The sequence below is a fragment of the Phycodurus eques genome, chromosome 20, assembly GCF_024500275.1.
Source record: "Phycodurus eques isolate BA_2022a chromosome 20, UOR_Pequ_1.1, whole genome shotgun sequence".
In the NCBI taxonomy this organism is placed as follows: Eukaryota; Metazoa; Chordata; class Actinopteri; order Syngnathiformes; family Syngnathidae; genus Phycodurus; species Phycodurus eques.
The window spans coordinates 11,985,227-12,057,315 of record NC_084544.1 but is presented as its reverse complement, the minus strand read 5'-3'; the positions used below and the strand labels follow the sequence as shown (position 1 = coordinate 12,057,315).

General features: G+C 39.4%; 2 protein-coding genes across 2 annotated transcripts in view; both read right to left on the bottom strand.

The window, feature by feature from the left end:
• Positions 1–19,819: 19,819 nt before the first annotated feature.
• sdc2 (syndecan 2) lies at positions 19,820–65,581 on the bottom strand. Its single transcript, XM_061664632.1, has 5 exons — positions 65,153–65,581; positions 26,426–26,540; positions 25,697–25,869; positions 24,241–24,370; positions 19,820–21,837 (listed from the first exon to the last, which is right to left on the bottom strand). The coding sequence occupies exons 1-5, from the start codon at positions 65,210–65,212 to the stop codon at positions 21,674–21,676; spliced, it is 642 nt and encodes a 213-aa protein (XP_061520616.1). The 5' UTR covers positions 65,213–65,581; the 3' UTR covers positions 19,820–21,673.
• A 5,439-nt stretch (positions 65,582–71,020) lies between these two features.
• LOC133395654 (probable thiopurine S-methyltransferase) overlaps positions 71,021–72,089 on the bottom strand; it is a 4,488-nt gene continuing 3,419 nt past the window's right edge. The window contains exons 5-9 of the mRNA XM_061664752.1: positions 72,052–72,089; positions 71,907–71,981; positions 71,580–71,665; positions 71,328–71,372; positions 71,021–71,221 (exon numbers count right to left, since the gene is read on the bottom strand). The exon at positions 72,052–72,089 is cut by the window's right edge and continues 15 nt beyond it. Coding sequence (XP_061520736.1) covers positions 71,103–71,221; positions 71,328–71,372; positions 71,580–71,665; positions 71,907–71,981; positions 72,052–72,089 — 363 coding nt within the window. The 3' untranslated portion in view covers positions 71,021–71,102. The remainder of the gene's footprint in view (positions 71,222–71,327; positions 71,373–71,579; positions 71,666–71,906; positions 71,982–72,051) is intronic.

Genomic DNA, 72,089 nt, shown 5'->3' with positions numbered 1-72,089 from the left:
AGGAGCCACGTATAGTGTTGCAGCTATGTTTTATTAGCGTGCAGGAAAATGGATAAACAAGCCTGTGTGTGCGTGCGTGTGTGTGTGTGTGTGTGTGTGTGTGTGTGTGTGTGTGTGTGTGTGCGCGTGTGCGTGCGTCCATGTTGCGTCATCAAGATTGCAGTCTGAATACAGTCTAAGAATGTACCAGATTAATTTGTATCACTGATAAATTAATTTTATATCATACTCAACTACACAACGCAGTCAACTAGTGCAGGTGTCAATTTAAAAAAAAAAAAATTTAATTGACACCTACAGTAGTTGACCTAGTGCCATCAAATTTACACAAAATATTTCTAGCAGATACAAATACAGATATTTTAGCCAATACAGATACAGATATTTTAAGACTTTCTGAAAGATGAAAATAAAAAGAGAGAAATGCAAGATTTTTCTTCTTGTTTTTCTTTTCGCCTTCTTTTGGTTTCGGTATAAAATTGTTTTAAATTACTTCCATTTTAAGGGTTAAGTGACTATTTCAAAGTGTATATACAATAATTGCCTCCAATTTGATGTAATGTACCAAACTCCTAGAGATTATTTTCTGTTTGTGGTGATATTGCACACACGCACTCACGCAACACACAGTTAAATCACATAGAATTTGGAAAAAGAAGAGGAGCAGGTTGGGTGTACCAACAAAGGGGAGGAACAGGTCATGCTTAGCCATGTCACTCTGCTCTTAAAGGCATGTGGAAATGAATATGGGTCTGCCACGTAATCAGCTTATCCCAGGACCTCGCTTGGTGCCCCACTTGCACAACGCTCAGATCATCGAGACTTTCATTTAGTATTCATTTATCTGGCTGTGAGAGTGATAGGCCACATTCACTGCTGGCTAACCACATCTGGCCTCAGCTTCATGCATTTAATCACGCCTGCTGCTGTACAACTACGTGTGTACGTGGGCCGCGGGGGCATCGGAGGCAGGCAAGGGCTTATGGGAGGTTACGGGCAAGATTGGGAAATTTCTGCCTGTATGATTCTTTCATTTTTCTGAGGATTAGTGATTCGTTGAGAACACAACAAGCCAAATGCATTGTATTCTTTCCTTTGACTCCTCTAATGGATCACAACCTTGTTTAGTAAACTGTCAAAATGTAATTCTTGAACATCCAAGTCTTCCTCAAGGAAGGCTTCCTCAAGGACACCTCTAAAAAAATGTTGGGAACAGAAAATATATTGCTAGATGTATGCAAGCTTTTCAATCAAGTCTACAAGTAAATTGAAACTATTCGTCTCAGAAGCCTTTGTAGCCCATTTTAGAGGGTGCAGAAGCACCCCGAAATATGAGCAACCAAAACATTTGAGACAGTGTGGACATTCTTTTTTAACCTAGAGAAACTTTAAACATTTGAACATTCAGGAAAATAAATTGAGTAACACTTTTAAATCCTGTGATTGGCTGGCGACGGGTACAGGGTGTACCCCGCCGCTCGCCCGAAGATTGCAGGCATAGGCTCCAGCATGCCCTCGACCCTAGCGAGGATAAGCGGAACGGTAGACGGATGAATGAATGAATGAATAACACTTTTAAACCTGGAATTGAATTGAAATTTGGGAGTCACCCACTAGGTTATTTTGAGAATTCATTGGAAGTTGTCGACCAGCCCAGGGTGTACCCCGCCTCTCGCAGAATCTCAGTTGGGATTGAGTCCAGCTCAACCGTGTACCTATCTGGGAGAAGAAAATAGACAAATAAATTATGTCTACTTTCTTTTAAAGGGAAAATATGCCTGCATCTCACGCAACATATTTTCATTTTGTTGTTTTCAGTTCCACCTGCATTCTCAAGAATCACAAGAATTAGTAATGAAGTACAGAGAGAAAACAGTTGAAATGTGTGTAACCATGCACAGTTAATTCCTTTTCCATTGCGTTCCATTCAAAATAGTATTGTCTTAATTTCACGTTCAGCTGCCACTTCACCACGGTTTGCTTCAAGGTATACAGTATTTGCATCTGGATTTGATACACAACTGAACCTTTTTTGTTATAATCCACCCTTTTTTCATGTAAGCATCGGGCCTTCTGTTTCTTCTTTTTCTTCTTTCAGCTTTCACTCTTAACCTCAAGAAATGATTTGTCATCTTCATATTCCTCCTCATCACCATCATCATCATCATGATCATCATTTGTTTTACTTGCTTCATATTGTGCACTATTATTTTCTAATGTATGCCAATGTTGTTTCATGATATATATTGTACTTAATAATGCTTAGCTTTATGCTACAGTGTGAGGGTAGTCACCTATCACTTGACATGTACAAGCCCGTTTGTTATTGCCTTAATGTTGCCATTACCACAAATGCTTCTGATTGCTTAAAATGGCCTGACTGTTAGGTTGTATCCTAGCTTTGATATGTGCTTAAAAACCAGCAAATATGATTTTTATTTAAAGGTCTTTTTTTTTGCTTCTCCTACATACCCTTCTGTATGTTGAATTAGCCTTAGAAGTATTAGATATCTCGAGTGTGCAACCACTGTGTATAGTGGAGAAAGTCTTTCGGATAATTTGAAGTAGAATCGCTCCTGTGTAACTTAAAACCGAAAACACCCACTCCACACGAGCGTGTCTGAAGCACACACTCTTGCTACTTTGATTGGTTGTAATACAAAACCTGAGAGCTTTATTAGAGACTGTTGTCGTTGCACAGCTTAGACGAGGAGTGATTCAAGTGATGATGAAGGCAAAGCCTGACAAGGAGACAAACAAAGGGGCTTTTTTTCTCCTGAATGTCTTACGCGCTCTGGCAATAGAACATGCACCGTCCTTGTCTGTGTGTCTGAACAAAAGATTGTGTCTTGTGTCACACATTTGGGTGAAAGGTACAAGGAAGATGGTGCACAACTAAAATGCAAATATGGAATGAAAAGAGTGAATGTGTTTATTGCCATACAACCTGCTTGTTTGAAGGCTGTATGATGCCAGATTAAAGTGTTATCACAATGGCACCAACCAGGTAGAAGGTTGTTTGTTTGAGAGACTGAGCCAACGTGGAATCCATTAACTGTCCAGGAGTTGCTAGCTTCAGAGTAGATGCACTGAACAAAAATATAAACACTTTTGGGTTTGCTCTTATTTTTCATGAGCTGAATTCAAAGATATGACTTTTCAATGTCCACAAAAGGTCTATTTCTCTGATGCACAAATCTGTGCTAGTGAGCACTTCTCCTTTGCATGTGCGGCATATCAAGATGCTGATTAGACAGCATGATGATTACACACATTGCCTTGGGCTGCCCACAATAAAAGGCCGTTCTAAAATGTGCCTTTTAATGTACTGGGGGCCTGATCAGGGGGTCTTGAAACCAGTCAGTATCTGGTGTGACCATTATTTGTTGTTGGTCCACTCCTCTTTCATGGCTGTGCGAAGTTGCTGGACATCGGCAGGAATTGGAAGACGTGGTCGTAGACGATGATCCGGAGCATCTCAAACATGCTCAATGGGTGACACGTGCGGTGACTATGCTGGTCATCCAAGAACTGGGATGTTTTTTTACCTTTCGGGAATTGTGTACAGGTGGACATGATGCAAGGACCTGTACACAAATTATTAAATTGAGAATTTGTCCAGCTGGTCTTACTCTTAAATGAAGAAAAAAAGTCTTGCTCTTCTGCTGGGATTTTATTCAAGCCATTGTTTTTTGCTTGTTAACTAGTAATTTTGGTAAAATATTAACTGTGATATTTTATTGGGAAAAGTTATTTCTTCATGCTAGATTATTCCACAGTCAATGAATCTATGGTTACACTCAACCCTAGTACTAACATAACCACTTTGGTTGCTGGTCTAGGCAAACAGAGTACAACAGACATGAGAAGTGTTTTTTTTTTATTATTATTATTTTTTAATTATTAATTATCTCCACCTTAACTCTGCCGAACCAAACTCCACACAGGCGGGGCCAGGTATTGAACCCCGGTCCTCATAACTGTGAGGCGGACGCTCTAACCAGTCGGTCACCGTGCCCCTTTGATAGCATGTAAAAGAAAATGGGCACCATACTGTTATATCTACAGTATACTGCTGTTACTCTCTACTTATGCTCTGTTTCAAGTAAAGTATTAGACACTTATAAATACTACATCTTGTTTTTTAGATCCAATTTCTGTTTCTGTGATGATCTTTCTTTTTCTCCCCCATTGTTGCAGGTGCCGCTGCTTCCTGTGCTGCAGACAACAACACTGCTACTACAATCATTGTTCCGTTTCCCCTTTCACCAATATTAGGCACCTGTGCCAGAAGTGCAGCCAACAAAACCCAAAACATTTGCTCCAGTTAATATTATACAATTACTTTTTTTTTTTAATTCTGAATTTGATGGAAACAACTATGGTTGTAGTTTAAATTATCTGACTTTGTTCAAATATATTTGAGCCACAGAAAATGATTTTTTTTTTTTTTTTTTTTAAATCACAGTGCCAACTACTGGATCTGATGGGACACTGTCCAACTTGTATAATCACCATTGAATAAAATCATAGTTTAAGCATGCATGACTCAAGTCTCTGAGACATGCTCACTTTATCACAGTCTCACCAAACAAAGGCTGTCTTCAGCCTCTTTCCTTGTACCGAGTACTACACCGCGTGTTAACCTTCCATGACACAACTGAAAGAAACATAAACAGTACATATATGTTTTTAAATGGATGCACGGATGATTGTGGATGTTGCGGCATAATGAAATAAAATAATCAACTCAAATGTTCACGGTAGGAGAGGAATAAAAGATTCTTCACATTCCCCCACCCACTCATTTCCACGCTAGAAATGTGATTTGCACTCAGTCATTACCACTAGCTTTAGGTAATAAGCTAGCTGGAGAGCTCAGAAATGCATTACCATAAAAAAAAAAAAAAAAAAAAAAAAAAATGAGAGTACAGTACTTTATGTGGAGGTACTGCATGTGCAATTTACACATATTTTAAAAAGTAATGACATGACACTGTGTGCTCATTTGTCTTCTTTAGGCAATTTTCCATCATGTTATACTACAACTCATCAAAGTAACTGCTGCACAAAGAAACCAATACATGGCAATGGGTGGGTCTCATGTTTTATTTGTAACCATCCTCCCTCCATGATGCTTCGAGGAGGCTCCACGGAGGAACTACAGTATAGTTGAGCAAACACTAATGTGTCCTTTTGCGGAAGTATTTTTCGTTCCTCGCCAGTGACGTGTACAAACTGGATTGTAAGCAGAGCAGAGAACTTGACAAAGGAAATAGCAATTCTTTTTTTTTTGGTCATTTTGTATGATTTGTAGATACAGTATTTGACTCTGAAATGACTTTGTTGGTAAATAGGAATTAATCTTATAGAAAGAAGAAAATAAAAATGTCCCCATTAGATAGCTATTGACTCAGCACTGTTTTTGTATTTCACATCCCTTCATTTTTTGACAGAAACAGTTGCTTGGTTATGTTCATTTTAATAAACCCCTCCTTTTCGATGAATGTCTTCACTTAGAGTTCAGTTATTTTATTTTATTTATTTGCTGTTAAAGTGAATTGAGAGTAACCTCTTTTTTGCAGAGAAGGTGTATTTATTTTTCATCATGAAAAAATGCTGTGCGTGCGTGTGTGTGTGATTGGAATGGTGTGTCTTGATTCATTCCTGCCATTCCCTTGAACCATCACTGCAGTATAATTTACATATTCAAATTTATGGCAATGTATCCACTGTATTTCCATATGCGCAGCTCACTTCCAGAAATTGACAAGTGTAATTTTGACTGCTAGTGTAGGTGATGAAGTGCTTCCTGCGTAAGTGAAAATACAGTTGATGCTTTTACTGGTTTCATAAGGTCTTGCTTTTGTCTTCAGACTCTTGGCTAGTATTAGCTGCTTGCCTCATTGCAACCCCCTAGCTCCACCCCTATCCAGCAATGGTAAAAATTGTAATTAAAAGGAGCAAAATTCAACTTAACGATGAATGTTTTAATTTTTTGATTTTTCTTTAAACCTTGGCCCAATGGTAAGATTTTAGTCTACAGATTTTGTATATGTGCAATAGCTCATCCTATTTTCTTTTACATTCATTATTTTGCACTTAAAATTATGAGATAACCTGAACTGACACACTAGATCGGAGGTGCATTATATAAAAATGTGATTAATATTAGCCTCAAATCACAGATCAAATTTTTTAAATGCTCTGCTTCGTGATAGCTGACAGCCGGCAGATTTTTATGAATGATTTTTTCATTTTATGACATTTTCCAGTCATAAAAAATAATGTTTTGTGATGTTGAAAATGTATGCATAAGATTTGAATTTAAACCCTTGCTGCTTTTTGACCTTGTTGTCTTTTAAAAGACTTGTCAATCTTTTTTTTTTTAAAGCCATTGACCGCTGCTGCAAGGCTCCATGAGAAACAGACAGTGAGTCTATTATTTTCTCTCCCCAAATTCATCCCGAAATATGATTGGATAATTAGTGTTACAAGTCTAAAAAAAAAATGGTAGTGTGTGAGGTCTGCTAAGTGTGTTGTTTGTGTTTATTTTAGTCCTTGTCTGGCACCTACATTAGTGCCCACATCGCGGCTTCGGGTGGAAAAATAAAGAACGGGCTCAGTGACTATTGTGTGGAGCTGAAAAACAAGCAATTGTCTTACCTTTGAACACGTATCAGCACTAATTGTCCGTTTCCTGAATTTTCCAAAATAGAACCTGCTGTCAAGGGTAGCCACGATCACGGACGCTGTCATTTGGATTAAAATATCAATTAAAAGAGTAAAAACATAATCAGTGTTAGGAAAGTTCATTTTCTACTCAAACTAGTTCAATGTTCAGTTCACTGCTCCCAAAATGAACTAGTTCAATTCATAGTTCAAAATTTGGAATGAAGTTCACCATTCCATTCAGGATGTATTTTCAATATGTTGCTGACGGGCAACTGTGTGATTGTACAGTGTTTTAACTAAAACATTCTGATACAAATAATAATTTTCCTAGTGATCAATTTTGACAAGAACCACCGAAGAACATATTCAATCACATTTACGCAGTGTCACTGAACGCAACTAACGTTTTCACACAGCTGCGATGAATGGCGGCCGTGGCCCCACTGAATCTGTTGCCAAATACAGCATTTATCCGCCGACATATGAAGCCTCGTCTATATTGTGTCCAGACGGGTTTTGTCCTGGAAGCCCCAAACAAAACTTTGACGCCAGAATGAGCGCGTTTTCCATTACGTTCATCAGGCAGAAATGAACTAAGTTCCGTTCATGTTCGCACAAAATAAGAACTAGTTTACGAACTTTTGTTCATTGAACTCGTACAACTCTGGCGACCGGTGTGCTGTCTGCTGGTCCAGCTGCTTCCCGTTTCAATTTTTAATGCTTTATACACTCATTATTGGGGGGCAAGCGCAGTCGAGCCGGTGAGGACACTCGGCCTGGTGTGTTGGCTCTCCCCCACTGTTTTGAATACACCACATACAATCTGTATATGCAGCCCCCCGACAGAATGCCGCCCTGCAGCAGCTGCCCATATCAGAAACCGGCCCTGCTCATAGTGCTGGCACAGCATCTCCAGACACTTGATGACTAATATGCATGTGTGGTGTGACGGTGTTAATTGACAAATATATCACCGTAGAAACGTCTATGGGATTTACAGTATTTGCTTGACTGGCGGCGCTCACGATGCCCAGAGATGGATTGTGTGGTTGTGGTACTGACTAAAACGACAGTCCTTAAAAAATGCTGCAGGATAAATACTTAATACTGAATAATATTGTATCTTCTTCACCTCCCATTTATAAAAGCCTCTTCCTCTTATAATCCCATGAGGACTGAAATCCATGGCAGTAAAATGAATATTTCAAAGCATCCCAAGTTAAAATCTCCTCGGGAGACACATTTCCCCTAACTTGAATATGGACACAGTGAACGGCTCACTTGATAAATACATCATTCAGAAAGGCTCTCTTGCTCACTGCTAAAAATATGGCTCATTTAATCATTTATAGATTAACAATCAAAGCTGTTTTACAGGCATGAGGCAGAGCATACTGTATATAACTGACTCAGTGCGACATAGTGGGAAGAGAGTATTTGTGCAATTACAATTAAACTGAGCGATGCAATAGAACCAGGGTGGGCAAGCATTTGTGCTGAAGAGTCAGATTGGATTTTTCAAACAGACAGATAGGCCCGGTCTTTTGTAAATTAGGTGAAAATAAATAAATACAATGTAATATGTATTTATTTTTCATACTCATTTTTAAATTAATTTTCATATGTATTCTATTATTTCATTAAGTAAATTTCAATCAACTATTATTTAATCGAATAATGTTAAATGTTTTTTATTGTTTAAAATAAATATATTTAGCAGTTATTTAATGAGATAAGTTACTTTTAAAACAAAATACAAATAAAACAAAAACAGCACAAAATAATAAATACATTCTAATAGCCAATTCTAAAAATTCAAAACTTCTAAATGAATGCAGCAAATATTACAGAACTGTTGATAATGTAAATGCTCAGTGGGGCTGATTAAAGAATGGCTCCAGTCATACTTTGCCCACCCGTGCTATACGTAGACGTTATTATAATGATGAATGAATTCAGGATTAAAATGCCTGTTAATACATTAGCATCTCGTAGCAATGCCGGCTGCCAGCTGCATAAAATTGCTATATCACTTTACTGTACAGTGGTATGACATGTTTAAATAGGCAGAAGGAGAGATGTGACCATGACTGTGGCGCTATGTTGAAGTTTTCTTTCTACCCATTAACCTCTCTCCAGCTGCACCACAAAAAAAAGAGAGACTGGTGGAGAAGGGGCCTGCAATCACACAGACTCCACAGGCCAGTAGCTGACTGGCCATCGCTGGCCTCCCGTCCACTCCACTGACATCCAGTGCTGCATTCAGGCGTGTCAGTCTTGACCGCAGTCAACACAGAGGCACATGACTGCGTGCAGAATGTATGAAAACTTTTTGAATTTTCAATTCTCCGTAAGTGCTGAATGTATAAAGCATTGACAATAAATGTCAGTGAATCCTACACGATTATGTTAAAAAAATAGAAAGAACAAGAAAGATAAGGTAATGTAAGTCAGCAATGGCATTATACACTAAATAGCCACAATAAATATACTATCGATGCAGTGCAATTCTACATCAAGGTAAACTGTGACAATAATCGTTGTATTACATGCCTTTTTGTTACTGTCTGAACATCAACAATGTCAAAATATTCCTAGAAATTGTTACCCCGCTAGTTAATAGCACAGATTGTGTTCATCCTGAGACATTCCGCTGCATGTCCTCTTTTTAAAATAGTTTAGATTTACAGTATGCAGTGGCTTTCAAGGGACCCAGTGATGTCTACCAATAACCAATATTGTGTTACTGTTAATTTTGCTTTTAATTGCCTGAATCATTAGCACAATTTTGTTTTCATTGTAATTTAAACCCATTTAAACTTATTAAAACACTTACACCCATCAAAAGACACTTAAACGTATTCCTTAGCACCTGTTCTCACTCTCTCCTTGTCATTAAATGAGAGACTTGAAGGTGTTATAACATCACTTTGAAAAAACGAAGACTCTCTCGCTCACAGTTCTCCAAATAGAAGAACTAAGAGAACGGGAAATACAAATTGTAAATTTATACACCAAAATGTTCAATCAAATCATATAATAAGAAAGTCAGCTAGCTCCCTGCTGGCATACAATGCAATGACAAGCTGATGGAAATTAGCATCAATGGTACGATAATTGTAAACCGTCAAACAACTGCTACTTGTACACACACGGGGCAGCAACACATACAAAAAAAAAAAAAAAAAAAAAGCATACAACAATACTGACAGGAATTTATTGTATTCTCTCTCACAACAAATATTACTGGAGTTTAGTGGACATTTTATACCTCTTCTTTGACAAATGTTTCTACTATTATGCTGCATCACTTTCAGTTGACAAAAAGATGAACTGCAATATAGCGGGGGTTCCCTGTATTTCCACAAATATTTATCTTAAATAAAGTGTAATTACTTTTTTCATGCAACAGAAAACAAGCCAGTCATAAGTTCAATAATGTATGTGTTACATTTGAAAACACATTCTTAATGGATCGATTTGGGGCAAACGTCATGGACTTTAGACGGCACTGTTGTACAGATTGATTGGCAGGGGCAGGAGAAAATGGAGTGCTACTGCAAAAGAGAGTCCAAGAGATGAGGATGACCTGCAGGAATATGGGGAGGAAGAACGTGGGAGGGTCAGCTTGATGGGTCGGCGTTGCTGAAATCGCCCACGGAGACACTTTGTTGAGATAACAGAGCCCTATCAGTGCCGGGGGCCACGATGGGAGGGGATCAACATCTTTTTCGGAATGCTAAGGGTCTGCATGCTTGTGTGTTTCTGAGTGCATGCAACTCAACCTGCAGCTACTCAGAACACACACGCACAAGCGGCAATGCCCTCACGCACACACACACACACACACACACAAAATCTGCCCTGAACTTCAAAGTGCTGACGCAAACGGGATGGACCACCACGGTTAGTTAGGCAGAGACATGAGCCATGTCCTGATCAGAGGTGAGAGGGCAAGGAGGTGGAGAAAGTAGGGGTAGATTTCACAAATATACTCAAATATGTCAGTGACAGTCATATAGAAAAAAAACCTAGTAAGTCTAGTAAGTACGGAATATCTGAGGGGTGGTGTTCACTCCTAAATCACTTCAAAGGCTCTTCATTAAAGCTCTGCCTGCAGAGGAACCCTCCCCTCCATCCTCATCCTGCTCATCCCTCTTTTCTTCACTGTCTGTGGAGCTGTCTCGCTCACTCTCCTCATCACCGGCATCCACTCAGCCATTAAAAAATAGCATGTGAACAAAAATAAGTGTGAGGAAGAGGAGATGGGACAAAGGAAGACAGATCAAACAGCTCTTATGAGCGATAACCCTTTAATAGGATTTAATGTCTCTTGTTGTTGCATAAGCTTAATCAGTGCATCTGCCTGTGACTCTGTACACGATTGTAAAACAGTAAACCAGTAAAGAGCATTGGAGAGCTTTTTTGAAACGACCAAATGATGAGACGTAAAAAGATAGGTCTAGAACTTCCAAGAAAAAGAAACTGCATTTTAGAGCCCGCCACATACCGAGCGATGTGGCCGAACCCGATTGAACTCTCTGCAACGATTTTCAAGAGTGGCCAATCAGGCGCCGGTGCACAGCGTCACAACGTCGCAGATTACAGCCAAACAAAATGCGCATCAACTTTCACTCACAGTAAAAAATACATTTCTGATTGGAGCCACCAGCCAAGCCATACAAATACAGTATACATATGTTTTGTTTTACAATAACACCGAATTATATTGATAGTATATATCAATGGAGGAAATAGTCAAGTTTGTGGCCAAAATGTACACAAGCCGTATGTACCGCGCAGGGTGCATTTAAGTGAACGGGAGCAAGGGAGCCTCTTTTAAAATATCCACACTCTCGCTTTTATTCGCGCCCATGTCCTCTCTCTTTAGCAATCCATTTCTTCGTTAACTATGACGCTATCTTTTTATGATTACATGAATGTGATAAAGTACAATATATATATAAGCCGATAACAGGCTCACTGTTGAGGGCATGCATCTACTGTACTGTATCGCTCAACATGTGGGTGTCGATTTTTTGCCACCGAGGTGAAAGGAGGCACAGCTTGCCTCAACAGTGGCAAGACCAGCCAAACCCCGCCCCTTCCTCGGCAGCCCCTGCTGTGGCCAACCACCCTGTGGACCCAAATTCCAGTGAAGATTTGTTGAGAGTTCTGTGCTGTGCCTCAACAGCAGCGATTTCTCCTAGTGGTGTACGACCTCCACGCCAAGTGGCCCAAGGTGCTGCCCTAACAACAACCCTAACGTCAGCGTTGTAAAGCGACACAAGTGTCCTGATTTTGGTGCGCATGTTGAAATAAATAATGTTCGCATTAAAACAGACATTGTTATTGGACAAAACAGTATTATATGCTGTAAAGGTTTCCAAAACATCTTCGCTGTCTTTGTATTTGAGGCTTCCATTTCCGTCTTCCTGTAACAAATTTTTATCCAGTCGAATATGTTTTCATTTTTGCAATCCCATTACCTTATAGTTGACCAATTCTTTTATTTTTGTCCCCCAGATTGAGTGCTTCCACTTTTCTCGAGTCTGCTTATTGAGTTCATCTCTCCACTGAGGCCCCTCTGTGACACCCATTCAGCCATTGAGCTAAAAGCATCGACTATCAACAGGAAATCAAAACTGACAAATATCAACACTGAAACAGCAGGATGTTAGATACAGCTCTTCTGCTGGATCTCATTAGATTGCGCAGGTATACCTAAATCTTCCACAAAGACAGTTTTCTGCAGTAAAACTGATGTGCTCAAAACATTCTTCTGTCCATTCTTCTAATGTACTGCAATTGTCCTTGAATTGAACATTGCCTCTACCTAAATCCAAACCAGAGATATTGTTCCCCTCAGAAAATAGACTGTGTTTAAATCAAATACCAGTAATATCATGTTGCAGCTTGAGAGATTTTGTGCAGAGTAGTGTTGGTGTGTGTTCATGGGAGGAAGCTGAGGAATGAAATGATTTCCAAATCCTGGCACACTGGCAATCATTATCAGACGGAACTCTGATTAAGTGGCAAACAGAGCGGCTTTTCATTCCTGTAAATTGAGGTGGTGGTTGTGTGCATTGTGTGGTTCATTTGCCTATTGAAAATTATGCTAATCCTGCAACATGGGAGAAAGTACAATGGTAACTTTTCCAGCAGGGTTATCGTCTTTTAATTTTGCTTAATGCTGTAAGTGTCAAATGGCCGGCACCCACAGAGGAACATTTCAACAGTGAGTGGTACAGCTATAAAGGATGCATGAGCAGTGACTGAAGGCTCAACAATACAGTCAGAACTGGGAGTCAGAAAGGCATGACATAAAGAGACTGCTCAAGTATGAAACGACCATGATATATTCTTACTCGGGCAGCACAGTGGGGTAATGGTTAGCCTAGGCCTATGCCTCACAGTCGAGAGTCCCTCCTCTGCGGACTTTGAATGTTCTCCCCATGCTTGTGTGGGTTTGCTAATGGTACTGCAGCTTCCACCCACATTCTCGAAACATACATTTTAGGTTAATTGAAGACTCCAAATTTTCCAAATATGTTAATGTGAGCGTGAAGGTTTATTTGTCGATATGTGCCATGTGATTGGCCGGTTTACACCAAAAACAAAATGAGGATAAACGATATAGAAAATGGATGGAAGAATGAAATGAACCACTCTGTAGCTGCAAATATAAAAAAAATACGAAAAAAGTATATCAGCACCTGGGCTAGCAGCCTCCATGCCAAACAATACACGTCTCATAGGATGGATGTTCTATTTACACCTCAATGTACTATGAAAATAATGATTTTGAATGTTATTAATTTTTTTTTTTTAGTTAATACTAAGTACAGTGGTGCCTTGAGATATGAGTGATCGGAATCACAAGTTTTATTAGATATAAGCCGATCATGGACTAACAATTAGCATTTGGTGGTATTGTTACTTCATAAGCAAAGGATAACTGAAACAAACAGTGTTGCCACACAAAAAAAAAAGTATTATAAAGTGCTATTTTTCTCATTAAAAAATATATTTAAAAAAAAGGCTGGAACGGATTCATGGAATTTCCATTTGTTTTTAGTATTTTGACTTATGAGCGTGGCCAATGAACTAATTAAACTCGTATCTCAAGGTAGCACTGGACTGGTTCATTGTTTTGACATTTATGAAGGATACATCTTGTTATAAAAGGGTTATCCTCATTGAAAACTATGTAGATACTTAACGTGGAGGAACTTGCAATCGGGGTGGAATGTTCTGGGAGGCATTCCAGCTGTAAGTAACGCGGATTGAATTGTTTCCCGACTGGCCAATAAGCAACACAAGACAACAGCTGGAATGAAAAACTGGATCATCTCATAGTTTCAACAACACGGCGCAAAAGGATTCTGAATGTTGTCATAGGGTGTGGTCATCTTTTGGGAAAATATGCTATAATATGGAAGCATCCCGTTCTGTTTCCTATCATGGTTGACCCCGATACATGATACATAAAGAGGTCATTTGTTTATTTAAAAATGATTGTGAATAGTTGTAAAGCAACTAAATTCCAAGGTAGTTTTTCTCTTTTGTCTTCAGGAAAAATACAATATGTACAGGTATTTGTCAACGTTTTAAAACGGCACCCTGTTTTAAAAAACAGAAGTCAAAATTTCTGTATTGATTTAGTAAGATGTGCAGAACGTGTTACTGACCTAGTTGCCATATACAGCACAGTTGCCACATACAGTCCTATTTACTACAAATACAGCTCTCTAGGACAAATAGTAAAATAGTGTAACCTGTACTTTACCCTATTTCTATTTCTTATGTGATACATAACCATACTATATTATATATTATTAGGAATTGCATATGCACAGGCTGAACAGCATGCATTTTTAATGCCTTTCAATTTGCCATAGGCAGGCTCCAGCACTCCCGCGACCCTAGTGAGGATAAGCGGCTCAGAAAATGGATGGATATTTGTATACTTTCAAATGCACAAATCAATATGAAAAAAAAACATTTTAGGTCAGTTTCCAAGTAGATTTCATTGGTAGGTACACTTGGCATTGTCCACACATGGCTTGTGTTTGCTTAGCTTGAGAATTTTAGAATCAGTCCCAAATTTTGCCTCTGAAGTATCCATCATAATTATGAATTGATCCTCTGTAGGCACGTACTGTTAAATGGGCGAATGAGGCAACTATTGTAAAATTCACTTAACGGTGGCAAAGCACTATATACTGTAAATGCAGTCAATTTACTATGAGTGATGGAGGTGGCCAGATATTTTGTCATATACCGTGTCAAAGTTTAATAACGTTGCTTTCTAGTGGCAGGTGTATGCCATGTTACACAGATCAAAGGCTTAGTTCTCAGCTTCAAACCTCAACTGAGGTTTAAGAGAAAACACCTGAGTCAGACTAATAAAAGTTGAGGCTGCATTTGGTACCTATGGAATTTCCTTTTCTGGTGTCAGGATGGGCTCGGTGCATTGGTCTAGCAAAGTGTGAAGTTGGGTCTGTACTTTTACTCCGTCTCGAAACTGCCCGGGTCAGCGAGGTGCCCCATGTCCAGCCGAGTCGGACTCTGGCTTAAAGGCTCCAGCCATGGGTTTTTATGAGGCCTGACAGGCTGTTTATCTTGGATGCCATTTCTTTGACATTTCAGCATGGTTTGATGCTGACTACAAGTTTATAGCTGGCAGCTTTATCAAATTAACTGCTGCTACAAAGAGAACAGAACAAAGGAAGGCTGGAGTAAAAGATGAAAATGGATAATAAAAGAAAAGGAACATTAAATTGAACTTTAAAGGGCAATTAAAAAAACCTCTATATTAAACTTAAACTACTAAATTCAATTTACACCATCTCTTCCTGACAGAACTACTGTATAACCTTGTGAACTTTACATTTTAATATATAAAAAAAAAAACATTTGAATTCTGGTTGCACTTTGACTGTGCTCCCAGTGCAGCAGTGAGGTTGGGAAATGTTTGCACACCTTCAGGAGAAAACTACTTTTCCGATTGATTCACTGCTCCACCACCCACTATATATGGTACATATCCCTTGTCTATATTGCTTCTGGGTAAATATCACAGTCATATCATCATTTTTGACCATACTGGCCTGGTGCCATAGAAAAAGACAATAAAAGAGGAGTTCATCTAAAACAACATGAGACACAATGTATGCATGTGAGCGTAGTCATTTGGAAGATGCACTGGTGCATGCTGGCTCAGCTCTCTTTACTGTCATATTAAAAAAATACCACAAATTACAAGTCTTTTCCATTAGCAAGAAGGTCGCAGCCTGTCAGCTTTTTTATGTAGGCTTTGCATGCTGTCCTTTTACTATGCCTCATGTACTTCTTAGCACACATCCATTGCGTCTTTAGCACAATTCCATCAAGCAATACTCTTCAGTTCAACTTTCCACCGTAGTGTGCAATAGTAAACAAGGATCTGGTTGTTTCGACTGTGGGATTTTTCTTTTTTTCTTTTTGTCCTGTTCGGCTGTTAGGTCAAGCAGAATGGAGGATCTGTTTCCCTTTTATGCCGGAAAAGTTTTACTGTGTCACAGTGGAGTTTTTAAGCTGCCGCTGTGGTTTCTTAGTATTATAATATTTATTGAGAATCAGAGTCGATCAGTCAAACAGAACAAAGTTTCTAGAGAGGAGTGAGAGACGAAGACAAAAGACAAAGCACTAACTGTAAAGATGAGAAAGTAAATCTTTATATATCTAGAACAATTAAACCTTAGATATGAGTGTTGTATGGGGCAGTAGTGCTACACCCTGTGAGGGAAGGACAGGACAAGATAGAACAGGACAAGGACAGGAGAAGAAGCATGCAGGACAAGGGTCGTGAACACGGCTGTACAACTGAAGTCTGGTGGGAGTGACTATGTAAATTAAAAAAGTTTATAGGAGGTTAGTGTGAGTGAGGGTATACCCAAGCAATTCGCATATTCATAAGTTATTTGTCGCAATAAGTGAGTGGCCCCGCACCCAGTGAAAAGGTCCCAGGGGTGTGTGCCTGTGGACACATTCAAGTGAATTGACACAGTTTTGCATACACAATGGGCGGGGCATGAGAGAGGAGCCCCAACGCCAAGCAGTCATCCAGCCCGGGGACCCGGCCTCAGGAGCACCGCCATGAAGCTTAGTGACAACCCACCTCCCCCCCTGTTACTATGACTGGCAGTCATTGGCCAGCCGCAGGAAGTACATCCTGTGCTGGGCCTTTTTGAAGACGGAGTTGATGTCAATCGCCCCCTCCCGGTCCTGAGAGACTGTAATTCCCAGGAACTTGAAGGTTTCGACGGTTGACACAAGGCAGCTGGACAGCATGAAGGGCAGCTGTGGTGAAGGATGCCTCCTGAAGTCCACGATCATCTCTACAGTCTTGAGCTTGTTCAGCTCCAGGCTGTGTTGGCCGCATCACAGCTCCAGCCGCTCCACTTCCTGTCGATATGCAGACTCGTCACCGTCCTTGATGAGGCCGATGACAGTGGTGTCATCTGCAAACTTCAGGAGTTTGACAGACGGGTGTGTTGAGGTGCAGTCGTTCGTGTGGAGAGAGAAGCGCAGCAGAGAGAGGACAAAACCTTGGGGTGCCCCAGTGCTGATGCTGCGTGTGGATGAGGTGGTCTCTCCTAGCCTCACCTGCTGTATCCTGCCCGTCAGGAAGCTGTAAATCAACTGGCAGATGGCAGCCGAAACGCTGTGTTGGAGAAGGTTGGAGGAAAGGAGTTCAGGGATGATGGTGTTGAACACTGAGCTGAAGTCCACGAACAGGATCCTAAGGTAGGTCCCTGCACTGTCAAGGTGTTCTAGAATGAAGTGCAGTCCCATGTTGACTGCATCATCCGTAGACCTGTTCGCTCAGTAGGCAAACTGCAGGGGGTCCAGCAGGGGACCTGTGACGCTCTTGAGGTGGTCCAGCACGAGACGTTCAAAGGACTTCATGACCACAGATGTCAAGGCGACAGGCCTGTAGTCATTTAGTCCCAAGATTGTAGGTTTCTTGGGGACTGGAATGATGGTGGAGGGTTTGAAACAGGATGGTACTTCGCACAGTTCCAGAGATCTATTGAAGATCTGTGTGAAGACTGGCGCGAGCTGGTCCACGCAGACTTTGAGGCAGGATGGGGACACATGGTCTGGGCCTGCCGTTTTGTTAATCTTTTGTTGTTTGAAGATGCGTCTCACATCCTGTTCGTGGATGGTTAACGCAGAAGTCAGACGTGTGATTGTGGTCGGTGGTGCGGCTTGGTAGGTGTGGGGTGTGAAAGTGTCCTTTTCAAATCTGCAGTACAAGGTATTCAAATCATTGGTTAGTGTGCTATTGTTCTCAGCTTTGGGTGATCGTTGCTTGTAATTGGTCAGCGATTGGAATGCATGCCAGACTGATTTAGAGTCGTTCATTCTGTCTCGCACCGCTTAACAGTGTGCAACTCAATGCAAGACTAATCCCCAACATTTCTCTAATCTCCTTCATAACAGTGTAAGATTAAGTCACTAAATGATAGGGTGGAGAACATAACCACATCAAAATTACTCATCTGCATGTACAAATGGTAATAAAAATGGGTATTAATGGTGTCCCTGCATTTGATTTGGCTACTGAACGTTCTTTAGTGAAACAAATATATGCTTTCTTCCCTTTCGTGTGGGTACTGTTCCTTCTAGGGAAACAAAGAGTCACACCTTCGTAATTAGTAATGGCACACCTGAGTTGTTCATTGTCTGAACAGCAAGGGGTTTGTTCTGATCATTTTTACACAACAGCACATCAATCCTTATTGTATCAGTTCTCGTCCGTGCTTACAGTTACTTGAAACACAGATCAGGCTCTGGGCAATGCAGTCATATTAATAGTAATACTAGGAAAACATCAGATGTGAAAAGCACTGACCAACCCACTCTAATAAGAACTGGTATTATGAATATCTGACCATTCCCGTCTTGCTCTTAAATGAGTTGATCATAAAACACAATCTTGATATGATAAAACCAAATGCATTTTTAACTTTTAAATGAAGCTTTTCCCCCAAACTTTGAATTCACATGTTGCACGTTCTTCTAAAAAAGGTGGTGGAGTCCCCCTCATCTAATCTTAATTTCAAATTCTACAAATAATTTACTTGTCGTTATGTGATCCCAAGCACCACTGCTGATTTACCTAGCACTTTACTGTACCTACCACTCTCCGAGCAAATTGTTGTTGTTTTTTACTCTTTAGAAAAGAGATTAAATACACTCTACTCAAACCCAGTGAAAGCCTTTGATTAGTTGGACTAATAAGGGCAATAATGCCCCATCCACACAGAAATGTATTTCAGGGTAGCTGCAAAATAATTTTAATCATTTTGACATTTTGTTCACACGGAGCTTGCATTTTGTGGGCCCAAAAACAAGCCTTTTTTAAATCATGTCCCGGAGTAGATGGATCTCAAAATTCTGCCCCAACATTCCCGTTACTGTACACTTCAGGCCTGGAATATAAACTACAGTGTTTCAGCATCTTTGTGTGAACAGTGACTGTTCAGTGGTGTTTTTCATTTTGATTGACTTGATTGACTCTTGCAGGAAGAGTCTGCGGTTTTGTGAATGTAGTTTGAAAAGTGGATTTTGTGTCTATAGTTTAGAGAAAACGATGGAGGGTTTCAAGAAATTTGTCTTTTCTTTTGAAAAATACTCCAATTTATTTCTACACTTCCACATTTGTTTAACCACAACAAGTTTATCACTATGCTCTCGGCCTACGTCAGTCGTCCCCCCGCCTCCTCGGTAATTGGGCGCTACGCTGAGACGATGGCACTCATAATCCAGAACCAGTAAATAGGACGGATTTAAGACATTAACATTAATGTCTTAACGGTCAATTGTGGATGTTTGGATATAATTTCATGAAAGGATAGGAAGAGAGGGGACATCTGTTCTGAGCGTTTGTTTTTAGTTGTCAAGAACGTAGCTAAATAAATATAAAATGAAATATGCACAATTACCTTTTGAGCAGAAATCCTTGCTCATAAGTGAACATTTAATATTCTGTGTTTTCGTTGTACATTTATATTTTTCTATACATTGTTTTGGTTTTTTTTATTGTAGGAACTGCAGGCCGAGAACTAAAACAAACTTCACAAGAGCAATGGGATATTAGGCCACAATGTTTATTCAGTAGTGTTGTTTCAACTTATAGGTACAATACTGTCAGCTTTTTGTAAGACTTAAAAAAAAAATGTTACCATTACAGTCATCCGTGCACACTGAATGCCAGTCAAGCTGTTTCGACCCCTGCTTCATGCTCACTGTGAGCATGACCTTATCCAAATGGTAGGCACTTTGAAGGTTTAAAACATTTGTGAATATACATTATATATACTGTATTTATATATCTTTCAATATACTAATAATCTATCGGAAGGTTAGGCCTCTCTAATTAAGAGAAAGAAACAAAATTTAAAAAGGAACGTGGAAAACAAAACAAAAAAAAACAGAAATAGCCGCAGAGGAGAGTCGGTTTGGGAGTAGGAATACAGTGAGTCTTTGGGTTTGTCAACATAGTTCAATACCTTAGTTCCTGTATGACAAGGAAGGACCCCGAAGGGACAAAGAATATAAATGGTCACATAGGATGAACAGCCACATGTGGGTGATCGTTATACATTTTTAAATAATGTAACTCTGTACTTATCGACTTTACATCATTGTCCAGCGGAAACAGGCAACATCAAACTTGAATCATTTTTTACCCAGTGAACATATTATTTAGCTTCTGATAACAATGATTACTTTAATACTTGTGTAAAACCTTCCACCCGTGTCTTGGTTCTACAAAAGTAGATTTAATGTCCATGATTTACATGCTAGGTGTCTGCAGGGATGTTTCTGTTTGTTTCAGTGGTATGTGCTATGCATGTGGCCTGGTGTTTGTGTCCAATGAGGCTTTTCACTGAGCATGTCTTTGGGCCTAAAGCGTCAAGACTGGTACAAAGCTGTAAGTGGGGCAGGCCATTGACAGCGAAACTGGCCATGCTCCAGTCTGACTAGAAAGAAGGTGGGTGTGATGGTAAACAGAGAGAAAAAGAGGCCGGGGAAGGGTAGAAGGATGCTAGTTTTGTGAGGGTGCAGTCAGTTAAAACATTGAGGAAGGTGGTTGTGGGCCAAAATAATAATAATAATAATAACAAAAAAGAGACTTCAGCCCCCTGAAACAATAGTGTGCAATCTGAAAGACAAAGCCTTTTTTTTTCTTAGAGCCCTGACACACTGTCCCTCCATCTTTTACTAATTCCTGGGTATGATAATAAAATGCTGTCAAAAAAACTAAACAAAATGCAGATAATGGCAAAATAAACAAGACATGATGTAATGCTCACCCTTGTTTACAAACGGGTATAGAGCAAAAAATAAACATTGAAACCTGAAGGGAAAAAATTTACATTGACTATTAACAACGTTAATGTGAAGACAAAAGAGCTTCATCAAAACTACAAAGGCATTTTTCAACATCAGAGAAAAGATAAATTAATGTAATACAACTTTAGAGATCAACATCAGACATGCTAAGACAAAATAAAAAAGAAATAAACAAAGTAGGATTGATACAGTATAATTATATTCAATTATTTCCACTTTTGATTTTTTTTCTTTACAAATAACATACTGCTACAGTTAAAAGTAGTCAGCAACTAAACACAACCTCCTTAGACAGAAGACAGATGCAGTTTATTTTCTCACCTTTACAGATCCTGTTTGTGTTATTTTTTAAACCTTTTCATCAAACACACTGAAAGTTGCCATAAAATGAGGAAAGCTTGTATTTTTTAAACAAAAGAAGGGAAAAAGATCTTAATAACAATATGCTATGCAAAAGCTTTCCGTTATGCTATTTTTCCTTAAATCAATATTGTAACTTATTGTTGTTTCTCGTGTTCGCTGTTGCCATGGGCTGCAGCTCAGGCAGCCTCTTGTGATTTGTTGATCCTATGACAGGTGGGAGGGACTTTTATGCATAAAACTCCTTGGTTGGGGCCTTCTGATAGGCTGCACCAGAAGGTTTCCTCTCACCCAGGTCATAGCTGCCCTCGTCCTTCTTCCTCATGCGGTAAACTAGGAGTAGGATGAGGAAGATGGCGAATAGGAATCCGATCACCCCACCAGCAATAACGGCTGAGAAACACAGAAAGAGGATGTCAATGAAGAAGATTCTCATTTTCCTTGATTTAAGCCCAGGTTCTGACTCCATCTCGTAGCGCATCCTCTTCTACAGACTAGCCTCAATTGGATTCCTTTATAAAGCCCATGATTTTTTTTCATATCATATCTCTCTAACCGCACTCAGTTTATCCAGCTCAAATCTTTCAAATCCTGTTCATCTCCCGTAACTTATGGTATTCTACAGGGTTCTGTTCTTAGCCCCGTTCTGTTTATCATTTATCTTCCTCCGTTAGTCAATATTTTCCACAAATATAATATAAATTTCCACTATTACTGTGGATCACACCCAGCTCTACCTTCTCCACCACTTTTTTTTTTAAATTACAAAGACGATGAGGCTGTATTTGATGAAAGAGATCAAATCTAGGAGAAAATGTCAATGATGATTATACCATTGTCGGAAGATAAGAAAACTAACCAGTCTCCAATCAAATTGAAGCAATTTGAAATGCTCAAAGTTCCTAGAGAGCGGATCAGGATGGAATCTTCAGACTGCTGTTACTGGTGCAGTGGTACTTTGACTTGATGTGTGCTTTTTAAGTTTGTGGTCTAGTGAGTGAAATCAGGAGCTCCAACTCCAGCTCTGATTGGCCATTTACCAATCGATTAGTTCAGTGTGAGTGTCTTCTCCATGCTTCTTGTAAGTTAATATTTTGTATTGGTGTGTCTGACTGTTGTACTCTTCAATAAATGGCTGAAAGTGCATCACCGACTGTCGCTGACTGTTTTACCCCCGACTTCACTCAAGTGGGGGGAAAAAGTACTTGAGACTTACAACATAATGCAAAAACAAAACAAAACAAAACAAAAAATTTATCAGGTGATGGCTTGTAACTCAAAAAGCTTGTAAATTGCGCCACTTTTAAGTCAAGGTACCACTGTAGTCTTTTCAGCATGGCAACAGCATTTCCAAACACTCAATTTGTAGTATCAAGAAGTCGTGCCACAATACTGAACGATATTTACTGCAACTGATACGTTTTCTCCTACATTCCCTTCTTACATAATGGTGGTTCTTTGGTGTAACCGTAAATGTTATTCACCCAGTCTCCATTTAGGACTTCACCTTTTCCACTTTGACTATGACTGCCCACTAATGATCCTTAGTGACGCCAATTTGCTTATTTCACTCTGCCTCCCAATTGTGCCTCTGTAATATCCTTTGCATCATCAGTTGCAGATCTCTCATGGGGTCTCAATCTGCCCTCTGCTCCCCTTGGTTACCACATGTTGACTGGCCACCTGGCCCACTGGATACAAAACCTGGCAAGTGGCCAGTTGCTAAACTTGAAGGGGAAGTTAAAAAAAGCAGATGGTTGGATGGATTAATCTTGATTAGATTATGGTATATTATCTTTACAGAAATCATGCTGGAGTAATAGTTGTAATCGGAAACAACAGAAGCATAAAGCCAAGGGGGAGAAGAGTGGAGATGACCATGAATAATGTCATCTTTGAAGATGTAATCTCAATATACTGTACAATTAGCATTCAAAAACAGCACACATACGATAAAATATGCCTAGCAAAAGATACGAGATGCGAGGCAAGCTGTCGGTGGGCGGCTGAGCGGATCAACACGAGGTGGATATAACAACAAAGTGGAAGTGAGGTGCCAATCAAATGTTTGACTCAGACATGCAGGGGGGGAGACAGATGGGATCAGATGGAGTATGGTATGCATGTTCTCAAACAAGGCTGAAGACGCTTTAAACACCCACTCCAGTGTGAACGCTACAAGGTCCCAAGGAGGAAGAAGGACAGAGTTGATTAAAAGCATTTATTTTGAGAAGTGGATCAGGTGGGAGACTTAAAGGAAAAGACAACGGAGATTCCTGGGATTTAGCAGGCTACCAGTAATATGTCGACATACCCCAAATTACAAGAAATGGAGAAACCTGCAACTGCAAGCACAATGAATTCTTCTTAAAAAGCGAAACACCAAAATTGAGAGGCTTGTAGTATTACAATATACAATACATGTTAGCTTAAATTTGTGATGTTGTTGTCGTCAAGCATCTGCTCATCAATCCATTTTTATAAATCACTTCTTTTCATTTTCTTGACAATAGAAGACCTGACACCAGACATACACATTTGTGTATGAAATAAATGAACTGAACTGTACTAGTGGAAAGTGTGACAATGTCTAAAAAAATCGGCCAAACAGCACTTCTAAAATCCACATATTTTCTTTATTATGCTTTGCAATGCAGAACAATACCTCTGAAAAAGACTACTGTAATTTACACCAGTGTCACTTAGGCACAATATATGCAGAGGACTATTTTTCTTTCTTTCTTATTTTTTTTTACACACAAGGTTCAACATTTGCTGCTATTAAAAGCCACATACCTGCCAACACCTCTGTCCTTTGGAAAAGGTTCTCGGTGCGGACCTCGATGGGCTCCTGAGCCGAGCCCGGGGCAGTGGTTGTACTCGTCATCTGGTTCCTCAGCATGTCCTCTGTAACAGGCACTGGTGCCTAGATTTGGAAAAGATATGCGATGGAAAAGGATAGGAGAAAGACAAGAGATACAGGGGTCGATATAGTGTGCTTTGTTGGCAAAATCACAGAAGCTATAAAAGGGTGGGACAAAATGATAAAATGTGTATTTGGAGAACAAGCAAACTCCACACAGGAAGACCGGACGCAAGGTTTAAACCCCAAACCTCAAACTGTGACGCAAGATGTGCTAACCACGTCGCTGTGCTTCCCTTCATTTAAATTATATCTATTAATCCTTCTATTCTGAGAATGATTGTGCTCTTTTCTCTTTAGCCAACATATCATCCTAAATGGCATGACAATGGTACAGCACATAAATTCCCTGATACAATCATGGCTGAACATTGAGTACTTCAGCGATTTGCTAGCTAATGGTCAAGAGTTTAGTCAAAGGGAAGCAGGTCAGCAAAAACCTACAGTACATACTGTAGGCTGGCTAAGAATGTAACTAGGATTGATCCAAGCTGCCTGCATAGATTAGCACAATCTACTGAAGTCGACAAGAGGAACAGTTGCATCTGGAATGATTCCAGGTTGGAGTTAGGGTTATCCCTTGATTTTGTGTCAGTGAGACAGCAGCTAGGCCTTGCTTTAGTGAAGCCTTGGCAACTAATCCTAAACAGATGTAGGATCCTCTGTAGTGTATTAAGAGCATGGCACATAAGTGAGATGCAGGATGCTTTTCGGGGACATGATGTGCAAGAGAACTGTTATCCTACATCATTAGCACTGACGCAAATCTTTATCCTGAGAGTTATCTGATCATTTGTCTGTTTTTTTTAAATACAGATCTGTTAACATTCTGGGAGCACTAAATACACAAACTATATAATGCCTAGTCCAGGAAGGTTAGAAATAATAACATGTTACTGTGTTTTTATGATCCTGCTAGATCATTTTGGTGAACAGTAGAGATCAGAGCTTTGTAATAAGCAAAATATGTTAGTGTTAAAAAATGAAATGTCTTTTCCAAAAGTTAGTACATACAGTATCTTTACTTCTCTCACAATTTCATATATTGGAAATTCAATTATGTTCTACTTTAAACTGCACTGACTGACAGCAATGATTAATTAATTCTAAAAAGTAGCTGTGTGGGTGGGTGAATGTTGTGAGATTACCATGACAACTGTGCTGCTTGTTGAGGTGGGTTGGTACAATTGTGTTGTGCTGTGAATGCATTTTATTGTGTATGTCCTCTGATGCTCAAAATGATTTAAATGATTTTATATAATACAAGGTTTTCCTTGCTTATAAACCTGTACAGTGAAAGACAATGGCGGTAACTTGTGTTATACTGACCTCTGTTCTGAATGGTTTCTTAGGTGTGCTGTCACTGGCCTTTTCTCTGACCGTAGCTGTCTCTACCTTGGGGGTGAAATCTTTGGTGGAGTCCTTGGTGGGTTCTACTGCTTTGGGTGCGATATACACCATACTGACTGTCACTGTTTCTTCAGCCACCTCTTCACCTGCACCTGGGAGATGGTGACAAAAGTATACATGTAAAACACAAACATTACATTTGTCTTACTGAACTGTACGTTCGATTTTTACGACAACCATGATGTTTCTGAAGCTCACCTAGAGTGTTAAAGACGTTTAATAAATATGCAGTTGGCTGTTGAGCCCAAATAGTTCATCTTTTACCTTAAAACGACCTTATTCACTGCAAATACTCAACTCTTGCAGGCAGGGTATTTAGGAACAAATCCAACACAAACTTTCCACTTAACTTTAAATCACGTTAAACGTTGTACAGTAAAAATATTTATCTTTAGATAAATTTTATTCTCACATAAAATGATTTAATTAATAAATTATGTAAATTTGACATCTACTAGTGCTTGAAAAAAAACAACTTTTGACATAGTGTAGTCTTAGAAGGCAATGAGTTCTCTGGTAATTGCAGAATATTTGCATGTTTCTATATAAATCGATCATACGTCTGATAACTTACTTCCAATAGATTGTGGATAAATGAGCCAGTAGGTGGGTCTTTTACACTGTGTGCATACACCTTATATTTCTTACCAGAGCCAGACCCCGAGTTAAAGTCATCATCATCTTCTGGATAATAACCTCCTGAGCCTGTGTCATCCAGGTATAAGTCGTCAGCCTGGGAGGAAGTCTTGGCTGCCTCTGCTATCTGCAAAACAAAGAAATAAGAAACTATTAAGAATGCTCTTTTTTAATATCTGTCGCAATTCATGGTTTCCATAAATCATAAAAAGTGAAGACCTTGACGTTTTACTCAAATTCATACACAGGGTTAAAAAAAAAACAAAAAAACTTGAAATCTTGAAAATTGGCACTGTTTTGTGACTAAAATGCAACATTCACTAGTAACTGACTGATTCCAACCCCAGGTCTTCACCCTAATCCACTGTCTTGACAACAGTCCTGATGGGTTGGAATGTTTGTATTACAGCTTAATGGGCAAATGGGAGTGAAAAGGCTGCAACTCAGCATAGGTCATTTGTTTTAAAAAGCTCCTTCTTGCCATATGTGTGAATCAAGATTCAACGATATCCATCCATTTTCCATACCGCTTATCATCACTAGGCTCACGGGGGTGCTGGAGCCTATCCCCAGCTAACTCTGGGCGAGAGGCGGCGTACACCCTGAACTGGTCGCTAGCCAATCGATTCAACAAGGTTTAACAAGAAAAATGAAGAACTGCACTCTCCAGAGGGGGAAAAAAAATCTTGTATGTGCTCTATGTAGCAGATAATATGGGATTCTTTAAAATAACTTTGCAACGTATATGTTGCTTTGAGTGTATGTGACTGGGATGGTTATAATTGCATCCATGGCAACATCTTATTGGCTAATCTGTATTTAGCTGTATTCGCCCTTCTCTATACTGATAGCCCGGCTTCAGAGTAACTAAAAAACAAAAATCATCAACTAAACAAAGCCCACACACAACAATATGTCATCCCTGTCTTTCTGTGTGGATCTGTTTGCTACAGTTCCAGGTCACTTCTGAGGAAGTTGTGCTGATTAACCTCAAGATGAAAGACATTGGGTTAGAGGAAACAATCAATTGGCCTGACGGAAAGACCAATGAGGGGTATTCTTTTGTTTGGTGCAAAGAATAGACATGCTGCAAGAAAGCCAAGGAATTGGGTAATGAGAAATTAGGCTACACTAATGCCTGTTTAAAACCCAGCAGTGTTGGAACAAACATCATGTGGCGATGGGTAAAAAACATTGAATTAATTTATCAGATTATTTGACAAGACTGTCAGACAACCAAATTTTCAAAACTGATTTCCAAAATGAAAATCTAACACTACTACACGTTTGTTTTTATCCAAAAAGACACCCAAAAATGTGCCTTTTCTCTGGGACTCCCCTTATGCATTCGCGCCTTTTCCAATTGAAAAGTATTCACATGTGTGTATACACAGTGCTGCTTTTAAGTGATTGTGCATATGTGTATTTGTGAAGAGTCATGAAAGAGAAGCTCTGGCACTCTCCATGACAAAGAAACTGGGAGTCCACGCTGCTAACGGCTAATAGTGAAAGACACAAGAAGGAGAAGATTGAAACAGAACAATGCCATTCCTCCTCAGTCAAGTGACTTGTGAAAGAAAGACCTTTCATTGGTCAGTCGCCTGATCAAAGAGAGAATTTGTTCAAAGCAACTTTATCTTAACCTTCCATGCCTTCTACTCCTTCAAATACAACCCCCATCCCCATTACTCCCGTCACTGCGGCCGCCTGGCAAAGTCATTCACTGCTCCGTGCGCTCCACAGTTCAAAATGCATTGCTAATAATATGAGCACAATGGCGCAAAACAAGGCAGCAGCAGTTCACATGGTGACAAAGGATGCTAATGAGCTAGAGGCCACACACCCACATCCCCAAGTAAAAGCGTTTTTACAAATTTATGCAAGTATTTCATTAATTCGTTGATTGACTGAGAGGGAGAGCGAGTGAGCATGTTAACATGACACCACATTGGCATTCAAGTCTCCAAGAGTGTGACTAATGCATGCAGTGCTTATTACAACGGGTATAAGAACACTATGCTGAGTGGAGTATAAGGAGGTTTCAATCAATTCCTTCTTTTAACCTCAAATTATTTGCGATTCTTAATGGTAATCCCAAAGGTTTTGCCGATTCAGAAACCCTTTTCACACTTACATTTTAAACCGTGTGAGTACCCAGGCAGGAGAAAGATGTGTACAAGGGAGGTCAAGTATGTTTTTTTTTTTTTTTTTTTTTTAGTTTAAATAGTGTATACAGTACAGCAGAACCTTGATCTCCACATTGTTCCTGTTTTGAAAAATGAAACAGGAACACGGTGACCTGTTGATGGAGGGAGGAATCCCAAACAGGGTTCTTCCGCAATTATCATTATCGACTTGGTGACTTACCAATTTGTAATTAGGTGCCTTGACAGGGCACTCAATTGCTGACTCACAAAAACAAACAAAATAGCAAGAATGGGGGAAAAAAAGGAAAAACAAAACACACGAGGTAATAATCCTTTGGATGACTGAGATTTTTATGCTCCAAAAAGTATGATTTCAGGAGTCTTGAATCTAGAGGTTTCACTGCATACTATGTTCCCATATCTTACTTGTTTTTGTTATTTCATGTATCGGAGCAATAGCACAGGAAGGACATATATGAGAATTATACAAGACTGGAACAAGGGTGTGAAGTTTAAAACCTGACACACACTTCTGCCCTGGTGTGTTGAAAGTAATTGTAGCTGTTTGAAAAGAATTGTATACGTCACACATGGCTTCATCATGCATCAATAGCCTGCTTCATTGGGTTCAGTATTAAAGGCTCAACGGAGAAATTCCAGATCTTTTGTTACTGATTTGAAACATTTTGCAGTTTTGCTGGGTGAAATCTGGCACACATCTTGTGAGATCTGACAAGATGGCGCCTACCCGTGTGGACGCTTCGGTTACGCGCTCTTTTGTATTGTTTTTGTTTTTGTGTTTTTCGTTCGTCTTTGGAGACATTACACAACTCACTTACACAAGGGGAGACTTGCTAACCATCAAGGAGGCTACTCCGGACTTTCTTTCACCAACTTTTGCAAATCCGCTCAGTTTTTTCCCTGAGTTACTCACCGGAGCAGCGACTGCGGTCTTTGGCGCATGGAGACGGAGGCGGCGCCACAGAGGGAAGCGACTGTTTTTTTGTCAATGTCTTTATGTCTCAAAGTGTTCTCTGTCAATTGACTGTCTGTTGTCGTACTAGAGCGGCTCCAACTACCGGAGACAAATTCCTTGTGTGTTCTTTGGACATACTTGGCAAATAAAGATGATTCTGATTCTGAAAGTCTTTTAACGTAAAATGAAGATTATGGCAGGAGCTAAAAGGAACCTTTAAAGCATCCTGTCTGAATTACCAGAGGAGGACATGAGGCCCTTTGACTCAACTTTGCAAAAGATTTTAAATAAGTGAGATGAATCTGTTTAAATATGCCATAACACCTTGACCCAGAGGAACACAATGTATTTTATCCTTGATAAAGCAAACTGGCTTTATCATACATGCGGGAAAACACCCATTATAACCATTCTAAAACTATGCAGACAACTTTCTCGATCACGGTCACGTGATGTTGGGGCACAAACATCTCTGATAAACCTGTTGACATTTACAGGTAATGTCTCCCTTCAGCTCTTCATCTTACAACTACAAGACAGCAGTGTGGCAACTAGTATAGTAGGCTGGGCACGAGAAGCCTGCTAGCTTATTTATGAAGCCTGTGTTTTATGCTATGGCAGCTTTTGTTATATAGTTGTCAAATAACATTTTACAGTACTCCTTATATTTTTCAGTTTTAACAGAATGGATCGAAGGCTTGTTTGCTTGTAACTTTCTCACCTCTGAAGCACGATTGATATAGGTCTCAGGATGGTTTGTGGTGTCCTTTCTGCAATTCATCTGAAAAGTCTAAAACTTGGTGGGTTCTGCATACCATCAATTTAAAGTAAGTACCGCATAGACAGTGTAGTGTGCAGCTGACCCTTGGTATTTGCGCGGGTTATGGACAAAGCTTGACCGCTAATAGAGAATTTCCGCGAATAAGCAAATTTTCCCCTAAAGAGGATTACAATTTCCGATATTTATACTTGAGGTCAAACCATAAATATACCTCAGGCTGTGCTCCCAAAACACTTTAATAGCATTTCAAATTCTTGCAAACAGAAGCAGAACTCAAGTGGGCAGCTTGCGGTCATGAAAAGATGGCTGAAAATTCTCCTTTAGGATTTTCTAGTAAAGAGCAGAATTCATGGTTCCATCAATCACAGCAAGTCATCCAGGTCCTGAGAGGGGAAAGCAGCCCCAGACCATCACACTACCACCACCATGTTTCACTGTTGCTGTGATGCTCTTTTTCTGAAATGCTGTGTTACATTTACGCCAGATGTAACGAGACACCCACCTCCCATATAATATTCTGCCAAACGTCTGGGGAATCGTTCAGATGTTTTTTATTTTTATTTTATTTAATTTTTTATTTTTTGCAAACGTAAGACAAACACTTATGTTGATATTGGTCAGCATTGGTGCTCTTGGGAAGGTCCACCACTGATTCCAGGTTTTCTCCATTTGAGGATAATGGTTTTCACCATGATCAGCTGGAGTCCTAAAGCTTTAGAAATGGCATTTTAACCCTGTCTAGGACTGACAGATAGTTATTTTATTTCTCATCCGTTCTTGAATTTTTTTTGGGATCATTGCATGTTGTTGCTGCTTTTTGAGATGTTGTGGCTGACTTAATTTTGTCCAATGGGTTCTATTTAGGGGATTTCTTGATTGGACAGGTCTGGAGGGACTCAGACTTGGGTTTGGTCAGTGAAAATGAACCAAAAAATGTGATTAACCAAAGTTTAGTCATTATTTAATAAGGGGGGGCATTACTTTTTCCCACAGGGCCAGATTGTTTTTATAAATAAAACCACCATTAAAAAACTGCATTTTATGTTCACTTGGGTTATAATATTTACATTGGCTTGAAACTCTATGAATTTGAGAAGGGGCCAATACTTTTTCACACCACTGTACATGATGATGATGAAGATGATAATGATGAAGATAAACAAATCATGACGTGAGTCCAAATAACTCTTTGGTCATATTACCTTCATTAGGTGTGTATGCCCAATAAGAATTGCATAGCTATTCAAAAAAGTATGCCAATAATTTGAATTAGATCACAAACCAGTTGAGTCTAAATAAAAATCATCCACAACACACACTGGAGACTGAAGTGAGCTCTTTCAGTCTGCTTTCAAGAGTCACTCTTAGAGCTTCAGGTGCACACCTTAAGCTATAAATGTCCATCATTTAGAGAGAAGAGGGCTCAAAGCAAAGGAAGGAGGAGGAAAACATACTCTTGAGTAAGGCTCATTGTGCAGTGAAGCGAATACACAAAGGAGCACATTTTCAAAGCTTTAAGTCAAGGCTCTCATAAAAAAAACCTCCCTCACACAAAAACATACTGTAATACACTCTTACTTTAACCTTTTACCTCTTTCACATGTCAACGTGCAGTGTTTTGTCTTGAAAAACCCAAATCTTTCACTCAAAGTGGACTATGATCACGTTGATTACATAACATCATCTGAAATAATACTTATTTAACAAGTAAAAACTAACAAAACTACAGTATGCACAAAGCACTTAGAAAGCTCTGCTATGCGGTGCCCGGACATAGATCCTCTATGAATTATAGGTTTCTCAGGCGAATTGAACAACCGCTCCATGTCGCTGTGCTTGTTTGACCTGTAAACCAGAGAAGAGCTGCAGACCAAGATTGGACAAAAGAAAGATGACAGATAAGAGGCATACTAGGAGGGATCAAGGGAGGTGAGAGAGAGAGTGAGTGGGTGGACAAATGAGGGATGAGAAAGCAGTAAAATAAGGAGGGGGCAATAACCCGTTGCTGCTGACAGTACTATAGCCTAGAGGTAGATTTGTGTAAAGCAATACAACATCACCATGTTCATGCCAAATATATGTCCTTACAATTCGAATGTGCCGGGGAAATATTTACATATCTCTCTACATTCTATTGGAGAGATAGAGAGGGCAAACACTGAAGAGAAGTGGAGTCATCAACTGTGCCTGCAGGGCTGTGGACTCTCGAATGTTGACGAACCGCTTTCACCAACAGCATAAATATTAACTCAACTCCAAGTCAGGTCAAAGGAAATAGCGATCCTCAAAAGAATGCACACATGCACACCAACATCTGCATCTCCGTGAAAGCACCCATGGGATGCATTTATATGCCAATACAGTCACTCATTCACACACACCCTCATCCGGCTCTCACATCTCGAAGGCCTGAGATGAATACAAAGACACATCAAAAACACTTACTTCAGAGGGAAGAAAAAAGCGGAAAACAAGTGCAAGAGGGCTGGCAGACAGATCGGAATTTAGATCCTCCTCCAGCCGTCTGGAGCGCTCAATGATTTTTCAATTCTTACTCTGAGTCTACCTTGTAACCTCTAGAATCTCAGACAGGACCACCAAAGAAAGACATGTGACACTCTGTTTCCGACACAAAGTTCCGAACTATATCTAAGGAATGCAACCTCGCATGAACCCTGCGCTTCCGTGGCAAAAATAATCACTACAATAACGTCTAATACAGTCATCCCTCACTATATCATAGTTTACTTATTGCAGGTTCAGTCCATCTCAGATTTTTTATTGTACAGTATAGTACAGTTCAGTTACACATCTCCAGTAAAGTAAACATTGTTAGCTAATTTAAATATGACCTACCACCAGTAGTTAAAATGAATTGTAATCCATAACAGGTAGAATAGATACAGGGAAGATGGAAACAGCTGCTGTTGCTCTTTCAATCGCTTTATTAAACAAAAGATAACAAAATGTAGTAATCAAAAGCACATTCTTAGCACACCTGTGTCACTGTCACTATAGTTAGTCACTGTGCTATAGCCGGGAAATAGTCGGCCAATTGTACGTCCTCATCGGTTCACTTCCACGTCATTCAATAGAGCAGAACTCCCTTTTAAAGGCATGCACACATTTCAGTCATATACTGTATTGTTTGTTGGTGATGAAGTGTATGCATGAAACTTTAAAATATATCTAAATAATTCCATAAATAGTTGGTCTTTACTTTGATGATTTCGTCTATGGTGGGGGTGTCTGGAACATAACCCTTGCGATAAATGAGAGATTACTGTATACCAATCTAACAAATTAAAATTTGTGGTACTGGCTTAGTAGTACTGCAATATTTTCTTGCGACTAATCACATACGCTGACACAAAGGCCGGTATAAAGATGTGACACACGTTACCTCCGTTCACCATTTGCCCTTTTAAATATAACCATTTTCTGATTGCATGCTTTACTTTTTATTTGCAATTTGACATCAACGATAACACTCAAGTCAATATTTCTAAATGAACAGTGAGGGCAAGGGAAAGCATTATAACAAGAGAGTGACCTCATCAGTCTTTCTCTGAATCTTTGTGAAAGGCTAATGAGAGTTCCAAGTAATAAGGCTATTGTAAACTAGTGCGTTTGTGGGCGGGAAACTGAGAAAGAATGCAATAATCCTAACTCACAAAAGTGAAGATGGCAGGTTGGCCAGCTAGTTTTCAGGGTATTCTACCCGGCCTGCAGATGGACAATAGTAGCCATACCGTCTGGCAGGCAGCAACTGTGCTCTTCCATGCATCACGTTGTTGCCAACAAAACTTAACTCTTGAGTCCAGTCACTCCAACAACTCTCCTCAGAACTGGGACTTTATGGCGGTGCAACAGACCAAACACTCAATAATTGAAGAAAATGAGATGCAAGAGACTCCTCCTTCTCCTGTAGGATGCTCTCTCTGAAGCAATGTGAAATGGTTATTGCAGGAAGTAATCATTATGCAAGACAATTTGTTTGATGGAATATCGCCACGAGTGACTGATGATAGGCAATTACTTATTTACCATGACATTCATTGTTTGGATGTTGAGATTTTAGATCAGACCTGCGATCCACATATGCCCAATGAATGAATGAAATGAAAATGAATTGCCCAAAAACTGCTTTAAATACAGAAGGTTGTTATCCTAATAAAACTATCCTGTAACATTATTGCAGGTATCTTTTGGGAAAAAAGACATATTTGGGAGTTGTGCTTAATTAAAAAGATTTACTATGTGCTACGGTGGGGACTGGTTAGAATGTCTGCCTCACAGTTCTGAGGACCAGGGTTCAATCCCCGGCCCCGCCTGTGTGGAGTTTGCATGTTCTCCCCGTGCCTGCGTGGGTTTTCTCCAGGCACTCCGGTTTCCTCCCACATGGTAGGTTAATTGACAACTCTAAATTGCCCGTAGGTGTGAATGTGAGTGCGAATGGTTGTTTGTTTCTATGTGCCCTGCGATTGGCTGGCAACCAGTTCAGGGTGTACCCCGCATCCTGCCCGATGATAACTGGGATAGGCTCCAGCACGCCCGCTACTCTAGTGAGGAGAAGCGGCTCAGAAAATGGATGGATGGATACTATGTGCTAAGGACAATGCAGACAGCAAAAGGGTCACTAAGAGTCAAAGATGTGGGTGGTGAGCAATGTTATGATGACTATACACTAATCCCTCGCTTATTATAAGGGTTAGGTTCAGGAACACACTAGCAACAAGTAAATCAGTGAAATAGCGACCACATTATTTATGCATATTCTAAAACTGTATGAACTATATGAAGAACGTCTATTTTGAGACTTTACAACTTCCCAAAGCAGTTTGTGTGCATATATGGGTGTAAGTGTGTCTGCCATTGTGTTCTTTGAACCCACTCAAACTTTTATGGCCCTCCTGGGGATCATAATAAGGAACTAATTGATAGTCTTTGAGCTGCAGGCCCAGGAGAGTGGGAGTTCCTGGAGGAAGTCGACACAAATCAAACTCTTGTTGATCCCTAAGGTATGGTGCTGCTCCAACGCTGTTTGAGTGTATGTGTGTGTGTGTGTGTGTGTGTGTGTTTGTGCACATGTGTCTTTGTGTGTGAGAGAGAGCTAGAGATTGCGACAGAAATAAAACACAACTGTCTCAAGTTGACATTTTTGCTTGATATGTCTTGAGCTGTGACCTCCTCTTTTCCCACACAACCTTCCACTTTAATCTCCCAAGCAAGTTCAGCATTACAGGGAAATGTTACACGTACACACACACCCTTACACACAACTCTGGTGGATTAGATCGCATTGCTTTTGCAGTTGAAAGTCCCCAGCACCACCGCCGCCTGCCAGACAACATATTCGGCACACTTAACAGAGCTCTGTAGGGCGAGTAAGCGATATGTACACGCATTCTCACGCGTAAACAACAAACACACAAGCCACAACATGTTTGAGAGCAAAGCAGCAGTATGTCAGCCTCGGCTGATGAAGATTTAGTTATTTGTACTGAAAATAAGAGCAAAGTATATACTGTACATTGCAACTCCCCACTTGGACTTTGAACTGTGGACTTTATGTTGTTGATGTGAGTCATGTGTGAATTGATTTGCGTGTGTTAAGACTATGACAGAACCGAATGCAAATATTCACAATTAAAACACTCATTACTCACTGGGGATGTTAGATACCACTTTTTTTCAGATTGATACCAGTATTAGTATTTCACTCAAGTTCTTACCGATACCCAGTACCAATACCACTAATACTTTTGATGCATAACATTTCAATTAACACAGGGACAAATAATTGTTAATACAGATCTTCCTTTCTTTCTTTTTTCTTTCTTTCTGATGCACAAAGATAATTCATCATGTGTCAAACTGCCACAGTGTAGCACCAACTACTGTTGAGGGCGACTTAGTCCATGTCAGATTTTTTTGGTTTTAAGTATCGATGGCTGGTATCTGCAGCCTTCAGGCGTACACATACGCGTAATTTAAATAAGGCCGGTATCAGCTGGAAACCGATACCTGGTATAGGTATTCACCCATCCTTATTACTAACACATGCTTTTTTTTTAGTTGGTTTGAATAATTTTAATACATAGAATGTAAACACCATTGCTAGATTTCTGCAACAGTGACAAAAAACGAATAGCAATTGTTACATTATAAGTTATACTCTCTTCCATTTCATTTTAAGGATAATGGAAGTAGATCAGTAATTAATTCTAAGCAAGGAAATATGGATCATTGCAAACACATTTAAAAGTAGTAAGTTGTCACACAATAAAAAAATAATGGAAAACATTATGCAATGATTGAATATGTATCGATAATCATTAATCGAATCAAACCATAGCCTTCTTAATGGTATATTGATCAAAGCATGAAATAGTGGGACAGTCGCACCCATATTCCACAGAGTTTATGAGTTTGAGTTCCAATATATAGTAAAGGCGTTCAAAGTAGCAGGAGAGGCTTTCATTCCTAATTTCCAGGGGTTTCTGCTCCAAAAAGTGCAGCTGAAAGCCCAAAGGATAGCCGCAATGAAGTGAAACCTTAACCGATACCAACTCAACAATCTCTGAGTCTCCTTTTAAATTACACCAGCCTAATAAATGTTAAAATAGAAGAACAGTAGATGACAATTATGGTGAGCTGCTAGTAATTTGAATAACAGTGTCAGAGAAGTTTCTTCAAAACAACTGACAAGCCTGAGGACTGTATCGAAATCTACTCACACCAACCAAGATTGTCTTTTCTGCTCGCGAGGGACAGCGGAGCAACTCACTGGCTGAGTGTGCTCACCAAGACTGACCAAAGAAGTGCTGCCCTCGTCCGCTATTTATTTCAAGCAAAGCAGCATGCAACACAGTGGATGTGCAGGTGCACCGGAAAAATGCTTAGATCGTTTCCTGTTATTTTGACAGTTTAGCAGTCAGCATAATTACACGTCTTTGTGGAAGAAGTGTGAACTTTGTGGAGGAAGTGTGAACCAGACAGGTCAAATAACGGTGAACCAGACAGCCTTGTCTCGTCCACACATCTGCATGGGCGAGTTTCTACAAAATATGAACATGCTTCAAACATGATAACTATAATTCTTTCACAAACAGTATAGATTTGGTTTAGTTGTTGAAACATTACTTTGTTTGTTTGGTGATTTTGGGTGTTTGTTTTTCTTGATAGTAGAATGGCTTCACCTCATGCTCAGATATGTTTTCTCCCCAGTGTTGTTCTTTGAACAGTTCGCATCATTCTGTCACATGGCGTGAGCTTAGCTGGGAACTCTTGATTTTATAACAGTAACGGATGTCGCAAAAAATCATTCATTCATCACCCGTTCTGCTTATCCTCACGAGGGTCGCGGGCGTGCTGGAGCCTATCTCAGCTAACTTCGGGCGAGAGGTGGGGTACACCCTGAACTGGTCGCCAGCCAATCGCAGGGCACAGCAAAAAATAATTTTTCACTTAATTCATAATGCATTAATCAGAGACCTAAAAATTAAATATCTTGACGTGCAATTGCGTACTCCAGGAAGAAGAAATTTTACATTCAGTACCAAAGACAATTGCCGCCAGAGTGAGAAAACAACTTTTTTGTTCATCCACCATTAACCTACACACCATTATTCAGAGGACGACTCCAGGCTTTTAAAGGTGCATTAGATGCAATTTTATGTCCCCATAAAGTTGAAGTAAAAATGTAAGACTCCAAGTCCTTTCTCTTGAGTGCTCGCTTTTCTCAACACCCAAAGACGCTTAATATACTGTAGGTTCACACAAACGAGACCAGTAAAAAAAACAACTTAAGCCTAGCAGCAGTGGGGTCGAGGAAGAAGTCCCTCTGAGTGTTAACTGCACCGAGAGAGGTGAAAGTCTGCCCGGGTTCCACCTTTGGCTAAGATATGAGAGCTCGCTGGTTACAACATGTTATTTCTTCATAAAGTGTGTTTTCTATATTGTAGTATCCACACACCGATAAAAAATAAGCTAGATATACAGTAACTTCGTTCCGTGATGGAAACGGATTAATTGCAATTTCATTGATTTCAATGGTAAACATTACATTTGTTCGTGTAAGTTTCGGTTTACAAATGCAGTCACGGAACGGATTAAATTTGTGAACCGAGGTTGCACTCTACAGGAATATTCAGTTTTAGCGAGATTTGAGCCCAACTAAGTCAAGGTCTAGTTCTTAGCATGTAAGGTAATTGAAGCTTGAATAAGCGGTTGTTACTTCATTGTTTTCCAGTAAGTGGACAATTATAATTTGCTAACTCAAAATTTATTTTTTAGTTTATTTCCCATTTTAGTTTATTTCCCATTTTAACAACATCATTAGTCAACCATAACTTGGTGCTTTTGAAGCAGTGCCACATGCCTAATTGTTTTTTCCTTCCCCTTAGACATGAAGACACATTGTAAAGCGGCTAATATTTCCTCCCTTGCACTATTGCTTCCTCACAGGAAGCGAGTCCATTCCTAGAAAACATGCTGAAAGAAAGAACAAGGACTCTGATCTCCCACTCTGAATGTTTAAAGAGAGAAGTAATATGGAATAATTCCACAATGCTTTAATTTCATTGCCGTGTAATGTGTGTATCTGCGAGGGTGTGTTTTAAAAGCCAACCTTCTGCGGCACTTTATGGATGATTTAATTTTTCTTTAATCACAAAGCATTTCAACAAACTGATTAAAGGCTGTCAACTGCCTCTCTCGAGGCAACGATGGGATTTGGTAGAAGAAATGACAGCCACCTGATAACATTTCTCACTCAGTGCTGCCAGATCTCATGAATAAGAAAACAATGCAGAGTTTATGTGGCCTTATTTAGAGGATACCTCAGTGCTGAGGTATCCAGCCTCATGGAGCATGACCAGCTTTCTGCATTCTGCACAAGAAGGAGCAAATTCCCAGACCCCGCAAGCTCCGCTGCTCCCTTTGCAAAATGTGCACCCTGTTCTCCTCCCTCCTGTTCGTCTACCTGCTTTTGCTCTCCAGATTGGGAATTGGGGAAATTCCTCGGCCCGGTTAAACGACTCCTGATACACATGAAAAAAGGCTTCATTCTTTGTCGTACGTGAAACTCTAGACACTGGGAAATGGCTTCACCTTCCAGTCAAATGTAATACTGAGGAGGGAAAGATTTTCTGCACCAAGCCATCTTTCTTCCCTCCAGATAGTGAGGAAATATGAAGCTTTAAGGGGAAAGTTTGACCTCAGAATGCAGGGAGATTTTGATGTGTTTTATATATAATGGGAATGTTGGGGAATTTATGAAGTTCATGACATCGAGGTGGCAGCTTTAGGATATAGGCGCTGCTTGTTGATAAATGATTTAATTACCAAATATTCTCAACGTTTCAAAATATCAATGTACTCACATAAGATCCAGATCAAGCCATGGCCTAAATTTATGGTTCAGTGTTTAGATTTTAGAAAATATTCTTTACAGATGGGCATTTAGAATACTCCAGACATCACTGAGTAATATATATGACCTGTGTTAAAGCCTCTCGTACGCTGAGTTGAGATCAAAAGCAGTCCAGTAACAAAGAACAGGATGCTTCAAAGGGAATTGCAGATGACACAACAGAAAGAAACACTAAAATTGAATGTGCATCATTAGTTCTTTCTTTCTACTAATAGTTAACACTGGCTTCAAAGTCATCTTTAGTTAGAATCGAGAGGTTCTTCAAAATAAAAATGAGTGATAGAGCAAAGGCCTCTTAGAAAGAACTCCTTGAAAGGAGATTGTTTTTGAAAACACTCTCAGTGACCTACCCCTTGATACAACATGAAACAATGGCGTCTGTTCATTTGTCGTCCGAACATTGTTATACCAGTCCAACTGGGATGTCACGAAATATAAGGATGGTTAGCTGTTACAGTCACCAGTACATTTACACATCCTGTATTAAAAGAGACATGTTATGCATTGTTTTCCGCAATTTAACCGTTCCCAGTTTCTTTATAACTCGAGATGTGACATGCTTTTTTCAAAGCGCCCCAAAAGCACCCAAGAAATCTATCTGGGAACATTTCAAAGAAACAAACTGACAATCCTCAATTATTTTCATGGAAATATATTGTCTATATGGCTACAGTGGCTAGTTCTGATGAAACTGCTGAGGATTATACTGCTGCTTGAATGGACAAAAAGGTTACGCTAAGCATTCGTTTGAAGGCTGAAATGGACAAATGTGGCAAAATCATAAAAAGACAATTTGCCGCTATTATCGTTTATACTACCCAAGTAAAGAAGACTTTGTTGTTGAAAATCCCCAAAAAGCAGCAGAGAATCACATCACAAACTCACAGAAGAGAAATACTCTCCATCCAATCTTCACCCATACGTGATAGTATGTACTGTAATTTCTTGTGTATAATGCAAATTTTTTCCCGCCACAAATTGTCAAAGGTCAATAGTGCCATTATACATAGGTATAGGGGAAAATGAAAAAACTTTCCCATTGTATAAAAGTATGCCACCATCTAGATGTTAAGAAAAAGCTGTACTCTATCATTCCAATATGCCATCGCCACCTAGAGGTTATGAAAAAGGTGTAGCCTACACTTTCATTCCAACATGACGTACGTATGACTGCATATATGTACAGTTGTGCTTATAAGTTTACATACCCTGGCAGAATTTGCGAAATATTGTTTTTTAAACTACGACTGAAGACTTAACAACAACCATTAATTTCTTTATGGTTATGTTTTGTTTCATGATAATGCTTTTCTGAAATGCTTAGCAGTTTAATTTGAATCCCTTTAAAATAAAATAAAATGTGTTTTGCCTGGGCCTTCATGTTTTCTTTAAATTATTGTACCCATCTTACAAATTCTGTCTCGGTAATCAAACATATGAGTACAACTGCGTGTTTTCTCATTTACTAAATAAAAGTAGGGCTGGTAATTTCAAAATAAGAGCAAGTAAATAAAAAGAAAGTATTACGTGTTCAAATAAAGTGCTTAACTTTAGAATAATTATTTGAAAAAACGAACAAAATACAGAAAATACTTCATGTTTTGATCATATGGGTAGAAGCAAAATCCTGCATTGTAAAAATGCATTATTTATAGGTAGAAGGGTTTTCCAGAATTTTTAGGTCAACTTTGGGGGTGCGTATTATACATGGGTACACATTATATTATAAATTACGGTATGTAATATTGTATGTTTGTCTTCTTGGTTACACTTTGCTCAGTATAGTGGGAGAGTTTGTGTAAATTTACATATACATTGGGTTAAAAAGTTGTCCTGCTTTTGAAAAGTTGCAGGTTTGTGTCATGCACAGTCAATTAAACCTGGACAGAATTGTTTTGAAAATATCTTCACTTTAATTTCTGTCACTGACGAGGAGATGCTTGTGTTGCCTGTTACATCCATGAACTATTGCATGCAAAGTGTGTTGAGCTTTGAATAATGACAAATGATTATGCAAAACTCACATGGGGAGGCTTAGAAATGCATCACCAGTACAGCTTTCTCATGTTCCAGGTTAGGTACTGTATGTGACCCTTGGTTCAGCAAACCAGAATGTATGCATCCATAGGTGCATAAAACGATATTATATACTTGTTTGCACCAACACACCTCCGTCCTCTGTTGATGGAGACATATGGGGTTTACATGAAAGGCATGGGCTCCAGAATTGTAAGTATGCTGTTTTCAGCTGCAGAAAAAAAAACAGCTTTAAAATCTGAGAAAGACCTCCACTTTACAGGGAGAGGAGCTCTCTAACAGTGTGGAAGAGAGAAACAGGTCTTTCTTCATCTCATGCCATTGAATCCGGCTGTTGAGGGGCAGATACATTTTTTTGTGGAAAGGGTTGGCCTGTGCCTCCAATCTTTTTCGAATTTTAATAATTAAGTATTAGGTTAAGACACTTGCCAAGACAACACATTTGCTAAATCCAGCTTCTCAAAAACACGTTTGGCTGCATTCATTTTTTTGTAACCTAAAATCCAATTAAATGCAACTGCAGTTTGATTTAAAACAATGTTGACTATATAAGAAAAAAAAACTGCACAAAGAAAGTGTGAACATACTGTAATTAAAATATATTGGGAAAATATCAAATGTTTTTTATTTTTCAAAAATTCATCATATACTCCTAGATTTAATTATCATACAACTTTGTACAAAACTAAATGTAGTGGGCCTATCTATTTCATGATCAGTCGGTTCAGTCCACATTAATTTTTCCTTGTTGTTTTCTAGAAATGTGTTTCTTGTTTGCATGGTTATAGTTTCACTTGTTGCTTTAACATACACTTTATAGCCTGCGAATGAGTTTCTATGTGGACAGAACCCTTTTCTAAAAACAAGAATAAGGCTACGTTCACACTGCAGGACGTGATGCCCAATTCAGATTTTTTGGTTAAATACGATCTTTTTACGTAGTCATTCACAGTACAAAAACAAATGCGACGTCTCATGTTAACACAATGAGTCCGTGAAGCGACACGCATGCGTAAAAAACATGAGGCGCTGTGTTAACGAAAGCTTATATGACCCCTCGTCCTGACGCATTTGTGGCAATATAAAGGTTTTTATGCAACCGGAGCCAGCATTCGCTCATATTTATCACTTCTAAAGCATCTTCGTTTCGCCACTGACTGTTTTCTGCTCCTTCGTCTGCCATTGCTTTTCCTGCATGTCTCTTTTGTCGAACAGTTGTGACGTTTGTCACGTTTTGATGACATAGGTCGGATGAGCAGAACCTGAGTGTCCAGACTGCAATCACATCAGATACATATCCAGTTTACATCCACATACAAAACGGATAAAAATATTGGAATTGTACTGTTCACATTGACATGAAAAAAATCAGATACATGTCACATTGGGCAAAAAAACCTAAGTCCTGTTGTTCCAATTCAAGCTTTGTGGGTTACCATGACCTGAATGAATGAATGGACAAAATTATGCTTCTCAACCTTTATACAACTGTTGCAGTAGTTGTTTTTTTTTCTACTTAAAGCCACATTTTTTTGATACGGCTATTGAGGTTGACGCTCTTATTTTAACAGCAGTTTCATAGTCTTTCTAACGTTGTAGGTCGGTAGACAGTTGGCAACTGATGTTTCATGTAATGCATGAAAATAAAAATTGGATTCAAGTGAGCAAAATGTTGGTTCATAATTTAACTGACAGACTTAATTGCATTCCTTGATAAATAAAGCTGCTAATATTCACTCAGTGCTAGGACTTTAAATGGTGATGATGGCTCCCAGCTGAGATCTATCATTCTGTTATATAAGCATCTGCTGTGCAAACACTCACCTTTGCTGCAGGCTGACACACATTGTGCCTCGGACACAGAAAATGTAGTAACACAAGCTCCCAAATGATCTCGAGCACATATGCTACAAACGATGTTGGTTTAACTTGCCCAGTGACCTAATATACACGGATTCAAAAGACACAAGCATATGATCAACTGTTGCAGCTAATCTAGGCTGGATGCTGTTCACTTCACTTGTAACTGATTTTTTTTTAAAGCTTACACTGGAATGTCTTTTGTCTGAAGTCGATCTCTATAATTAGGTATTATGAATGAGTGTGATTGTTGCCCAAATGCTTTTGCATTCTTTGTGCTAGCACTTTTTTCTTGTTCAAGTACTGCGAAATACTGCTCATGTGACTACATACCCAGCATATGGCCTCTCTTCGGTTCAATAATGGGACAAAAAAAATAAAAATAACAAAACGCAATATTTTCCATGCATTTTGTAGTCGCACATGCACATCATATTAAAGGTAAAGAGGGATGTGAGGGCTCAGTGTCCTTAATCTTTGAAACCATTTCATGCACATAGTTTACAAGTGCAAGTGTCATGAAGAACTAATGATGTGCTTATCAACGTGCAGTTCGATCGCAAGGTGCAACGTCAACTGAATCTGGAGCTCAGTCACACCAATGCCAATCAAAAAAATAGTGATTAATTCATTGTAATTAACAGTCGTTACTCTAGGAACTGTTAAAGGAGCGGCTGTTGGAAGAGACTGTATAGATAGAATAGACTTGAGTGGTTTGCATGTCAGTCACTGTGAGTGCCTGCTGTGAGCTAAACCATTCTAGTGCTCAGTGTCAGAAAACGCTTTATTTCTCTGACACGACACACAGTCTGGTTTTCTCTGTCACTTCATCACTGCAAGGGCATGTTTCTCATCAACTTGCTTTTTAAAAATCGGTATGGTACTAGTGTTGCAAGAAAATTAACATCAAGGTGTGTATGTCTTTCTTTGAGCACCTGTACTGAATGTACATTTCCTTACATTTGCTTCTTACCCTTTTTTGCAAACTATCCATGCTGTTTTTAAATTTACAAATGGGCGGGAAAAAAAGTAAAGCTGAACCTTTTATGGTCACCTCATTAACACCTTGCTGGAAAAGTACTTGATGATTGAATGGGTCAAGGTTGAATGGGTCAAAGATGCCTTCCTGCAAGGAGATGGATAAATGTTAAATGTTCTTCATTTGCAAAGTACTTTTCTACCGCCAAGGAACTCCAAGTGCTCTTGTCACCTCATTCACCCAGTCATACAATGATTAATGGATATATATGTGACCCTGCTGTGACAAAACCGATCGGAAGTCGCACAGCCAGATTTTGAGCTAGACATGTTTTCTATAAAGGCATTACAAATGATCTCCAGTGATGTATAGATTGTTGTAATCAGGTAACAGTTGGTGAAGATATGCCCGTTTAAAGCTCAGAAGTGGCATTTCAGCGTTAGCCTAGCAACAAGGATGTTTTGTTTACATCACGAGGGACTCTATTATAACCTCTTGTTGGTTCATACGTGTAATGCCGCGGCTGCAGAGAACCGCAAGTTCCTTGTTTTGCGCGCGGCAGCAGTCGATTAGTGTCGGTGATTTCTCGTCGTTTAGTCTAACTTTTCTCATGGAAATTTAAAAAATAATTTTTTTCAAGGCATTAATTTTAAGAATTTCACATATATTCCAACTGGGAAATAATCTTAAATGCTTTATGGGCTCCAGCTGATCGGTTTCGTGGTGGAGGGTCACATATGTCATGAATAGGGTTAATTTTTATATAATCTGATGAATAATGGTAAAGACATAAAATAAAATAGAACATTTAGCAATTGTTTATGCTGCCTCGGTTTCTATATGGGTCAATGTCTTCCATGCTAAAGTAGCCATGTTAAAGTCCTACTTTCAAAAAGTTATTGATGATTTAAAATTGTAGGCATTCATAGTAAAGGCAATCCTTACTGCCAGAGCAAATGGTGGTACCCTATTGAAATACACTTCTTTTTATAACAGTAAAGACAAATGTGCATAACGGTAAAGACATAAAACGTTACATAAAAATCCTTGTCAGTTGCACAATTTACATGTGCTGTCCTTCAAACTCTGCAAATACAAGTGTATAAATGATCCTAACTTCTCATTCAACCATTTACACTCTTTCTTTATACAAGCATGCAATAGCAACAATAACATAACAAAAGACATGCAATAGCTCCAAGAAATTCACAAATTCATACAAACTCATTCATATTTAAAAAATAACACAATTTATTGTGTCTGCGATTGTGTAAATGAAAAATGGCTGCCTCAAGTCAAAACATGAGCTCACAGATCCATCTGGTGTATTGCAACAACATAAAATGCTCTCTCCACTGGCATTAATGGCAAAGACAGCTTGAATGCACCATTTGTAAAACAACAACAACAAAAAAGGAACTCTGGAGACACTAAGATGTATTTGCGCAAGTTTTTATAGAAAAGGCATATTAATCAAGAGGAGAAAAATCATATATACCCAAAATCTCTAATAAGCGTCTTCAGAAAACATGTTGCAAATCAGGAAATCATTTTGGATACCTAACGGTAAAGGAATTTTGGCATTAAAGGTTTGACAAATATTACTTTGGAATTATTTTTCTTTCTTAGAAACAAGTATGACCTTTTGATGGATAACAACTGCTGTAAATTCAAATACTCATATCAGTAAAATTAATTGATTTCCAAAAGGAAATTTAGTGGGCCACGTCTGTTGCGTTATTGATCAAATTATATCAAAATGTCCCGTGCAGAACAATAACACACTGATGAGTCAACACCAGGAGCAACTCAGGGTTCGATGATACTTCGAGAGAGCTGGGAATTAAACCCACAACTTCTGGGTGAAGAGACAACCACTCCATGATCCAAGCCTCGCCACCCCATCGGTGGAGGATACTACTGCCTTCAACTTCTGTTTAGCACTCACAACTTCTAGCATAACATCGCTCTTCCGTGTCTATTGCATTCATTGCAACTTCTTCACAACTGATGATGACCCACATTCCTCTGTCCAGGATACCTCACTCTAACTTTGACAAATAACCCCTAATGACCCGAGTAGAAATGCAAAGGTGTTAGAGTGAAAGAGAAACAGATGGAGCTATGGCATGCAAGGTGGGGGAGGAGAATGATTTTGGTGCTTTGTTGACTGATCTGATACAATCCCACTGCAGCAATTGAATTTTCAGCCAAGCCTTTGCTTAAGAGGATTTGGACTCTGGGGGAGTAGGAAGGCAATGGGACTACAGTGAGAAGGGGAACAAACCCATGATGGAATCGATGAAAAAGAAGGAAGAGAAGGGTTTGGCAAATAAAAATGAGAAAGTAAGAAAGTTCAAAGATAAAAGCTGTTGTCATCGCTCCGCATGTTTTTGCTATTTTAAGAGAGGAAGGATGTGAAAAGGGATCAAGACTGAAGTCACACATATTCTGTCCAAAAAGACAAAACATGAAAGGAAACGGAGTAATTTAAGAAGTATAGCAAGTGTGACATGAGAGGAGAGGCGCGACAGGTGCTGCTCTCTGATCCCATTATCCAGGGCTAATCCTGACCAGCAGTGAGCACGTTCATAGGTTTGTTGGCAAACGTGCTAGCATGTGTGTGTGTTTACACACTGAACGAAGCATTAGCTCAGTCTTTATGAAGCTGACCTGCGAGGTGGAGAGCTTCTCTGAGCTGGCATTGTTTATAATTGGCTGACAGAAAAGATATATTTTTTTAATTGTGCATATCTTTAAATAACAATTGAACTAAATCTTTGGAGGCCATTTACACAAGACTGAAAATCGATTTAAAAAGTTGTTTTGGCTGATCGTTTACACGCCAACTGTGTTTTTGGAGCCTTAAGTATTTGAAAAAGTCCTGGCATTCATATTACAGTGTTTACTGTATTTTATTTTATTTATTTTTTATTTTTTGGTAGGTTGACATTAAGGTCTTCAATAACAGAAGGTACTAACCATTCCATTTTACGATGTCACTGTAATTCAACGATATTGTGAAAATTCTTTTCCACTTGTATTTTAGTCATGTGAAGCAGTATTCCGATGCTTAAAATAACTCTGGCTCTTGAAACTCTGTACTCTAATGCTTTCCATCTCACACTCACTCACAAAGTGACAGTCCTGACAGCCTCAGATCAGATAAAAACAAGCCGAACGGCAGATGACTAATGTTGGGCTGTCAAAGTTAATATGGTCTCTGCGGCCATGTGCATATTCACATGCACCATATGAAGAACAAAGGACATGTAATTTATGCTTTATGATCTTAAACTATCATCAGCTCCTAGGCAATGCTGTGAGGATGCATCATCATGTTGCTCTAATCCAGTCTGGGCCACAAATGCCCGATGATAAAAAAATATTAAGACTCTGGGGATGAAAAATATCTGTTCGAAGACACTGCAATCCTCCTTTAATCAAGTCCAAGACAAAGAGTCGCATTTTCCAAGAAATGGCTAGTATTTCCAAAGACATCAATTCCAGAATAAAAATATTGCTCCATTTTTAGTTGATTTTGTTTAGAACCATTTTTTCATGGAGGAGATGTTTATACACACACAATATTTGTAGTGCTTGAAAATAGTCAACTGTAAATTCCTTGGAAAGCCTGAAATAAGATGTATTAAACATTCATTTGTCAAACTCTGGTATAGTGATGACAAACACTTTTTTAAGGGCTGTTTCAGAAGTCATGTTTAGCTTCAACTCGCTCTTCCCACCTAAACAGCGTAGGCCCTTGGCCAACAGAAACCTGGGAAACACTGCGATTGGCTGGCGACCAGTTCAGGGTGTACCCCACCTCTCCAGCACCCCGGCGACCCTAGTGATCCTCATGGACTGATGCATGGATGAGTGGAAAACAAAACACTGTTGTTTTGAGGATTACTATAAGCAAAGGCATTCATTAAGACTGTAATCACCACTGTAAAATCAGAGTCTAGGTATCTATAGTCATTTGAACGACCACAGATGAAGAGAAAATACAACTGACCAATCACATCTGTATGCATGTGACAATACAAATAGATGGCCATCAGCATCTGACAGTGATGATATACTGTATATAATGTGTTGATGAGATCTGATGGTGACTCATCACTCTATAGACAAGCCAAATATCTTGTTCAAAATCAGAGATGATGAAACAACCGCAGTTATAGACAGCTCTAATCATCAAACTGGCAATATCTGCAAAACAACATGGATCTGCGTTGGTTCAAGTGTGAACAGAGACAAGATTTGGCGTGGGCTAAACATTATTCATGGACAGTATTTGCACATTAATGACATTGTGTGATTATAGCAAAGCTGCATGCCAGGCACAGTGTAGTGTCCACAACCAATAAGCTTTGGGGAAAAAAAAAATCCAGAGACTCAATCTAATCCAAGCCCCAACAACGCCATGCATCCTTAAACTCAGAATTTGTGTGGGAAATGCTGTTAGTATACCTCGTGAGAGCGAGTGTCGTGGAAAGAAGAATGTGCGAACAGCCACATTAACCTATGTGGAGTCACATGATGAACTGATCCCACTGGCTGGACATTCGCCTACTGTGGCAAGAGGGCATATTCAATCTTATGTTTTGTTAGTCTCTTATTCAGACCACATGCAATCACTCTCAAAAAAAGGATAGTGGCTGTCTAACGTAATCAATAATTTCATGTTTGTAAGATGAACTTGATTAAATCAAGTGGAATTTGTATGAAATCTGGTCAACTTAACATTTCATAGATTCTTTCATGTTAAAATAACTGTTGTGCTGTCTTCACAAGTGTGGATGCTTAACAATGCTGGAGAATTTGAAAAATGTGCCTTTTGCAGTGGCAATGTTGCTAGGTGTTGTCTATGCTAAACCTGAGCTACCCTTCAGGACTGAAATACACATTTGAAGCTCTGCAGAAGAAAGGGAATGAGATGGAAACAAATATCCACAAAAGTGTAAGTTCTCAATACACTGCTTTCACATGCGCAATTTGTCTTTTTTCACAATCATATGTTGTGTAAATGTTAAATGGGGGCGGGGGGGAATCAAGTTTAATAGTTTTTTTTTTAAATCATCCATCCATCCATTTTGTGAGTCGCTTCTCCTCACTAGGGTCGCGGGCGTGCTGGAGCCTATCCCAGCTATCATCGGGCAGGAGGCGGGGTACACCCTGAACTGGTTGCCAGTCAATCGCAGAGCTTTTTAAATGATATCCTTCCAATTGTAGTAACTGCCAGTTTAAATATTGTTGCCTGAAATACAATTCCGTTTCAATATCTCCTGTTTGTTTTGTGTTATATTTCTATCCTTGACAACAAACCGGGTTTGGAGACTGTTTATTTTTATTATTATTTTTTTTTTTATGGTTACGTTGGCTTAACTTGATCATATGATTTAAAAAAAAAAAAAAGGAGGTTGGATAGTACATCCCCATCACAGTTTTGAGGCCGCGAGTTCAGATCCGCGCTTTGGTCTTCATGTGTGGAGTTTGCAGGTTCTCCCCGTGCCTGCGTGGGTTTTCTCCGGGTACTCCGGTTTCCTCCCACATTCCAAAAACATGCAGGGTAGGTTAATTGAAGACACTAAATTGTCCCTAGGTGTCAATTATATGTGGGTTAGCTTTAATAGACAAACCTATATAAACAAACTGTACTACTTAGAATAAATTAAGTTTATTCAACCCACATAAGTTAAATTACACCCAATCATAGTAATTTAGTTGAATTAACCATAATGAATTATGTTGACCCAACCCAAGTAAATTAAGATAGACCAATAGAATTGCTTAATGCTTCTTTCCAGGATTTTATTATTATTATTATTATTATTATTTTCAGTCCACTGTGCTGACTAATATTCTGCTCATAGTCTGTTCATTTAATGAGACAAAAAACAAACAAACAAAAAAAATCTTTACATGCTTAGACATCAATAATTTTCTGCTTATGGCGATTAGTCACCAAGTTCATAAAAATATATTAGGGATATGTAGCACTTTTTAATACTTATACCATTAGGTAACACAATGGAAATGGTCTAAGAATACTACATACTGCAACTCCATGGCAAATATACAACACAGAAGGTTTATTCCACTATTCCATTCTTATAAAATAAAGGAACAAAATATCTGCAAGTCATCTCAAGCTTTTTAACTGGAATAGTGGGCTGCACACGATATGTTTTGTTTGCAATAACAAAATGGGAGCCCAAATGAAAACAAAAAATGCTTTAGAAAAGCCAAATATTTTACAGAACTGTGTTTTTTACACTTCCTCACATGGATTCAGGAAAAAGATTAAAAACAAAATTCTAGCATGGTTTTTAATGCCAATCCTCTATTTTCTAGTTATCTACATGGTCATTTCCAGTCCTTTCCCTGTGCTGTAATTCTGCAAGAATGTGTGGTTTAAAAAGATGGCAGGCTGGTTTTCCTTAAAGCTCCTGAAACAGCACAATGTTCTCATAGACTGCTCCACCCCGGGCTCCAGGTTTACTATACCGCTTTTTTTTACTGGCGGTTTATAGGCTAGATGATGTGGTGTCAAGTAAGTGGAAAATAAAAATCTGTAGAGAATTTAAGTGACATAATTTACACAACTAATGGGAAAGCTGGGGATAGAGCCATTATCAAAACCCACCAGTCAACAGATGTTTACAGCAGCATTTGCACTTAACGTTCAGCAAACGTTCTACTAAAAGCCTCGTGCGGTCACCGAATCACACATAGCAAAGTGCAACCACACGAAATAGAAGCAGAACCAGACACAATCAGGTGAGTTTGTAGGTACCACTGCATGCCACAAACAGATGTCGCAAGAGCAGTCTTCACTCAATGCTTTCAAGCACTACAGTAGCTTGTGTTTATGAATTCACGGGATAATTATGTCATGTATGTGAAGCGATTATGATTCGGTTACTGGTTTGGTCTGTAACGTGAGAAAATAGGGAAGAAAGTTGATCATTGTTTTCCAAAGTAAAAGCACACGTTTGCAAATGTCTTATTTTGAATAAAGACAAAAGATGATCAGTCTGTTTTCATGAAGGACTATTGAAGTCAGAGCATATTTACAGTTGAGAGGCTCACATCGGAGGATTTGGAGAAGTTTTAGTTAAACAATGGCTCTAAACGATAAATTGATTATCAAAATAGTTGTCGATGCATTTGATGATTGATTAGTTGTCGATTAATCGATAATTTGTGACACCTCTAATATGTATAAACCTGACAGAATTGAAATTGTGCAATTAAGCATTAATACTCACTGTAGTAAAGTGGTCCAAATGGGATACTTGCAGTGTCAATATGCTTATTGACTATTTGATAAAAATGACCACTGATGAAATGATACGACGTAGTTGTATCCAAAATTGCACCTTCAACGAGCGTGCACACGTTATTCACATTCAAAATGTAAATAAATGTTCCATGTGACGGGGTTTATCTTGTTTGTAAGCCGGTGTGCTGAATAATACACCCAATCTCTCAGAATAATGGAGCACTGGTGTGCCGGGTTATTCTTCTGAAAGGGTTTACACTTTACAGACTTTACAGCGAGCGGGAACACAGATGGCCGTTAAGAGAGCATTAGTATAGATTAACTTGCCTGGTAGAACCACTGCATAGTGACTCTGATCAGTTTAACAACCATGCTCGAGAGTGCATATTGCGGGTATGATAAGGCTAGCTATTTGACTTTTTCTGCTATACTTACTTCTCCTTTTACTGCTACTGCTGTTAGTACTAGTTGCAAACAAACGAAAAAAAAAGATAAAAATATATACAGAAGAGTAAGTGGTGTCACAAATAGCAGTTATTACATTCTCCAGAAAATATATTTGCGTATTCAGCTTGTATGAGGTAATACATCCATCCTTTGACTTATAACCATATAACCAGTGCATCTTGAAAAGAGAATGTGCAAATTTTCAAAGAAATATAACATTAATACACTAAATGCACCGATTGCAGATGATTTGAAGTCAGTACTGCAGTTCATCAAAATAATGCACAAAGGTTTTAGTCACTAGCATACAGAGAATGCAGCACATTTATATTTCTGAGCTCAACTTCCAAAGCTACCATAATATAATGTCTACTGCAACAAGTTGCTAAAGCTTGGATCAGACTACAAGACAAATTTGGTCTTTCACGATTGTGAAATCGTCAGATATATAAAATCTTGCCGTATCTCAGGCAGGCAGTGGCAACACTACACAACATTTATTCCGATAGCACCGTAGCCCGTCTTTTAAAATCACCGGGCTTTAGTTGTCAAATCAAACACTGTCGGAGAGGCGCAACCAGAAAACGTGTCACCGGTCAATGCGACCAGATACACTTGTTACCATGGCGACGACAACAACAATGCGACGCGCCAATGTATTGTGTTGGGGGAAAAGGAACAAAATGAGGACAAACGTGTGGTGGTCATCACCGCTGCATACAAGGATTGCTTGAGGCACAATATGTTCATGTACCTTTAATACGATACAGCTTGCAAGCAGGCAACAAAACGTTATGTAGCCTAGCAAGCTACTCCTGCACTAACGCTTGTATGTAAACATGCCGGTATTCTGTCGAATCATGCTCTAAAGCGTTGGTAAACATTGGTTCGTGCGCGTGAATAAATGTTGACAACGGGGTGCAAGTATGTTGACAACGGCAAGCACGGGAGGCGATGCGCCGGTCACAATACGCAATCCTATTGGTCGATGTCAAGGTGGGCTGTCGGAGACTTATCGTTGGTATGTCACACTACTGGGAAGATTTCCCCCAAAAAATCAAACATGCTAGACTTTTCATTTTGTCGTCGTAATGCTATCGTAGTTGCCAAATCGTTGGTCGTGGATTATGTCACATTACAAGAAATGTTGTTATTCCCGACAAAATACGTCGGGCTTATCTAGGAAATCGGCTGCGATAGCTAATCGGGCCAGTATCGGGGCTAAAATCCTGTAGCCTGCTCTTGGCATAAAATATGTCAAACATGGAATTAAGTATGAGGTTTGATGTCCTGAAACCAATATAGGCTGGTCTTCCAACCCATTTACACTGCAGGCTTACCAGCCAAACACTTGATCTCAGTGCATTTAATGCAGAACAGAGGTGCATAATTATCGTACAATATTCCTGCCTTGAGACGGCACGGCTGAAGACTGGTTAGCACATCGGCCTCACAGTTCTGAGGACCTGGGTTCAAATCCGGCCTCCCTGTGTTGAGTTTGCATGTTCTCCCCGTGCCTGCGTTGGTTTTCTCTGGGTAGAGTGGTTTCCTCGCACATTCCAAAAGCATGCACGGTAGGTTAATTCTTGACTCAAAATACGAATGGTTGTTTGTTTATACAGTATGTGCCCTGTGATTGGCTGGCGACCAGTTCAGGGTGCACTCCCGCCTCTCGCCAAGAGATCGGTGCCAGCACACCTGCTTCCCTAGTGAGGACAAGCGGTGAAGAGAATGGATGGATGGATTCCTGCCTTGAACAGAAACTGGTCTGATTAGTTTGGCGATATGGTAACAAGACAAAAAAAATGGCACTATCGTTTGTTACATTAAAAAGGTACAAAATATAAACAAGAATGTACAGTTTAAGGTATTTATTGACAATTGTTTTGTAATCAATTACAGTGACAACAAACACTTGCGACTGATGAATATTCATGAGGACTCACAGATATTTCCTTTATGAGATATGTTGACACACCATCATGCATTTAGTGGAAAAATGTTCCGTCCTTTGTGAGATATTTTTGTCATGAAATTCTATGTGAGCTCATCATTTTCTAAAATAACAAATTTCTCATGCAAATGGTCCCAAATTAAGTCCATCCATCCATTTTCTGAGCCGCTTCTCCTCACTAGGGTCGCAGGCGTGCTGGAGCCTATCCCAGCCATCATCGGGCAGGAGGCGGGGTACACCCTGAACTGGTTGCCAGCCAATCGCAGGGCACATACAGATGACTCGTGTAATTTGTAGTTGGTTATACAACCCATATAAAAGGCCTTCATTTACACACTTTTCCTCTGTGCTGTTTTAATGCAATTTGGGTGATGGAATGGACATACCACACATTTGAGTACTGTCCAGACATGGGTAAATCAGTTTTAGAGATGATAAAACAAGCACATACATAAGAGCAAGATGCACAGATCACATAGATGTGTTAAATGGGTACTTTGCCAAGTTCCACAGCAATCTTGGAATGGAAAAATTAAGATGATGTCATAGCATCAACAAGACAGTAGTTTTTGGACAGTTAGATGGAAATTCTCTTAGATCATTGTCCATTAAACAGAACAAAAGTCAGTTCCAGTGTTCCACACACAGCATTTGACTTTGGTTAATTAACATGGCGACAACACTCGCGTGGAACAATATATCTCATGACAGAACTGTCGTGACCCAGCTTCTACACGCCTTGACATCTCAGGACAATGAGGTAATGGTGGACATGTGTTTATTATTTTGGAATAGTATTGACCTACTTTCCATTTCAAATTCAAGTTCCGATAAATCAAAGAGGATTTTTTTTTCCCCTAACATTTTTCAGCCAATTAAGATGCCCATTGAAAAGAATGTGTTAAGTATTCATTAGGGTACTTTACCTAGTAAAGTTGAACCCTTAAAGGAAAAGCATTTGTTTGGAATAAGAATTAGGAATTAATTTTAAAAAGAAGGGCAGGATAGGGGTGTAATGACATACATTCCCATCGTAAAAAGTAATCAATTGTACATGCGGCTGTGTTTCTTTCACAACACCCCTTGTCAAGTTAGACACGTTTCACACCTCACACAACAAACAGGCAATCAAATCCTGCCTTGGGGAGTCCTGAACACCAAAAGGCAGACAGGCTTCACACTTATCAGCCCCTCGCTCCCCACTCTTTCACCCTCCTCTCCTTCTCCACCTCAATCAGAGAGTCCCCTACCCAAACTGGAGGCAGGCTGTGAAGTCAGAATGAGAGAAAAAAAAGCAGACATCTTGACACTGGGGTTTTCCCGACATTTCTTTTTTGTCACAACACAATACTAATGCCATGTTGCCAGTGAAGATTCCATTTTCTTAGCTAAATAAATGGAGGGGAAAGGAGAATAAGGGTAAGAGTAGAAGAAAGATGAAATATTTGCTTTTCAAATTAACCAGTTTATGTGATATGTGCACATGCATTGTGTTTTTGGTTGATAATTGGCTAGCTTGTGCGGCCCAATAAGACCACAGCTGCTTTTATAGTGGATATAAAAAGTCTAAACACGCCCGTTCAAATGCCAGCTTTGTGTGATATAAAAAATGAGACTAGGAAGAAGAAAATATGTGTTCTTGAGCCAAAGTACTGACCTCAACCCGATTGTTATGCTGTGGCATGACCTCAACAGGGTTATTTACACCAGACTTCCTAGGACTCTTGATGAGTTGCGACGGTTTTGTGACCAGAAATGGTCCAAAGTTATTTCTGATTGCTGTGCATGGCTGATCTGCAACTAAAGGAAACATTTGGTTGAGGTTATTGCTCCCAAAGAAGGGTCAACCAGTTGTTAAATCTAAGGGTGAACTTTCTTTTTCATCACTGTCTTCTGAATGTTTGCTATTTTCAATAGAAATATCCATCCATCCATTTTCAACACCACTTATCCTGGTTAGTGTCACGGGGTAATGGAGCCTATCCCACCAGACTTTGGGCGAAAGGCAGACTACACCCTTAACTGGTCGCCAGTCAGTCACAGGGCACATATACACATAGACAATCATTCACATTCACACTGTCACTGAGTGAGAACTGAACCCACGCTACCCGCACCAAAGTCAGGCGAGTGTACCACTACACCATCAGTGACTCAACAGAAATATGAAAACCTATTTTTTATGTGGCCGTTTCCTGTCATTTTTTGTAGTCACATCTTAAAGCACAAGTCATGTTCTACAGAGAGCTTCCACTCATCAGACTCATCTCATGGGTCAAAGGTGTCAGTCAGAAGAAAGAATTTTCAAGGCATTTGATATACCATGGAACATAAGTGGAGAAAATATGGCACAACAGTGACATTACTAAGAAATGGACATTCCTAAAGAATACAGCCGAAAACTGTTAAGGGAGGCTTCCAAGAGGCCGACAGCAACGTTGAAGGAGCTGCGGGGAATTTTTTGCAAGTACGGGCTGTTCAGTACATGTGACAACAATCTCCCGTCGTCTTCATATGTCTGGGCTGTGGGGTAGAGTCAATAGATGGAAACCTTGTCTCACTAAAAATCTCCCATGCAAATGCATGTGGGGAAATGTGGTATGAAACGATGAAACCATGATTGAATTATTTGGCCATTTCCAACATCACCAAAGAAAAACCAATCCTACAGTCAAGCATTGCATTTTTGTATGCAGCCGTGGCCCAATGGTTAAGATCATCCCCTGCTACCGTGGGGTACCAAGGTTTAAGACACCGACTGGACCATCACGGCTGTGGTGTCCTTGAGCAAGACACTGATATCCTGAAATGCTCCCCGGGTGATGCCCCCTGCTCCAGTGTGTTCCACTAACATGTGTATGTGTTCACTGTGATGGGTAAAATGCAGAGAACAAGTTTTGTGTGCATGCATGCATGTTCATGACAATAAAAGGTGATTCTTCTTCTTATTCAGCTGGAACTGGGGCCTTAGTCAAGGTGGAGGGCATTATGAACTGTTTTCAAATACCAGTCAGTGTTAGCATGAAACCTTAAGGCTTCTGCTAGAAAGCAAAAAAAAAATAAAAATATCAGGAAAAGACTGGCAGTGCAGCTGAACTTTATTTGGGGTTAATCAGAGGCACTTTAAATGGTGGCAGGTGCCTCATTTAACACGTTTGAATTTGATTAGTTAATTGTCAATATAGCCCCAGTTATATGAGTGTGTGCACACTGGTGCAACAACATTATCTCACATTTGAACAGGGGTGTGTAGAATTTTTATATGTACTGTACATTCGTAATGTGTTTCCCCTCAAGGCTTGGAAGCTGATTTGTAGTGTATATAAGCATTTGGCCATTAAAAAGACAAAATGCATCAATCCAGGAACATAAAAAAGCCTACAAACAAAAACACACATTGTCAACACAGTCTTGACGATGTGTTACTTGTAAATCATGTATGCACAAGTCCCTGCTAAAGTAAAACCCTCTTTAGGACATGTCAACAAGACAGGATGAGAGGGAAGAAGGAGTCTGTAAAGGAAAGCAACCCCCTCAAACATGCGTACGTCCAGCAGATGTTCGCAGATCCAATACACCCCCCAAATGACAGGAAATAAATGAACGAGGTGGAAAACGTGACAGCAGCTGTGTGACGGGGATTGTAATGCCACAATCCAAGACAGTCAGTGTTTACGTGGCGGTCGAGGAAAATCTGATTACTGTGCGAGTCAAACTGAAACAACAGTTTTAAGATCGATAAAAACACCTTCCTCTGTCTAATTGTAAATACGAGTGTTGTTGTTTTTTTAAATTAGACTCAAACACCAGGCTAATTCAAGCTATTGCAGCATGTAAACAATGAATCCAATCAGATTGGACCACAACAATTCATAATTGCTCAACAGTTTGACAGGTTGTGCATCTGGTCACCATCTAATCTTGGGACACATGGAAAAACAAGCATTCACACCTATGAAGAGTTTTGACACTTCAATGAACCTAACATCGGGGCACTAGTAGCACTGATGCGACCAACTTTTTCAGTTGGTCGCACCAGCATGTGGTTTGGTCACACCATTTTTTGAGCGGGCGTGCTGGACCCTAAGCCAGCTATCGTCGGGCGAGAAGCAAGGTACACCCGGAACCGGTCGCCAGCCAATTGCAGGGCACATATAAACGAACAACCATTCGCACCTAAGGGCAATTTAGAATCCTCAACCAACCTACCAACCAACCAACCAACCTGTCTTTGGGATGTGCGAGGAAACCGGAGTACCCGGAGAAAACCCACCCAGGCACGGGGAGAACATGCAAACTCCACACAGGCGAGGCCGGGATTTGAACCCCGGTCCTCAGAACTGTGAAGTGGACGTGCTAACAGTCATCCACCGTGCCGCCTCGATATATGATATTTGCAAAAACTTTCACTATGAACAAGGTTTTTTTTCTGCAACAAGGAGTAGCAGACAAAACAGGTAAATTAAAATTTAAAAACAAAAGGCTTTACTTTTATTTGATCATTTGTTCGACTCAGAGGGGCCAGTTTTTATAGTGAGGGCTGCTAACCCTCTTCCTCTGGGAAAACCACTTCATTTTGAGCATTACCACAACCAAATGATTGACATACATTTTTTTAAAAAGTGTACCGCCACCATTTCAAAGTATTGTTTATGTTTATGAACACTATTTTGCAAATGATTTACTTATTTACAAAACAAACCAATTAACCTATTCAAAATCACAGTCCCAAACAGAACGTGGATAAATCATTACTACTGCAAATATTGGACATTATTTCAATGATATTTTTTTTTTTTTTAACTTTACACATACAGTATCTTCATATGTCTATGCTATAAACAGGGTTTAGACAGACAGACAGACAGACAGACAGACAGACGAGTTGAAGGCTCCCACTTGTTATTTAAAATAAATAAGTAGTGGGCCAGCATCAAGATAGGTATGTGGTGCCCACTGGCCAGACACAACGGCGTACTGCCCTGTCTGTGACACGCATACGCAGTGCGCAGTACCCGGCGGTGCTGTGATAAAAGCGCGTCCTATCTAGAAGAAGCAGTCAAGTTATGTTGCAGCAGGCAGCCAATCATACTGGAGCGGGTCGCCTTTAACTCAAATGGAATTCATAAACAATGATTGAGAAGGCGTCACAGCACTCTCTCTCTCATGCTCTCTCTCTCTCTCTCGCAGGAGATTGCAGTGGAAAAAAGGCAACTTTCAACCAAAACATTCACTCGCAAAAATGCGACAAAATGAAATTTTAATCCCACAAACTGAAAAAAGGTTGCAGTCCTAAACCCTGCAACATCCATGTTTTTGGAATGTGGACGCAAGTGGAAGCAGTGCGTCTACACTGTTTTTGTTGTGTTTTTTAAATTCCATGTAATTTAGAAGCAACTTATCAACACTGCATACGTATTTACAAGTCACTCCAAATATATGCTGCGAGCCGGGGGGTCGGGGGTGGTTGGTGAGGGGTTAGGGAAGCCCATTCATGTGGATCTCTGCATACCATATATGCAGAGTTGTAAAGAGTAACAGTATTCAGAATCAGAATCAGAATCAGAATCATCTTTATTATATTGATCATATTTGAGTTTAATTTAATTCCACTTGAAACATAAAGCACAAAGTAGAAATGTGTTGTGATGGAGACAATTGATTTGTGAGACATGTCAATGACCTGACATCATTTTCAATTGACGTCTCCATGAAATGACAACATTAAGGGGGCAGATATTTCATTTCTCCAAACATTTGCCTCTCCTCGCTCCTCTGTTATTCTCCTCGACTCCTCAATGAGATCTCTGGTGAGAGGAGCTAACATGCGAAAACAGGGGAGCGAGAAGGTCGCAAATAAATGACATTTAGCTAATGTGCTGGTTGCGCTATAGCTGTGCATGTAAACAAAACAAAACAAACAAAACAAAAACCGGAAGAGATAGTCTGTTTCCTGCTGGTGAAGTGATGAGTGGTGGTGGGCAATGTATAGGAGCAGACAGGAATGAGGCAAGGGAGTCAACATGATGTTTATCCATCAGTGTGATTCCGTTTGAGTGACAAATCAGGAATTCATGCTTGAACCCAAAAAAAAGGAAATGGTGACTGAAACATTAGTCTAGCAGTCCCTTCCTTCTGTTTCTTGTCAAGTATCCATTAAAGATCGTATGCCTCGCACGCCGGGGCCAAGTGAATGCACCCCCTGAAGGGCTGGACGCCAGCGAGTCGGTAGCTCGCTCTGCAGACAACTGACAAGACATCCCACGTGTCGGTGGCATACTTTCATTCGAAAGAAACGAAACCAGTGCAATGAAACACAATCACGAGCATGGAACAGGGTAGGAGTGGGGTGTCTGCATCTTCGTTTTGGCAAGTTATGAGTTAATGTAAAATAAAAGAACATCATTAAATATACAACAGCAGAGGCTGCAGTCAGAGGACAGCATCTGGCTTCCTTTTCTGTGACAGCATGTGCTTTCATTTCAACCCTCCATCAGAACCTTTATATAACAAACTTTTTCTAGGTGCTCATCCTGTGTCCTTGTATATTGCTCTTTTAGAATCTCAGCAATTACAACTAGGAGAGAGCAGATTGTCTTCACATCAGACATTTTATGTATCCATCAGGAAATGTAAAGTGAAGAGAAAAAAAAAGAAAATATGCACAACTAATTGAGCCAATAAAAGGTATCTTATGTGCTTTCCAACTAAGCCAGTGCCTTATCCATTCCAGTACCCTGGCAAAGAGTGTGTCATCAACGCATACACATACTGTAGATTGATTCAACAGAAACACATTAAGAGCAGTAGAGAATAACAGGCATTTCATTTTATATAGCCTTCCGATAAATCTTGCGTGTTATTTGCTCCTGGTGCATCTGAAAAGTCAATGACATGTGGAGATCTATTTTGTGGAAATTGTATGTTGAGCGGAAGGACAGCATGCATGGCTCATTTCATTCCCACCAAATCAGCAGATACAAAACGATCATTTAGGCCAGGAAAAAAACTCAAACTTGAATACTCATTAGGATCGAGATAATACATGCATCACAATGCAGAGCATGTACCTTTTTACAATCCGTTCAAATGCCCGGTTCCGCATAAAGCCCATCCACCCTTAAAGCAACACTAAAGATAAGCTCCTCTTTTTTTTTTGACAATTTGAAGGTAGTTTAAAACTTTAGTAGTCCATCACAGCAATCTGACCTCATCTGCCTTATTGAGAAAATTGCTGAGAGAATTTTCACCTTCAGACTGTGTTCAGCTTATTACTGACTCGGCCTTAAATCCCCTCGACTTGAAACGACAATCAGTCCCTTTAATTTAGGGTCTATTACTGGCACTATTCTTGCTTTCAGTTTTACTTTATATTTCCATATTATTTTGAGAATACACGGTATGTGAGCAGGTGCAACTTATTTGCATTATGTTACAAAATGTTGATGATTTATGTCACGACTGCTACCGAGGACGTTATTAAAAGAGCAGTTGCTATCTTAGTTGTGCTGAAAAAAGTGATCAACTAATTGGAAACTGGTTCAGCTGTCTCCCCAGTGCTCTACAAAAACCTAACAACCGAAAGAAAACGTTCAAACCGTTCCAGCGTTCCCTTTTAAAACATGACCAAAATTACAGACCACAAGGTTTAATGAGTGGAATGCAGCAAAACACTGCAGGTCAGTCTTACTTCTAGGTCTAAGCCTTCATTTTAGTCCTTATTCATAAGAAAGAAAATGTCATCAGCTTGCAGTGATCATTATTGTGATGTCATTTGAAAACAACCCTGTAATTACTTTTTTTTCAACATATGGAGAGACCCCACATTATGCACAAGTACTGTAGAGGCTTTTTAAGCCAATTCGAGTGTTGGCATACTGTACCGGCCCATGTTACAGTTTCGAGTAAGTTCTCCCATAGCCTGATAGTGGTGAAGCAGCCATGCAATCCAACTTTGATCCCGTTGACCCAATCAATCAGTTTGACCCTAAATAGCACAATGTTGACTAAATGACCCCAGGTTTCATGTGATCAGATGAGACAACTAGACTTTACACCGATCTCACAGGCCTGATCGGTATCGGCCGATAATTTGCATTTTATGCTGATCGGGTTTAATGTCATAATTCCCCGATCCGATCAATGACGTAATTGATCGGCTCCGCAAAAGACATTTACTCCACGTCGGCGTCGTGTACAGTATATTTCAATCCAAAAGCTAGTTTATTTTTACCCTTGTTGCGTTTCTTTTGACGTAGTACTGTAAATATCTGATGTCGGCGGTGTGGGACAGACAACACGTAATGCCCGGATCAGACTACAAGACAAATTTGTTTTTTCACGATTGCACTATGTCGGACTACTTCAATAAAATGTTGTATTCCGATATCACTGCATCCCGTTTTTTTACAATCACTGGGCTTCATCTTGTCAACTAAAACGCAACCGGATACACTCGTTACCATGGCGATGACAACAATAATGGATCGCACCATGTGTTTATAAGAACAAAATGGGGGAAAACGTGTGTAGGTGGTCACCGGTGTTCAGGAGAGGATGTTCGTTTAAGGCTTGCTTGAGGTATTTTCACGTACTTTTAATACGATACGGCTCGCAAGCAGGCAACAAAACGTTATGTACCCTAGCAAGCTAGTGCTAGCACTAACGGTTGTAAGCGAACATGCAGGCGTTCTGTTGAATCGTGCTCTAAGGTTTTGTTGTGTCTAAACTAATTTAATTACAATAAAGTAATTTAATGACAGTAAGTTAGCACCCGTTATTTCTGTCATGTTGTAAGGTTGGTTTGACCTGACTGATTAGAAAACACGATCTGACGAGAGCAGTGATTTCCAACCTATATGGAGCCAAGGCACATATTTTACAATTGAAAAATCTCACAGCACACCAACAAACAAAAATGTCACAAAAAGGGGATTCACTACGCCTCACTGGCATAAATAGATGAACAAAGATACATTATTTATTGTAAATATATTTTTTTCGATCAATTAAGTAGTATATACAATATACACAGTCGATGAACAAGTCATGTAAATAGACACATTGCTCCATCTTGTGATCGGATCGGTCATCGGTTATCGTTTTTTTTTTTTTTTTTTTTTTAAACTTGCTGATCAGTGATCGGTAATCGGCCCCAAAAATCCTGATCGTGTCGAACCTAGCGACAACATACTGTATCTTTGGTTTATTAGTTCTGTTTCACTCACTTCTCCAAATACCAAATTGTTTGCATTTTTGCAACGAGTAAGAGAAGAGAATGTGAAATGACACCAAAACCTGACCAAGTTTACCAACCCATGAACTAATATGGACCGAAGAAGGTGAAAAGCATCCTAAATTGACAAATAAAACATGATTTTATCTGCTTCAGTTATGCAAACAAAATAGCCATTAATGCAGGGAACTGAAGGAGGTGAAGTTTTACCTCCACATGTTCTAAAAACCAGCCAATAATGTCCATGGGATTTGCTAATTAAAACACACACAGAGGAGCCAGGTTATCTACCACTAGTCGACAGTCGTGCCAAATGAGAATCAATGTCATGTGTCAAGTAGCATCGGGGTCACTGATAAAGAGGAGCCCGATATATTGATCAGGTTAAAGTGTGTGATTTGATTTGCAATTGTTTGTATTGTTCAGGCAAAACAAGCTGGATTTCTTTTACACTTGCATGAAATCCGACACTGTAACAAATACTACGTTTTGTGCGTCCGGTGTCACAAAATGGTGCTGCTGAACAGAGACTATGACCGCATATGCTCACAGTCATATGATGGCAACGTCAGGTCAAATATGATAACAGTACACGCAGATGAACGTATGTAATAACCTTTTTTTTTTTTCAAACATATAGCAAAGGGTTATTAAGGGTCTGATGTGGCTAATTGGACCACCAGTTCTGACACAGGAACAGGCAGTGGGCCAGGCGGCGAGTCGCAACCCACGGGGAGACAACAGGGAGGGGGTGGGGGGGTTGGAAGCGGTCATCATGATGGTGCCAAAATCTGTCACTGCAACCACAGGGCTAATTTGCAAACGGGATGCACACACACACACACACACACACACAGGAGGGAGGCGAGAGTCAAAGGTTCAAAGCAATGACACAAAGTTGCAATGACTGTTGAAGATGCAGAATGAACAATTCAGTCTGGTGGACGCTAAAGAGATCAATGCATGAGCTGCACAGACAAATCTGCCTGAGAAAATATGAATTACTCCGTTTCGATGGACACTGTAATGCGACATGTTTAGTGTTGCAGTTGGAATTTGTTGTGGTATACAACTGCACTGAATCAAAAAAGCTGCCGATGATATTTTGCACAGAGATGGGGGGGGGGGGGGGGGAACCGGGTCAATCAAAACTGAACGAATGTGTGCTATAACTCTTGCGCTGATCAAATCAGAATCGGTGTTTCTAAACGCTGTCGCCACAGAAGGTTTGAATTGGCCGATGCTTACTTGTCACGTTACCGGTGACAAGAAAGCAACCCAAACTGTTACACGTGTGTGTGTGTTTTTTAAGTGACTGCTTCTGTGGAGGTCCATTTTCAGAGAAAAACAAACAAAACTAAATCCTGGCACACTGTAAGTTGTTTTTGAGCTTTTGTATTTGCTAATATTCAGATGTCGATCGGTCAACGTTTCAGCAGTGTCTTGTTGTGTTTCGCGTCAGGGGAATGTATAGAAAATATACGCGAGTCTTGAGTTGCCCTGCACCCAGGTTGCCTTCCCCCTCCCCAAACGCTCAACTAAAAAAAAAAAAAAAAAAGTAATAAAACGTTTTGAAGTTACTCTGAACAAACTTACCCTTTCCCCGGAGAGGTAGACTGCCAAGCCGACGGTCAAAATGAAGCAAACGTTCCTCATTATTCCGTTTTTATTTTTTGGGGGTTACTTTTTGTTTGTTTGTTTTTTTGTAGCGTTGCGAAGAGAGCGAAATGCGGTCTTCTCTCCGTCCCTACTTCGCCTTGCTTCCCACTTTTGGCTCCAAACTCCCTGTCGCTTCTCTCGTGGAACCCCCACTACGTGTTGCGTTTTTTTTCGTTTTTTTTCCTCCCCCCTTGTATTCCCCTCGACTACTTCTCAAAAGCACTCGTTGACTTAGTTGTTGTTGTTGTTGTTTGACCTATCCTTTGTAAAATTGACAAACAAAGGCAGAAATAAAGCTTGGGTTAATAGCAAAATCCTTCGCGCTGCGCCTGGCCGGTAATATCCGCACGAGACACATCGCTCGAGCCGCACATGCTCTCTCTCTCTCTCTCTCTCTCTCTCTCTCTCTCGCTCTCTCTCTCTCTTTCTTTCTCTGTCCTGAAAAACTCGCGTGTGTTACGACACTGTCAAATTGTATTATTACACATCAGTTTGCAAAGAATAAACAATTGTTTTCTATTTGGTTGTGGATGTACGAGGGCAGACTTGATTGAGTGATCTCTCTCTCTCTCTCTCTCTCTCTCTCTCTCTCTCTCTCTATATATATATATATATATATATATATATATATATATTTGTATATATTTGCTTATTCCAGAGCAATGTATTAATCCTACATCTCACGTTATTTGTTGTTTATTTATTTATTTTTTTACTGCTACTTTTTTCCAATGGGCAGGCAGCAGCCAATTGTTGTATGTGCACAAGCGATCAGTCGCATTGAGTCGAAACGTTGATGTGCAATGCCTCCCCCTGCTGGTGGATGCAAGCCCTACACCTAAAATGGGGCAAAACAGTCACATGAGCAGAGGTGGGTAAAGTACAGTACAGTACTCACAATCTGTACTTCAGTAGAAGTACAAATACTTGTGTTAAAGACTGGTAAAATAAGTAGTACTGTAATACTGTAGTACAGTGTATACATTCCGTTTCAACCCCTGTACTTCAGAGGTTTTTTTGTTTTGTTTTGTTTTTTAAGTGACTAGAACGTACGTTCAAATGAATGGAGCCAGCGAGCCTTCTTTCAAATATCAATTTTTTCGATTTCCATATTTTATTCTCATCAACACCTTCCTCTCTCATTAGCAACCTGCTTCTTCCTTAACTATTCGTCTATCTTTTGATGGTTTAAGGAATGTGATCAAGTACAAGATACTGAATATACAGCATCAAAGGCCTATGCAGGCTCGCCGGGCATCCACTTGTGAATCGCTCAGCAATTCTACACAATGATCACTGTACGTAACGTGCACTGTTTTGAAGCCGGACGTGAGCCAGGGGTGCCATATGTTGGTAGCATGGTTTATTCATGTTGGAAAGTTGTCAAAGACGAAATGTTACCAGTTTGATGTTGGATTTTTTAAAAATGTAAATCAATTAAAAATATAAGCGGCGATCAACTCACCTGACAACCTGGTAAGAAGTAGAGCATTGACTGCCAGTGGCTTTCGAAGCCCAGCCATCCAGCCATTACGTAGGACACAACCTTTATACGGTGTACACTATTTATTATTTGAATAAAGTTTGTGTACATTGTTGTAGACTGTGGCCAACTTGGTGAACAAAAATTAGAGTACCAAACCCTAAATTTCATATTTTGTGGCGTAACCTTTTGAGGCAATCACTACAATCAAACTATTGGTGTAACTCTTGAACATGAGCCTTGAACATGGTGTCTTGAATGTGTGCAGGGTACGATGAAAGCTCAAGACTAACAAGGCATTTTGGAACAAAACGTCGTGCCCAGTGACAGAACGCTTGGTCACAGCCGCAGGCCAATGGTCCTCCAATAGGGTAATGACACAAAGCACACAGGTAAAAACACCCAAGAATGACTAAAACCAAATTATTGGATTATTCTCATGAGCCCTGACCTAAATTCTATTGAAAATTTGTGAAAGGAGAAACATTTGAGAGACGAAAATGCCCGACTTTCACGAGTTAATATATAGTAGATTTTCATTTATTACTCCTTTTGTCACATTCAAGGTATTTCAGTCAACACTGCGCTTTTCCCTTTCTTTAAAGAAGTGTACCAACAATTTTGTCCATGTGTGCATACTAGATCCACAGTGCACTAAAGTTCAGCTTGTAGAAATATTACTTCACTTTACATAGACAATAGAATGCAAACCTCTGTCTAAGCCGTACAATTCCAAACACCTCCAACTGCCATGTTTAATTTTTTTTTAAAAATACATTTTCGCATGCCAAGTATGCAAAAGCAAAAATAAATTTACCTCATGGCCTCCAGCGTTTAAACTTGCCAGAGTTAAAAATATGAAAAAGCAATCCAAGTTGGATGATTTAGTAAACTTCAGTAATTGAAATTCTTGTTGATGTAAGAGCCTGTCAAAAGATGTCCAACAGAATACTTCCAACCAAGAATATGAGAGAAGTTTTTATAATATTACTTTCCCTGGGATTCTTATGTCCTGAATAAGTGGAGTCAGTCGAATCCGATTTCACTCCGTCAAGTGTCAAGTGCCTACTTATTAGAGTGACAGAAAGAGAAAGTGGCCATCAGAGGGCAAGGAGAGGATGGCGGACGAGGAGGAAAGAAATAACCAGGTACCATTTGACCAGTTTTGCTCGACCTCATCGAGTTGTTCATCCCCTGTGACCGCCGCAAAAAAAAAAAAAGATGATAAAAGCAAAAGTGATGTTAGCTATACAGGGTAACAGTCAACTGAAGAGAGGGTTAGTTAGAAGCTTCATTTTAATCATGAGCAGCATGTAAAACCTTGGAAACTAATTTAAAATCTAGCGACCCAACCCCCATCCTTAATGTTAAAGCTGCCCAAGCTTTGTGTCCTTGTCTTTTTCAAAGGGCTTAACACTACTCCGGGTGTCCCAGATTACGCAGCCAATTAGGACGAAGGCAAAGCTCCTTTTGCTCCTGAGCCTGGCCATAGAGTGGCGTGTGTGCGTGCGGCACCAGTTTTGTTTTACTGTGACTACTAAACATAAATCAGAATGACTAACAAACGCAGTGTGACGATTACAATTCGATTTTTAGAGTACTGTAACTGTAGTGCAGATGTAAAGTATGTGAGTTGTGGGATTGCCAAATCACATACTGACTTTAATTTGGATTCAAATCCAAATTCAGTTCGGGTGCCCACATAAATAGAACAATATAAACACTAGAAGATATTATTTATCAGTCCACTGGTGAGGGGTGTACATACAAATTCTTTTTTGTGCCTCTTCTACAATATTGTACATGTCATTCTTTATCAGGCGCTATGGCAACAGGAATTGTGCTCAAATTTAAATGCATCTACTGCAAATTTGTCAGCGTCAACAAGGATATGCTACATTAAGCAAGAATGGTGGAATGAACCTTTCTGTTAGCGCACGCCATTATTGTGGTTCTCTGGTTAATCATCTAAATCTCTTCGACATTGCGAAGCAAGGTACAAGGTTTGAACTGATTCAGAGGCTGGCGCAGAATTCCAATTCTGGGAAGGAAGGTAAAGAAGAAAGAAAACAAAAAGACACATTAGTATTATCTGTTTTTTTTCCCTTTATCGAGCAACTGCTTAGCAAGGGCCGACGACTCCCATCACAAAGAAATCAGATCTAATTTGATAATAATTATAATAAAACATAACCATTAAAGAGGTAGTCGAGGAATTGTGGTTTTGCAGCACACCTGCATCAAATAATGAACACCTGCTCAGGCCACACCCACACAGTTTTACACCACCCCAACCCAGGAAAGCACAAAGGAAATGTGAGTTTAATGTGATCTTTTGTCATTTCGTTTGTTATTATGCAAAAAGTGTGCATTCTCTTTGAAAACAGGAGTTTTGTTTTTCCTTGTAGCATATTGCTTTCAAACATTGATCCCTCCTGAGGAAGAGAGTACAGAGAATCAATCAGATGTACCTGAGCAGGATACATGAATCATGGTCAAATGACTATTATCCTTTCTTCTTATACTCCAAAATGAATCATCACAAACTAGTAAAAATTACCCCTAATCCGGCCGGCCCTCAGAAATTCATTTTTAGGGCTACAAAAAAAAATGTAAAAAAAAGATAATTTCATACATTGTCCTGCAAATATGGAAATTGGCAGAAAGTCAGTTGTACTTTTTTTGTGTAAATACAGTGAATTTTGTTTTTTAAAATGTTAACCTGAATTCCTGCATATACAATAATCTGCTCCCACCATTTAAACGTTTTAAAAATGAAATATACTCAATTTGCTTACCAACTCTGCGACACATTTTTATCTTTAATTGATCAGCTCCGCTGCTGTTTGACTAGAATTCCAGCTCAAGAATTGAAAAGCAAAGCACATAGATGTTTCTATTGCAGTCTTCTTACTGTCTCCTTGACAGCTGGAAGTGGCGTTGAAGTGAATCCAAATAATGTTTTCTACACACCACAGGCTCCCCCTTCACGCCTCGCTTTTGATTTACCCCCAACTTGTGAACGTGAACAAATTCTTTGCGTCTGATGTCTTACAATGCTGAAAATGTGTGACAGCTACAGTATGTGTTGGTACTACTAAAGTATAAATAGGGGAACTGATTTTTAGTTTTACTCCAGGGCTACTGTTACAACCTCAATTCCAATGAAGTGGGGACGTTGTGTTAAACATAAATAAAAACAGAATACAATGATTGGCAAATCATGTTCAACTTATATTTAATTGAATACACCACAAAGACAAGATATTTAATGTTCAAACTGATAAACTTGATTGTTTTTAGCAAATAAACATTAACTTAGAATTTTATGTCATAAAATTCTAAGTAGAATTTTAGAATTCTAACTTAGAATTTTATGTCATAAAATTCTAAGTTCATGATACACATCCGCCAATCCAATATTCAATCATATATATATATATATATATATATATATATATATATATATGTGTGTTTTGTCATGTCAAATACTGTCCATATTGATTCTGAACTAATCCAGATGACATATATGGCACAGTTGGTCTTTTATTGCGTTTTTGTATAATATTTATGGTTTCTATTTTGTGATGTGATTGTGGTGGTATTAACAGGTGGATTAAGTCGGCTGAATACCAAATGCATGCCGGTCACCGATTTCAACTAGTGCCATGTAAAAGGGTTAAATTACTGTATGTTTAACAGAGATGGAAAATAATCCTTCCCGATTTACATTTTGATATTTCTAATGTATAAGACAGAAATAGTGACGTTTAACATCAGCAAAGGTGATGTGAAACCTTGTTTCTGTAACAGTGAGGCTTTATCCAGATGGGCGCAACTCAGGCTTTCCTGAGCTCTGGCGCCATCTACGGTTCAAAAGGTAGATGTCAGCCAATCTCAGGAGAATAATGCAGCATACCCCGACTACACAAAATTATTCAAAATCATTTGATTAAATGCCCGTTTACTTCAGATGTACATGTAATAACTACATTTGATTCATTCTGATTTTAGTTGAAGATCCTTTAAAACAAAAGCCATGCACTTGTCCTCTTTTCTCTTAATTTTTCTTCTTCTACGGGAGAGCTATTCAGTTATATTAGTTTAGCAATAACTCAACATAAAATCGAGATACTTGAAGTCGTTTGGGTCTTCTTTACTTCCCAATTAAACGTTATTCCAATCCCAGCCACGAGAAGGCAGTGTACTCATCTGCAATGGAACGTTCGAACGTTTTACATTTAAGAATTCAACAGTCCCAACATGATAACATGCGCCATTCTCTGCTAAAACGACCCTTTTGATTGCCATGAAAAACAATGTATGACCAAGCAAGTATTTTATTCATAAATTCAGCAATCATAGTTCTCAAAAAGATGCTTATTTATCAAGTATTATCTGCTTTCAATTAATCTTTGGAGTGATGAGGTACAGTTGCTCAATCAGGTTGTCTATGCCCCGAGCCCGGTGTTTGTCTTCTGTGACATTCTCTGATAGGAGCTGTTCTACGTTGTACCTTTCTCCTGTAAAAAGGAAATAACACTTTTAAATCATTTCATTAACTATTGTTAATACAAAGAAGAAATACCCATGCTTAAAAATATAAAAGGGAGTCCATTCCTAACTCACCAAACAGGGCATATACTTGCTCACCAGGCACAACAAAGGGGGGGCCTGAAAGTACGTTAGGAATATTTATTCGGTTGCATCAATACCAACTCTAACAAACATCAATTCTATGTTTTACTAATTAGAATTAGTTACTAATTTTTAGAATTGTTTTTGTTTTTTTCATTTTTTGACACATAAAAGTAGGGCTGGAAATAATTCAATTTTTTTTTAGCAAAGATGCTTCAAGTTTTAGACTGAATGAAAAGCTACCTTTATAAAGTTCAGGATTGTACATCAACGTGGACAAAAGGTATCTGCAGTCATTGGCCATCAAAGAAATGATGAGAGAAGCATATCTGTGGAATCGGTGATATTATAGAATGACTTGAACATCATGACTTTATATTGCCAAAAACGTTTTTATTATCCATATTATATTGGAAAATATGTGGGTTGTGAACACATACTGTATGGGCACAGTTCTGAGTGCAAAGTGAGAGGTATAATGTTGATTATATATATATATATATATAATATGCAGTATGTAATGATAAAGACTTGTAGTCGATCTTTTAATCCGAATTTTGAGGGTCTTACTTTTCTCTGTCTCTTGGGTTGATGGCCACAAGAGATCCTCTGTCCCAAATAGCCCCAAACTGACCTGCAATTGAACTGTCAAAGACAGGGGAGGGGGCTTCAAAATGTTGTTTCCAACATTTGCAAATATGCACAGTTTACTAACCTGGCGAAGCTGTACAGATCACAGTTGTACAAGGAGAT

Bases quoted from the DNA above. Each gene is read 5' to 3' on its own strand.
- sdc2 (XM_061664632.1), bottom strand. From the start codon at position 65,212: ATGAGGAACGTTTGCTTCATTTTGACCGTCGGCTTGGCAGTCTACCTC. The intron at 26,541-65,152 runs GTAAGTTTGTTC...TTTGTTTTGCAG, and splicing joins TCTACCTCTCCGGGGAAAGG to ATAGCAGAGGCAGCCAAGAC. The intron at 21,838-24,240 runs GTATGTGGCTTT...TGTGTTTCTCAG, and splicing joins AAGGACAGAGGTGTTGGCAG to CCGTTATTGCTGGTGGGGTG.